Source organism: Phallusia mammillata, chromosome 3, assembly GCF_965637545.1.
Source record: "Phallusia mammillata chromosome 3, kaPhaMamm4.hap1.1, whole genome shotgun sequence".
NCBI lineage: Eukaryota > Metazoa > Chordata > Ascidiacea > Phlebobranchia > Ascidiidae > Phallusia > Phallusia mammillata.
Window position 1 is genome coordinate 4,881,950 of NC_137254.1, and position 72,089 is coordinate 4,954,038.

The 72,089-nt window shown below is 36.1% G+C and overlaps 3 protein-coding genes, 1 long non-coding RNA gene, 1 other non-coding gene and 1 pseudogene across 5 annotated transcripts; 3 read left to right on the plus strand and 3 right to left on the minus strand.

The window, feature by feature from the left end:
• Window positions 1-1,371: 1,371 nt before the first annotated feature.
• LOC145219298 (uncharacterized) lies at window positions 1,372-1,914 on the plus strand. Its single transcript, XM_080086679.1, has one exon. It carries the CDS (start codon window positions 1,372-1,374, stop codon window positions 1,912-1,914), a length of 543 nt encoding a protein of 180 aa, XP_079942805.1.
• A 15,013-nt stretch (window positions 1,915-16,927) lies between these two features.
• On the minus strand, window positions 16,928-19,568 carry LOC145219300 (zona pellucida sperm-binding protein 2-like). Its single transcript, XM_080086680.1, has 6 exons — window positions 19,462-19,568; window positions 19,167-19,338; window positions 18,969-19,039; window positions 18,524-18,713; window positions 17,719-17,821; window positions 16,928-17,073 (listed from the first exon to the last, which is right to left on the minus strand). The coding sequence occupies exons 1-6, from the start codon at window positions 19,566-19,568 to the stop codon at window positions 16,928-16,930; spliced, it is 789 nt and encodes a 262-aa protein (XP_079942806.1).
• Window positions 19,569-40,877: 21,309 nt separating this feature from the next.
• LOC145219301 (acetyl-CoA acetyltransferase A, mitochondrial pseudogene) lies at window positions 40,878-42,386 on the plus strand (annotated as a pseudogene).
• Window positions 42,387-57,157: 14,771 nt separating this feature from the next.
• On the minus strand, window positions 57,158-59,024 carry LOC145220175 (uncharacterized). The gene is made up of 5 exons (XR_013858018.1): window positions 58,976-59,024; window positions 58,810-58,919; window positions 57,602-57,637; window positions 57,286-57,358; window positions 57,158-57,209 (listed from the first exon to the last, which is right to left on the minus strand). It is a non-coding gene; the product is annotated as an uncharacterized LOC145220175 (long non-coding RNA).
• A 4,400-nt stretch (window positions 59,025-63,424) lies between these two features.
• Window positions 63,425-71,332, plus strand: LOC145220172 (scavenger receptor cysteine-rich domain-containing protein DMBT1-like). Its single transcript, XM_080087451.1, has 13 exons — window positions 63,425-63,558; window positions 63,714-63,880; window positions 64,432-64,582; window positions 64,996-65,171; window positions 67,089-67,242; window positions 67,702-67,750; window positions 68,033-68,198; window positions 68,406-68,563; window positions 68,768-68,939; window positions 69,451-69,521; window positions 69,732-69,921; window positions 70,164-70,272; window positions 70,930-71,332. The coding sequence occupies exons 1-13, from the start codon at window positions 63,429-63,431 to the stop codon at window positions 71,091-71,093; spliced, it is 1,857 nt and encodes a 618-aa protein (XP_079943577.1). The 5' UTR covers window positions 63,425-63,428; the 3' UTR covers window positions 71,094-71,332.
• Window positions 65,861-65,934, minus strand: Trnas-gga (transfer RNA serine (anticodon GGA)). The gene has a single exon. It is a non-coding gene; the product is annotated as a tRNA-Ser (tRNA).
• Window positions 71,333-72,089: the final 757 nt, after the last annotated feature.

Sequence of the window (72,089 nt, forward strand, 5' to 3'; positions counted from 1 at the left end):
TTGAATTTGTCCGAATGCCTTTTGGCCTTAAAAATGCGGCACTGGCATTTCAACGCCTTATGGACATGGTTTGTAAGGACCTGAACTTCGTTTTTGTCTACATTGACGACATTTTAATTGCTAGTAAATCAGATTCAGAACATGAGAAGCATTTACGTTTGTTATTTGAACGTTTAAAAGAGTACGGACTTGTAATTAACCGAAACAAATGTATGTTTGGGCTTTCAGAAATTGACTTCCTCGGGCATCACATTGACCGTGATGGAGCGACCCCTCTAACTCATAAAGTGGAAGTTATCCAAAAACTTCCGTACCCAAAGAACATTAAAGAACTACAAAAATTCGCAGGAATGATCAACTTCTATCATCGTTTTATACCTTCAGCTGCCAAGATAATGAAACCAATTTCTGAAGCACTTTCAGGCAAGCCAAAAATCTTTGTTAGAACAGATGCAGTTGAAGCAGCATTTTGTGCTGCAAAACAAGCGCTTGCAAGCGCCTCAATGCTTGTTCACCCCAGGGCAAACGCGCGCACAGCCCTTACAGTAGACGCCTCTGACACAGCCATTGGTGAAGTACTTGAACAATTTGTAAATGGAATTTGGCAACCGCTTGCATTTTTCAGTCGACATTTGCGCCCATCTGAAACCAAATACAGCACATTTGATAGGGAATTACTTGCATTACATTTATATGTTCGACATTTTCGGTATTTCCTGGAAGGACGCATATTTACAGCATACACAGACCACAAGCCTCTGACAAGTGCATTTGCAAAAGTTTCAGACCCATGGTCTGCAAGACAACAAAGACATCTCTCAGCAGTAGCAGAATTTACAACAAATGTCAGGCACATTAGCGGAAAAGCCAACTTTGTAGCCGATGCTCTTTCGCGCATTTCAGTATCGAGAACGGGAGAATTTTCTGGATTTTGATTATTCTTCGCCGGCCGCAGCGCAGCAATGTCCCGAGGTTCAGGCTTACAAAACTGCAGTTTCCGGTCTGCGATGTCAACACGTCCCACTTGGAAACACAGGAATATCTTTACTATGCGACATCTCTACTGGACATCCACGGCCAATTGTACCAAAACAATGGCAAAGAAAGGTTTTTGAGGTAGTACATGGATTATCTCACCCTTCAATCAGAACAACAAGAAAACTCAGCGCCTCAAGATTCATATGGCATGGGTTAAAAAAACAAGTTGGAATTTGGGCTAAGCAATGCATAGCTTGTCAAAAAGCAAAGATACAGACGCACATTCGCGCACCATTTGCAAGGTATGCTGAACCCAACAAGCGCTTTGACCATGTTAACATAGATATCGTTGGTCCACTGCCGTCTTGTCAAGGCAACAGGTACCTATTCACTATGGTAGATAGATTTACTAGATGGCCAGAAGCCATTCCAATGCCGGATGTAACGACCACGACCTGTGCTCGGGCATTTGTTGCCCATTGGATCTCTCGTTTTGGTGTACCTTCCGACATTTCCTCTGATCGTGGCCCACAGTTTACTTCCCAATTGTGGTCAGAAATGACAAATATGCTTGGAATTAAGCTTCATCGCACAACTAGCTACCACGCCCAAGCAAACGGTTTAGTGGAGCGCTTTCATCGTCACTTCAAGTCTGCTTTAATGGCTCGCATGAATGGGTTTAACTGGTTGGACGAACTTCCGTGGGTGTTACTTGGAATTCGATCGGCACCGAAAGAAGACCTGCAAACTTCTTCCGCGAAGCTGGTGTATGGGACCCAAATTTCAATTCCAGGAGACTTACTTGGTGCTGAAATGTCAACCAAGAATTCAGAATCCCATGCAGCTTTGCGTTCACTAAAGCCAATACCCATGTCGAGACATGCTACGCGAACCCGTCGCAATATATATCCGCCGGATCGTTATTCTAGTGTTTAACCCGCTTCTGGGGGGAGCTGTGTAGCGACTCTGCCGACCCGCATTTATCAAAGCGTGTTAAATGTGCCTTTTTCTCGAGTTCTCTTTCTTCGCTTGTATGACGCGTTGTATTGAGTCATTCTATTTTGGACGTCGCGAAATAAACATTGAACGCTCGCCTCATAGTAACTATATTGCCCAACCTTCGTACGATAAATGTTTGCTAATTTCTAACAGAGATTTGCAAGCGCAGTAAAAGCTTTTTGTTTGCACCCAAAGTCCGGAAACTGTATTTATGTCTGCAGATATGATCTATCCTGTGGGAACCTAGGCTGACCATCCGTGTTAGTAAAATAAGGTTGCGTCAAAGGGGAAATGAAACCCTGGCAGATATTATTAAGTGCCAAAAGAATGGAGGGAACCAAACATACTGGCAGTAAATAAACTTAGTTATGCTGTGAATAGGTTAAGTTTGAGAATAATTATAATACACATCGAAAAAAACGACAGATTACTACATCAGTATGCTGCATTCCATGCGAACATGTTGTTTCCAAACCCTGTTGAAATGTTAAAAGTCCCGATAAACAACACATGCCAAGCAACGCTTTGTTACACGAGCACCAACGCAGCCGAAAAAACAATCGCTTTCTTGTCACGAATGCGTTATGTCACGTTCTTGCAGGGATTATTTAGAGGTTTTGATGTGTGATGTGATGCAGCTAGTTTCGAAAGCGTTAGAACACTTCCCCCTTCAATGTATGTAGTTTTGTGTTTGATATAATTTTCAGTGTAGGTTTATCTGCAGCTATTTGAATTAAATTTTTAGATAAATACCCGTTTATTTTGCTGAAATCGTGCCAAAAAATTTCTTGATTGATTTTTTTCACTTAAACTTCCCAATATATACTAAAATAATGGGTGCATGTGCTTCAAAAATTTTTGTCAATGATAAAAGGAAAATCGCAACGGACAAAGGAGAGGCGTCCAAAACTGGTAAATTTCAAACCAACCATGGAGAGTATTTTTTCGCGTTCTTTGACTGCTTGCCTCGTGCATTGAGATAAGCTTTATTAATATCACCAGTTTAATGCAAAATTTACTCACCGACATACAGTGTAAAACACAATCTTACATATGTCTGAAAACTTCCAATAAGTAAAACTGTTCGTAAACGGGTAGGTTTTGCGAAATGAATTTCTCGTAATGTACTTGAGTATACGCTTCACGCTACAAAACTTCTAAATAATCCCTGCATGAATGTGACGTAACGCATTCGTGACATGGAAGAGATTCTGTGGAATTTATTTTAATTTAACCATGACAGTTTTTTTTGGCTGCGTTACTGCATTACTTGGCATATGTTGCTTATCGGGACTTTAAGACATTGATATTTCAAGTTTCTCTAGGGCAGGGGTGGGCAACGAAAGTACTGGCAAACGAGTCCAATTATTACATATTTTTGAGCTGATTAATGCGCCTGATGCTAGTTTCTGCGACCTGGCAAAATATGGCTAGAGTCAAATACGAATTATAATTGTAGTTAAGCATATTTGGTAAGAAATCAAGCAAAATCACTTTGTGTTGTACACATGTGCAGCCCGCGATCCAATTTTGACATTAATAATAGGCCCTACAGTAACAAAGGTTGCCCACCCCTGCTCTAGGGGTTAATTTACATTACAATTTTCAGTGGCATTTGGTATAAATTGTTTTTCAGACATTGCATTTCCAAGTTTCTTTGGCATTTTGTACCTTTTGTTTCACTGGTTTCACCAGACCTCTTTAGACTGGCACTTTTTACGATAAATGCTGCACAAGAATAGATTCCTCGTGATTGTAGAGTCGAAAGGTACATTCAGTTAAATACCTTGGTGTGATATTCGACAATAACCTAAATTTTAGGTTTGGATTCATTTTCTTCATAAAACATGCTGCATTGCCAGTATTCTTGCCAACTAAGACATTTCATGCAATTTTCCTGAAGCATACTAGTCGGTAGTACACCCATAACAATGTTTGCCATAGGTTTTGATAACTAAATCAATCTGAAGTCATTAACATTAGTTTACAACACGGTTTAAAATTTACTACTCACAGTCCGTAATTCAACAAAACCTCTACACACAAAAAAATCACAACATTAAAAACAAACAATAAGAGATAAAACAACATTTTTTGACAGAACTACTACATCTTGTGTTTCTCTTCAAAAAAGCATTAATTGGTAGGATTTCGTTCTGGTTGCAACTGGTTGTCTGTGTTTCGACCCTCATCGCCATCTATTTGTGCTGGTTCTTCTGGTGGAGGTGCAGCAGGGTTAAAAACTTCCAATGCAAATAGACCTACAGAATAATTGATTACTTAGTAACACAAAAACTAGATCCACAGTCACACACAATAATCAAATGCTTTTGCCTTGATTTTCAGGTGGTGGATTTAAGTCACGTTCTTCTTCTTCCTGGTTATACTTGCTGAAAATCTAAATTCCAATAATGCGCTTAAGCAACTAAATATTAGTTTTTGATTATATCACAATGATTTCAATGAGAATTGTTTAACATTTCTCACGACATATAAATTACATTTTGTGCTTCAGATGTTTAATGTCGAGTTAAATTATACCATCTGTTCGCCAGATGTTTTTTACCTGGAAAACCCATTTGAATGACAATCCAGAATTCGTAGGTACCTGAACAACAAAACATAACACGATATTATAAAGTTTCAGTGTGAGTCTATCCTGACATAGATTTGCCAATGAGAAAAAACTCAAATTATGGATTGACAACTTGCTGCCGTACACGGTGTAAAAATATTAATTGTACATCTGTCTGCTTGGCTAATGCTTGATCACAAGACACTAACGTTATTGTATTACAAAAATCGTTTTATAACAACTCAATACATAACAAATTGTATTTTTGTTTCTGTGGAACATTTTTTTTCAACAATTGGACAACTAAAATTGTCGTACTGGGTATATTGGCTCCAAACTCAACTCTTAACAGGTAAGTAACAGTTTTGTGATTTACCCAGGTTTTTGGTTAGTGAGATGACGCTACATCATGACAATCTAAACAGCAAACGCATGAGGCGTTTTTAAAAAAATTCCCCGTATCAAACATTGTCTAAACTACATACCTTAACTCCTGCTGGATCAAGGCACTTTTCATTAACGTCATCTCTTACACTCCAACTCGTTGCTTCATCTGGGTAATGTTCTAATGATTTTATTACAGTTTTCGGCTTCCCTAAATTGGTAAAAATTATAGCATTTTGAATGCTTTAAACTGTATATATTTCTTTTACGCAATACATTTTTACCAACAATAATTTCTTCAAATATGGTTTACATTTTTTGTCAAAACTAATAATGCCATTGGTTCAAGTAATGTTAGCATGCAAGCTAAAAAGAAAACTGTTTTAAGAAACATGTGCTGGTAAACGATTTCGATTCACAGTTATTTGAAGTGGCAAGCAGTCCAAGAACGTGAAAAAATACTCTCCATAGTTGGTTTAAAACTTACCAGTTTTGCATGCCTTTCCTTTGCCCGTTGCAATTTTCCGTTTTTTATTTAAATGAAAATTTGAAGCACATGCGCCCATTATTTTAGTCTATGTTGTGACGTTTAAGCGGAAAAAATCTATTTACAAAAACGTTTTTGCGCGTTTTCAGCAATATTCAACGACGAATATTGATCAACTTATCTAATAATTAAGTTCAAACAGCTGCAGATAAACCAGCACTGCAAAGTTATATCAAACACAAAATGCTTCATACTTTTTACAAGAGCAGGAAGTGTTCAAACGCTCAACGCTTTCGAAACTAGCTACATCACGTCACGTCACACTTCAAAACTTCTATATTTTCCCTGCAAGGACGTGACGTAAGACATTCGTGACAAGGAAGAGATTCTGTGGAATTATTTTTACTTTAACCAAGACACGTCTTTTGGCTGCTTTGGTGCTTGTACAGTGAGGCCCTGCTTGGTATATGATGCTCATTGGAACTTTTAACATTATAACAGTGTTTGGAAACAACATGTTCGCATGGAAAGCACCATACTGATGTAGTAATCTGCCAGATTTTTTTACGATGTGTACTATAATTATTCTCAAAGTTAACATATTCACAACATAACTATGTTTGTTTACCGCCAATATGTTTGGTTCCAAGCATTCTTTTTGGCACTTGATAATTTCTGACAGGTTTTTTTTTCCTGTTGACCCAACCTTATTTTACTAACACGAGTGGTCAGCCTAGTCCCATGGGACGGGTTATATCAGCAGACAAAAATATAGTACAAACAAAGAACTTTGGCTGCGCTTGCGTATCTCTGTTAGAGGTTAGTCAACCCATATCGTCCCGAGGTGGGGCAAATATAATTACTACATCATTTACATTAGGGGGGAATTTCTACAGCAGAAATACATCAGTGACATTTGGTGTCAATTGCTTTTTTGACATTGTATTTCAAATTTTCTTTATAATTTTGTACCATTTCCTTTACTGTTTTTACCAGACCAGGGGTGGGGAACCTTTTTGTTTGTAAAGGCCACCCAACGGTTTATCGACACTCGTTTGGGCCGCACAGACTATTTCCCAGGCCAAGGACAGTGGTATTCAAACATTTTTGACTCACAGAATGGCCATATTGATTTATTTAACCTAGAAATTCGCTCGTTTGCAAATGTTAATGATCAAAGAGCAGCTTGTGACATCACAGACGAGCTTAAGACATTTGAGTATGCAGAAACATTTGCATTTTATAACGGCCGAACCCCTAAGGTATTCTTCAGCCTTTGGTCGAACCCCAAAGTTACATCCTATAATTAGTTTTTGTTCGAACGTAGTGGCAAAGTTACTGTTTGTCATTTTGTTATATTCTGACATAATAATACAAGCAACTTGTTTCAGAATTGCTTCAATTCCGGCAATTTTTTAGTTTTTATGAAAATGAAGCATTGTATTTTTAGCATCTGTTCACAAACAAGAAAAAGATGAACAAGTTTTTGCTGCCAACAAAATTTCGTTGTTTTTGTTTCCTACGAACAACGCGCACAATGCTCTTTGTTGCGTCAAAAAAAGAAAATAAAACCTTAGTGCATGGGTTGTACAACCTTTTTGCTAGGACGGACGGACGCATCGCATATTCTTATTTGACCAACGGCCGCTATTTACCTATTTTTTTTAAATAATTGGTTTATATCATATATATATTTACCATCTAATAGCGCCCAAATAGCCCAGATTAATTTCTAGCTTGGTGCACAGATTGAGCTGCACAGTATGAAGATCAGTCTTAAGCGTTTATGATGTCATAATCTATTTGGTGACGCTTGTGGTACCTGTTTTATCGCATTGTTTGTACACAATGGACTGACAAAAAATTGTGATGCATATGACTATTAGGCTGGTAATACCCTTTTTAGTACCGCAAAAACTGTTCAGAGAAGTTTAAAAATGAATATATTTATGAACGAGTTTTATTTTCGTCACGGCCGCCAGTATATATATGTTTTACTAAACATGTTTACGGCCACACAGCGGCGTGGCCGTACGGCCGCAGGTTATGCACCCCTGCCTAAGGGTAACCCTTCAGCGTTTTGATATATTAGGCAAAAAGAAATGCCATTTTTAGCGACTATAGACCCTAGTTTGACGAAAACAAGCATTTGTATTGTACTTCAAAAAGACTTTCGTCGAACCCCTGATTCGGCGTTGCCGAACCCCTTGGGTTTGATCGAAAACCGGTTAAAAACCACTGCTCTAAACGAACCGACAGTATGGAAATGATACAAGCGTCATTTGAAGTGAAGCTGTCGGCATTAGTTTTGAAACAGAGCAATTGAAAACATCAGTTTGGTAAAGTAGACTATAACAGCTGTAAAGCAGTGGTTCTTAACCTTTTTATAACGGCCGAACCCCTACGATATTCTTCAGCCTTTGGTCGAACCCCAAAGTTACATCCTAGGTTTTTAACCCATTTTGTTTGGTGGGTCATAATTAGTTTTTGTTCAAACGTAGTGTCAACATTTACTGTTGGTCATTATCATTGAATAATACAAGCAACTTGTTTGTTTTAATTTCGGCAATGTTTGGTTTACCAAAATGAAGCATTGTTTTTTTAGCATCTGTACACAAACATGAAAAAGATAAAGTATTAAATTTTTGCTGCCAACAAAATTTTATCGTTTTTCTGCTTACGAACAACGCGCACAATGCTCTTTGTTACGTCAAAAAGAAAATAACACCTCAGTGCAACCTTTTGTTAGGACGGCCGCATCGCAGATACTTATTTCACCAACGGCCGACATTTACCTGCTTATTTTTGTTTTAAAATACTTGGTTTATATCATATATATACTATCTAACAGCGCCCAAAAAGCCCACCTTAATTTCCAGCTTGGTGCACAGATTGAGCTACACAGCGTGGAGATCAGTAAAGTGCTGATGATGTCATAATCTATATTGTGATGCATGCGGTACCTGTTTTGTTCGCATTGTTTGCACACAATAGGCGTACAAAAAGTCTGACGCATATCGTTATTAGGGTGGTACTCTTTTTAGTACCACAACTGTTTAGAGCAGTTTAAACATCAAAATATTTATCCAAAAAGTTTTATTTACGCCACGGCCGACACTACATATATAATAAACATGTTTTTAGGACCCTAAAGTTTGACAAAACGAGTATTTGTATTCCACTTCATAAATACCTTTGTCGAACCCCTGATCAGCGTTGCCGAACCCCTGGGGTTCGATCGAACCCCGGTTAAGAACTACTGCAGAGTATTTGAACTATGGTCAAGTTTACAAAAAATAACACAAACATTCGATAACTATTATTGTTAGAGACAAAAAGTAAATGCGAAGATTGCAAGCAAATGACGATGCAAAGTCAATTTGGTAGTAACTATTACGCACGCAAACGATCTAACGATAAGTCTTTTACCAGCATTGTCAAACACATTGCATAATAAACAAATAAGTCGCGCATTGATTTCCTTTGTATCTCAATCATAGTTTTTCAAGCACAATACGCATATAGATTCGAATTTTGCAAAATTTTATGGGTTCAGAATTCTTTTTTCTGTCTTTTGTATATTTTTCTAACCGTCTTGAAAGGTAACATTTAAGTGGATTTAGTGTCATATGTTGACGGTTTTATAAAGTCATTTAAAATTAAAATTTTTGATCACTGAAGTGAAGGTATATGAAGTGTCAAAAGTATGCGTGCATGTGCTTATAAGCGGTATAATGATAGGACCACTATTGTATCATAAATTAAGAGCATTAAAAATCTTTTGTATCACAAAATAATGGTTTTATGCCACGGAACATAAAGTTACAAACACAAATGATAGAATACATGGCACTAGTGATCCAGACAGACCAAAATAGTTTCTACAGACAGCGGGTACTATACGCTTATTGAACATGTTAACAAAACAGAAACGTACCGCTTACATGTTGCACAGCTGTAGATGCAAAAGGAAACACTGCAACACGTTATTGTGTGTGCGCTCACTTAAAAAGAGCAAAACAAAACAAACAATGTGTTTGATTCATTGCTGGTTCAAGTGCAACATAATGAAAGATGTTGCCACAAACTTTCGATACACTTTTGCCTCAAGCAGTTCAAAACAAGACTGGTGTGACCATAACAATTTGCTAAAGACTTTGCATATTTGCGTTCCTATTTGACTCAAAATTACAGTTGAAAACGATTGTACTTTACGAATATGATGCGTACAGATGACCAGACACACTTAAAAAGTACAGATGACCAGACACACTTAAAAATGTTCTACAGCAAATGAAAAACGTTTGATGACAAAATTGAAAACAAAAATAGCATTTATGTGTGTTAAAATAAATATTGTCTCTGGTTTTCGATAGCACATAACGCGATGCAGTACAAAATGCTGCATTTGTTTTTCAGACTGCATTAAAAGAAGAAATACTGGATATTATTTGAAAAAGTACAAAAAACACGAAAAAGAAATTTTGCAAAATTTTGCAAAAGATTTTAATTAGTATTCTGTGATAAAATTTAATTGTAGGATCAGGTCTGGCTAACACAACAACTTATAGTAGTATGGTTGATTGAAATGAACAAAACTTGAAAATGTTAGATTTTTTTTAATTATTAACCTATGTGTACGTTTGTTTAAACGCAATATAACAAGCATTAATTGTTTGAGTGTCTTTTGGTTGTGGTTGTAACTGGTTGAACTGGTTTCGACCTTCATCACCATCTATACGTATTGGTTGTTCTGCTCATATTATGGTCGAAATTGGAGAACGCATTTCCGGCTAAAAATAGTTTAACATAATAATGATGTTCACTCAAAGACACAGATAATATTTATTTCAACTCTTCTTACTATTGCTTTGAATGTCGAATTTATTATGATGTCCTTGATGTGTCATGTTGAGGAAATCCTAAAAATGACAACGCAAACTAAAAACGACAATATCAAAGCTATATGAGACAAACAATTACTCTCACAATCAATCAAAGTTTACCGTTTGTGACGAGCTGTTTCCTACATTCGCAGTATACTAAAGAACAAAAACAATTATGTGTTAAATGCTGCTAGGTTAAAGCGAGTTTTTTCCTAACTTGTATTTAGTTTGGTTAAGTAAAAACATAACTAGTGAGTTAATACTGAGAACACATTTATGTTTCTGCTAAACTATTGCTCGACTAGAGTGTTACTATTTTTCTTGTTGTCTTTTTTCGATTCCTATAGTATAGAGTTCTGTGTCGAGTGATGCAGAGATATACTTTCCACCACTGAATTAAATAGCTTTCAAAAACTTACGTATGATGGCGGTTTATTACTATCTTGATTTCTTGGCAAACATAATAAAGCACATGCACCCATATTGTTCTCTAATGTAAGGAAAGGAAACACAGCTGAAATGCAAAACACAAAACAAAACCTGTTAACTATATATCATATTAAGCGAAAAGACACAAGCAAACGCGGCACAGTCTCAGTTTACAGTATAAGTAACACTCAATAAGGCTATAAATCAAAACAACAATACCTGTACCATTGCGCAATGTTACGTCACAGAAAAGCGGAAACGCAATTGTGCGTCATATACTATGATTGTTTGTAATAAGCATACCGACACCTTTCAAGTCATCTGGATAGCAAAACATCAGTCTGCAAAATTTACATTTCAAAACAAAACGAATTGTAATAATGTTCTATATTCGTTTTAGTTTTTTTTTAAAAAAAAACGTTAAAATGTATGGTCATGTATAATGTTAAAAAATTTTTCTGGTGTCGTGAGGCTGTGTGAGATGACGGTGATCCGAGTAAGTAAAAGTAATAATACAATTTATGTCTCGTTAAAGGTGGTGGATATTTAAAATACGTTATACAACACCAACCCGGGTACTGAAAATCGTTTTTAGCAATGTGACATCAACTTAATTAACAGCAGAACCAAGCTTAAAAGTTTAATGGTTATTTGGTCTGTTAAGCAAAGCATTTACATAATCAAAATTTAAAGAAGATAAATATGATTATCTTCAGGTCCCGTGATATATTGTTTGTTTTTTATTTACCAAAAACATTCATTTCGAATAGAACTTTCGATCCCAATTTGTGGTGTCTGATATCATTTTTGAATAATGCTCATTATTTCCAAAATAACAAATAAAACTGGAATTAAATTCCCACAGCTAGTAGATCAAACCGTTTGCTTGACAATTTGTATTAAAACTCAGTGCTTATGATACAAATAATTCTGTTAGTCTCGCTAACCAATGTGAATATATGTCAAAATATGTGTGACGTACCTTTCTACGCGATGTATTGTTTTCGCAGAAATACGATCCCACCACTGAGTGAAGGCTTTTGTCCCTAGCATCGCGCTTCGAACAGCTGTTGTAGTGTGTATGAGTACAGTTGTAAGCCGGGGTACTGTTTAAAATCAGAATTAACAACAGCATCAAGGCTGTTTTCACATCACATGCGATCACTTATTCATCGGCTGGATTGAAACGATTGCCAGCAACAATAAAGTTGTCACCCAATATGCAGAATTACCCAAACTTTGTAAGTATTCTTTAAAATATGTCAGACAGTTTTTACAAAACATTAAATTGATTGTTTAATAGGCTCTGACTAGTCCGTATCGTCCTGCTTATAACTTCATGGTGGTAAGTACATTTTCAAATATTATGTTTGATTGTTATCAGTTTCTGAGCCTTAAATGCCAAAAAGTAAACGTACTTCTATTATTGACGTTCATGTAAAACAGCAAACGGTGCTCATAGTGCGATAGGCTTATAAAGGTTCGAAACAAAGCGGCCTCTGAAGCATGACATAGGCTGAAACAAGCGGTCTTGACGTGGGATTCAAACCAATTATACGAGCTATTGGGTCTCGCTATACAAGCCTAGTGGTGAGCCTGTCGAAAGTCGAAATGTAAGCACAGTTGCCTGCCTCCTATTGCTGCACATTTTAGCTTTGTAGTAGGGAAATTTTCGAAAAGTTCGTTCGAAAATTGGTTTTGCAGACATTTGACTGTTAGCTTTATTATTTACGCTCAAGGCCTAGTGGATTGCAAACAAGTTATTGACAGATATTGCACTAAATTATTCCTTTTCTTCACCAGATCCCGTCTACCCCACAACAAATGTTCCTGCCTCAGCCGGTAAGAACGTATACAAGTAATGGGGTATTTTTTGAAAAATGCGGGTATACAAGTAACTACACCGAAAGCACCTTACATTTCGTCTATGAACCTAACAATGACATCAAATCCAAATTGAATTGTAAAGCGTACATACTTAGAAAATACATTCTGGAAAATCAAGTCAATTGAGTCCAATGGATTGATACTTAAAATTTAAATTCGTTTAAACCTTGTAAACGAATTTAATTTCGTTTATAAAAACGAATTTAATTTTGTGTAAAATTTAAAAAAAATTATGTTAGTGGGCAAATAGCAGTCCAGAATTTAATAACAGAATCAAATTAAAATTTTTTAATGCGTTTCAGGTTCCGCTTACATCCCAACAATATCTTCTGCCTCAGCCGGTAAGAAGATGGAAACAGTTTATCCCAAAGTTAATGCAAAAACTGTTTACAAGTTTTTCTCTATTTTGATTTTTAGCCGCAGTACAATCCGTTCCTTCAAAGCGGTCAGATTATGATGGTAAGTACATTGTCAAGAAGAAAGTATGTTAAATCTAAATAACGATAAACGTATTACTCCAAAGAATGTGAAAAGCAAATGAGCAATTTAGTTTTGAAGTTTCTCAATCTTTATTTAAAGTTCGTCTTTGCCGCTTTTCTTTAGCAAATAAAAAACTATTTTAAATATTTTTCAATATGTAAAAAATTTTTGCTGCCTTGGTTCGTGAAGAAACGAGTAACATAAATTATTTCAGTTTAAATTTCTTTTCAACATTCAGCGGGTTGGCTCAATTCCTTAATTAAACGCTTTGCCTGTAAATAATTTGTAGGTCTCAAAATTATTCACACGTTAATTTTCAGGCACCGCCTGTTTCACCACAATATTTTCTGCCCAACACGGTAAGAGGGTTATTAAAAAAAAGTGTAATCATTTTCTTATGGAGCGTGGTGATTTATAGTAGGAGATAACTCGAATTCATCCATTTTTTTACAAACATTTTTAAACCGCTAAATCTTTTTGCCATTATATTTTGTTGCCTTAATGATATAAATTCGTTTTTGTTCAAGATTACTATCTAAAGTTTAGATTCTAAACAAACAAAGCTATATCTTAGTATTGAACTGTGCATAAACATTGGAAAATCGCGTGTGCTTCTAGTTTAATGTTTATGTTTTATTTTGTTTAGCAAAAAGGAACTAAAGTAAAAAAAAATGTAACAAAAAGTTTTGATATTTAGGTTTCAAGTAATGTCGAATACGAAAAAAATGAACCCAACATAAGTTCACCAGCTCAATACCAAGGTAGGAAAAACGTATGTTTAAAAAACTACGGAATTAGATTGATTTTAATGCAGGTTGCATAATGTTGAAACATATAATAATGGGAGTTACTTCGTCACATTGATTACTATACAATGTATTATAATGATTGACAGAAAAGTCTAAAGTATACATTCAATTTAAATTATATTCTTTACATGTTGTTTGAAATGATGTTATTTGTAAATAATCATTTAATTAAATTTGTTTATTACTGTAAAAGCATAAACAAATATATGATCAAAAGAGAATGTGTCCACTGACTGCAGCTTATTGTTTATTATTGTTTCTCTATTTTGAACTTCACACAACGGCTTTTTTGTTTTTTTGGGAAAGTGAAAACGGTTCCAAAATTACGTATGATAAAGATACTGGTGATGAATCTGATGACGAGAAGAAGGTGATCGAATATCATCGGTCGACGTGAGTGAATAGATAATATGCTTATGCATAGAGTAACATTTTTGGTGAATAATCGGACAACAAAATTGTTTGTTTGTTTAAATGTAAGTACAGGGTGACTCAAACACGAAAAGGTTGTATAATTGTGGTGGTTTTAAACCCAAATTGTTAATTGAATTTTTGAAACTGACATTTATTCTATGTTATTGAATTGTTTGTTTGTTTTACAACTGTTTAGCATTCGTTTCATTTGTGAAACAGTTTGTGGTTTGTATTATTGTCTACCATACTACGCTTTATATTTCAATGTAATGATTGACAAACCGGCGAAGTTTTAAATAGTGGTGCCAATGCTATGCTGCTTAATTAAAAATCAAGTTCATATAAAAATACGTAATTTACTTGATACAATTGATTATTAAACTATCAGTTCCGTCTTGCTTAACCTGCAACAAAAACAAACAAAGACGCAATTTAGTTTTTTTTAACAAAAATTTTGTTTTGATTGTTACAGAGTCAGAGTAATGTCCAAAACATTCCATCTGTGAAGGTAAAATGTTATAAAATTAATTTTATAGCGTAAACATGAAACATTTTGTGGGTAGTTTGTTTTAATTAATGGCTGTGTTTCGCAAACAACATACGTATTTAAAAAGAATATGATGGTTAATATAGTTTGAAAAACAAACAATAACATTTGTTATTTACATGACATATCATTTAGGTTTCAGAAAAAGTGAAAATTGATCGACATAATTTAAACCGACCACCTCAAAACCTGGGTAAGAAATTTCGAGTTTATATATTTAACAAAACTTTTAATGTTGCCAAACATTTGATCTTCTTTCAGCCAGAATTGCATTCGACAATTTTGACCCCAACGGACAACCAGCGGAAGAATCAACACAAACAAATTGGAACAGGGGTAGATTTCGTCACAACCTGTTGCAACATGGCAGAAATGGGCGTTCTGCAAACTATCGCTAATTTCATGGCATAGAATGTAAACCTAAATCAAACAGTTTTACGTATCATGGCCGTAGCTTTCAATTGCTAAAATTATTTTTTTTCATGTTTTGACATACGGTTTGTTGATGATGCAGGATAAAACTTATCAACTTTCCGATTATAGTCCAATCAGATTTTCTACCATAGTTGTAATAGTTTTGTTGTACAAAAGTTACTAGTGCAGCAAGGTTAAATCGATAAAGCGATAGTTAGTTTTTAAGATACTCATATTTACCATTTGAAAATATTACATGTTTTTGCTTGTTTTACGAAACCATTCAGAATTATTATTAGATGATGTTTAGATTATATCTCATTAAACAGGATTCGCATTTTTGTGACTCTTTAGCCGAACAAAATTGTTGCCTTTCTACTGATGTATAAACAGAAAGTATTTATTACGTTAAAATACATACGTTTATTGTCATCCACCAAATGCCAAAATATCGTTTGAGGTCGGCCAAATGGCAAATAGAAAACGTCTTTGTTACAGCCACGGATAAACTAATCTTTGCCAAATTAGAATGTGTTTGTTGGTCTATGCAAATCGTAGTGGATTGCAGTGTAATATACGAGTTAATTATTAATTTCGTTGCCTCAATGCAGGCCGTTTTTGTGTAATGCCATTTACATGGTACTTTCTTGTGACAAACCAACCAGACAATCTCACTTATCCTACTGTGATGCCGACAGCAAAGCACGCACGAAAGTTCAAAACACTTTGAAAAAGGCGAAATGTTGTAGGAAAAGTTATTACAAAGAAATATGCAACGATGTTTTTTCTGTCTACTTTCTGTCATTGTGATAATAATAATAATAATTCATGACTAAAATTTAAGTCGACCTAGAAAAATGTTATGTAAATACAAAAATTTCAGTAAAACAACAAGATTGCCTTTACAGTCACACGTAAATTCTGTCGTAGGCGTGGAAAAGGGAAACAGTAGTTTTCGCAATACCGTCATACAAATTTAATCAACAAATATTAAGTTTACCAAAGTCATCTGTTGTACAGCATAGCGCAGTGGTTCTCAAACTGTGCGTCGCTTTAATTTTCTGAGGGCGTCGCAGAAAAGTTTTGTTTCGTGGCTTTTTGTTGTTGTATCAATAAACCCAACTTTAATAATAAGTTTTCTCATTACCTTTTATTTGCTGGTGCGTCGCGAGTCCAGAAAAACTTGTCCAAGGGCGTCGCAACAAAAAAAGTTTGAGAACCACTGGCATAGCGTATCATATTCCGGTTTGTCACCTAATGCGTTGTATGATTTATAGAGGGATGTAATTATGTTTTGTAAGTATAAACTGAATTTGTTTCGAAAGCAAAAATATTTGAAAATGTTTTTGTCCTGATTCATGTTATAAACTAAATCAAAAAACACAAGTTTGACCCTATGTGATTATATTGTATATAACAGTTAAACAGAAACACAACAATACTTTGACAAAGTAATTTCATGTCAGCTATGAATGATGCATGTAATAAGTGAAATGATGCACAATATTTGTTTGATAACTAAATTAACAAAAAGCTTTATAAAAAACAGCTTTAATTTGTTATTTGTTTTTATCTTCAAAAGTCAATAGCTTTTAAATGCACATTAACAAGCCATGATGAGAATACTAAAACATTTATCTACAGTCGATTTTGTCTCGCATTGCGATCCCGGGTCACTTTGCCCCATACGATGTAACCAGCTCCGATAATAATCACAGCCAGAAGAACAAACATCACAAGTTGGTAGCTGTTGCTGGCCCCTTCTAAAGCTTCATTTCTTTCTCCTGTTGTATAAGCAATAAAAAGTCATGCTTAAAACATATACCAAAAAAATATGGAAAGAATTGTTTACTGATTGATGTCACGAAACGGATAGGGGTTGTCACGAAACGGACATGTGTTGGCTATACTCATAAAAATCACGGTGTACGTCAAGATTACAAGCGTTCATCCAATCAGTCTGGTTGTTAAAGCAACATATAACAGATACAAGATAAAGAAAATTAGTGATCGGATTCGAACCCATGAAATATATTTTGAGGTGATTGTCTTATTTTATATTTTCCTTTTATATGTGTGCTTTAATGCTAGGTAGGTAGTAGGTAGGTAGGTAGTTTGTATTTGCACTTAAACGAGGAACAATATACAACAAGACTGCTAGTTTACAGCTAGTCACAGTCTTATTTCTAAAACGACTTATGGAAATCGAATAAAAGGTGCGGTTGGTAATGTTACCAGTCAAGTTAATCACATATATATCCAAGTAATTAATCACCAATACACAGTATATTAAACCGAGAAAATATTTCAACAACTTTGGTTATTATGCCCCAAGAGGTTGCTTGCTAGAACTACAAATTTGCTTAGCAAAAGCACGTGTATCAGCACTATTATCTAGAATAGGAATTAAATTTTTCTTATTGTCTTACCAAGCAAGAAAGCGTTATCTTGAACGATGTGCACTGGCCCCGCAGAAAGCCGTTGATTGCGACCATTGTCTTCAACAGATCGTCGTTTCTTACCAGGACAAGACTGCAAAACAATTATACTAATATTGATATTTCATCCAACACCAGTCTTATTGAAGGCGTCATACTGAATTAAGCCGATCACGGTACACATATATATAATCCATAGTACGTCAGACCGATTAAAGTCCGGTCTCCCAAGCATTTCTAAACGGCACGACCCATTTTCCGTGCTATTACCCTATCAGCTGAACCAAACAAGAAAGTTTAAATACTTTTTAGTTTATATATAAGCTACGGACAGTAAACATCGTTATTTTTCATATGGTTCGGACCCAAAACAGGCGGATAGGGAACGAATCTTGATCAAATTATTTTATGTCTTTATATGGGTCAGGCGCGCAGGACCATTCGGCCTTTGCACTGGTTTGCCATATAAAATCTCATGAGTGCAGCTGTTGACAGAAAATATACCGTAATGACAAGCGGACCTAGGACACTCCAGTTAGTTGGATGCAACAGACTATAAAACCGCGCCTCACTAAATCTTTTTTATGTCACAACTGGCCATAAACGCCTATGAAATTCTTTAGTTTATCTATAAAGATATATCGTTATAAGTTCACTGTGTTTTAGCAATATACAGTGGTTTTGTTCAGATAAAACCGATATCACTTTTCCTAGACCTTTTTATATTTTTTGACTAACATTTCTTGGTAAACTGTAATCTCTATCACAAGTCCTAAATACGGTTAACTCAACTCACCTGTCCAGGGCATTGTCCAGTTGAATTATGACAGACAGTCACGTCGCAGTGGATGTAGATAAATTGTTCTGCGTCGGTGAAGTTTGACCACACAAAGCTCATCAGCTTGAACGTTGCAAAGTTGGATTCGTAATTTCGGATCAAAATCTTCGCCTCGGCGGACTCGATTCCACTGAGTGGCGCAACGCATCTAAAAGTTTCGATGCAAAGTTAAGCACAGTGAAATATGGGCAGGAACTTGGCCGAACGGTCTGGCGCGCCTGACCCACAAACAGACATAAAAAACCTTGATAGGGATTCGTCCCCGGGAGAGTCCTGGGTTCGAACCCCATGAAAAAAAAAATATAAGAGAAGCGTAGTGAAATACAGGTGGAAAATTAATCACTTCACAAATAAGCTCCCGACTGAGAAAAAAATGTGTTAAGGTAATGCAGGTATATCTTACCCGCTTTGTACAATTTGGTAACTCGGCACACTATCGGAGTTTTCATTGCGTGTCGCCCAACAGGCTTCCAGCTGTGCAAAAAGGTATTCCACTTTAATAGTATAAATTACAAATCAGACCAACGATGCCAAAATAATGAATATTTAATTAAAGAATACAATGTTTTCTTGAACTAAAAGCTGTTTGTTTTCAAGTCACCTGAACAATAAAGTCATCGTTGCTTACGGAAATCTCATTAAGTTTAAGTTTAGCAAAAATGTAGTTAGGTACAGTGACTTCGCTGGGCAAGCTTTCGGTAAAATATTCGTTGCTAAAGAGATTTAGAGCAACATCCAAAGTTCCTGCTTTCTTCGCCGAAATTTCTTCAGATCTACAATATTTAAAAATTTTCGGAAATAAAATTGGCAATCAATATGACAAATAGCTTACTATTTTTAACTCCCTGGTGTGGTCGCGAGATTATCAAATACAAATTAACGCATTACATTAAAACCGTGCATTTTGTTGAGCAGCATTGGTAAATACACTCTCCACAACAAATATGAGCTTGTCTAAATAGAATGCGTGTGCCGAATCAGCTGGTCTCTCAAGCATTTCCATCTGACATTCCCAATGCTCGGGGGACCAGCTCACTCGGTACACGCCTTTAATAAGCCTGGCGTTCTATGATTTATCGATATGTATGCCATGATCGCTGGTCTTCATCGACGCTTCAGGGCTGATCCTACTATAAATATGTTCATCTTAGCTGTTATATAAATGTTTGTTCTTCGTCTCTTTACCCGATTTTTGTACGAATTTTGGATGATGAGATGAGAAGGTCCGCGTCAAATAAACAAGTCACATTGAGCTTGTTTTGAATGTCGCGTTGGATCACAGCAGGGGATGGAGCTAGGAATCTCCAGATCAGGAAAGACACCGACACCGTACCGTTTTCATTCTGTATATTAGCAGGAAAATTACATTATATTTCAAAATTGACATTTTTTTATCATGCAGCAATAAAAAGATTATAACACTTATCATTATACCTAACTATGTATTGTTAATTGTTTCTAAGAGCTAATGTTTTCTAAAAATAATAAGGACAAACTTTCTATGTGTTTGGAATAAAATCCAACTTTACCTTAAAAGCACCTTTGCATTGGCCAATGTCAAAGGTAAACACTGGGTTTGACCCCGTGACTTTGCAGTTGTTTTTGAGTCGAGAAAGGGGGGTTTCCCTGTCCAATGCGATGTAAAGTGTGTCACCGAGTTCGTAATCTAATGTGTTCTGTTGATCAGCTGTTACTCTGCGAAGATTACACTGCTAAGTTTTTGTACACTATAAAAGTCTAGACAACCTGTTCTTTTTTGCTTACTTTTCAAACATTTATACTATATTGCTGTTTTTATCGCCGCATCCCATTAGAAGACCCATTGAAAACTGAGAAGTAAAAAATGTCTCAATCAATAAAGAATTTTTTTCAATAACTTTCTGATTATAAAAGACTTTCAAAAAGTATCAATAATTTTCACTAACGAATCAAAAAGAAAATATTAACCTACCTGATGATCAAATTTTCAGTTCTACATTCAACAGATGGTTGTATTTCTACGATATAAAAAAATTAAATAAAGTATAAATAAAGCATTTTTCAACCGACATAAAGCCTTTTGTGGATTAAAATTTACTTTTGCATATTAAACTTGTTATTTTAGACCTTTCATTGCCTTTATATTGTGATATTAATTTGATGGATTTTACCTACCCCCTATTTTATCATATAAAATGTTATAACTTGGCATCAAATTAAACGATGTAATTTGGTGAGACAGGACCAAAAATAAGAACTTGATGTCAAAATAGCTCGTTGGGAACTCTCTAGATTCTAGTTAGCTGATCTAAAAGGAATTTAAAGCACTTGTCGCAATGTAGTAAAAGGAGTCAAAAAAATTTCGGTGCTTTCTTATTAGTTAGATTTTAGTTTAAATCACAAAGAAGTTTTTTACAGAGCATCGTGAATCTTGAACTGATGCTGGCTGAGCTTAAGTGTATTTTTATCATTTGCATGTTGACATTTTGTGCCCGAGAGGAGATTTGCCTCACCTACTGTCGCATTAAATCCAGCTCTTGACACGCCACCGTCGCTAACAAACAAGACAGTGAGATTAGTTGCTGTCACCGTGTAATCAAATGATCCACGCGACCCAACAAATTTGTCCACAATACCTTCTTCGTTCTTGAACTGAAAACGATAGAAATACTCTATTTAGTTATTTTCGGCTTGTGAAGAAATGTTAATATTTAGTCGCAACGGGCTGCACTAGTTCTCCTGAAGGGTCGCATGTTGTTTATTATTAAATTGAGTGCTTCAAAAAACTGGTATATCTGCCACTTTAACCACATTGATAGCTTTTCTCAATATTAGAAGCAAACTTTTTGCCACTGGAAATGCAGTTTATAATAAATATGTTTCTATAAAATCCGTTTTTAAAAAAAAAAACTTAATCAAATAATAATTTCAGTGCGTATTGCGAAAAATCTCCTAAAAATAACAAACCGTTTCCACTTGATTATATGCGTCGACAATATTACCATTTTCAATAATGAGAAAAAATATTTTCATTACACTACCCTCATTTATCACGCAAAATCTTCTTATGTCTGGATTTCATTTCCTGCAAACCCTAAATTAGTTTATCATATGCTCTAAGACACTTACGTATAGAAAGTCGCCGTAGTTCTCAGTGTTAAATGTGGAGAATTGGAACACCAAGGTTCTGCTGCTATTCATTTGAAATCTCCAAACACAACCGGCATAGTTGGGGTAGTTACTAGGAAACATTGGGGAGAGTAAATTGTACGGTATATCAGCAACATCTTCCCCGCACGAAGTAACTAAAAAACACAAAAAGATTAGCTTGAGACAGTGCAACTAGTAAGAATAGTTCCAAGCTGTTGTTTTGAATATCATGTTGTCATTTTTCTGTGACTTGTATCTAGTTATCGATTAAAAGTGCTCATAAACTACGATTTAATTGTACATTAAAACTGTGTTTAAAAATTATCCTTTTGCCAATTAATTATTAATATACAAACATTTCCATCAGCAAAAGAATAGATTTGACGTCATTTTATTTGTTCTTGATACCGACCCGAAAACATGTTTTATCTGCATGCCTAAAGTTTCGGTTGTAAATTGAATCGTCAGTCTGACTTACATGGATGTAGATAAAACCCCACAGTTTCCGATGTGAGGTTTGTGACACAAGATATGTAGGCAGACGAGCTTTCAACGAAAACCGGAAAAGATAAGCCTCCACCTTCCAACGTTCCAACCAATTTACCTTGGTCGTCAGATCCCTCGTAAATCTAAATTTTTTTTGTTTACGATTCACGCGTAAGGTTAAAAACAGGTATATAAATCCTAATTGTAAGAAAAGAAATTCGAAATTATCGGGGAACTAACAGATGAATTTTGAACTGAGCTCATTGCAAGGACAAAGTTCGTAAAGTTTTACCTTGCAAAAGTTGTTTGCAGCAAGCTGTCCCGTATAAATATGGGCAATCAACCGAGCGGAAACTCCAGATGAAACAAATCGTCGGACCCAGGAGTTACAGATTGGGGAAATTATTGTAGCAAATGAGGCACCGTTGACATTTTGCACTGCACACTGTGTGTCGGAAACTAAAAAAAGTAAAACAGTATAACAAGCTTATGCTCAATTACATCCTGTACCACTTTTGGCATGACGGCGTCTTTCGCCCAATTTGGTTGGTTAAGCCAGCATATTCCAAAGCTTTGAATTTATGAAAATATGTATCCTTCAATGTCCGCAAAGATAACGCAAAATCTCTCATTGTGTCGTATGACAAGCTATTGTTTATATATATGTTATGCTACTTGGTTGGTGTACTGCGGCCTGGTTGTCGCAGTATACAACATTGCACACAAAAAAACAATAAAATGTTTATGTACCAATATTTTCGTTAAAAATTTGTGACGTAACAGTAACTCGTATGCTCTTCCTTGCAGTATCGAATCATTTGCCATGTGGTGTTAGTTTTAGATTCATTTTAGAGATATTAGCGTGGATCTTTATATTGTCATTGAAAATCTATATCAAGTTGAAAACGATCCTTTGCACGACTTCTCCTAACCACAACCAATATTTTCATGGATATGAACGTATTAACAAAGAAAGTACTTTTTTGCATTAATACCAATGTAGAAAATATTTAAACAAATACTAAACAAAATATCATAAATGTGGTGCCTGAATTTTTATGCCAGTGCTTTTTTCTAGACTGCTAGATGCAAAACAGTGATTTCCAACTTTTCATATCGCCCCCCTCATATTCCCCGTTTAGTCGCCCTCGGGACCCGTAGCTCCCTTTAAGTAACCATCAAAATCAGGAGTTCGATTTTTGTAACATTAGGATCTGCGTTATTTGCAAAATAATCTCAATGTCTTTTGGATGATGTTTCTAGTGAGCCTACACCCGTGGTCTTCCAGAAAACAGCACTATAAAGTTTAATCTTATCGTACTGCCATGATTTGATTTATTATGCATACCACTTAAGTTGAAATCACAACAAAAATCAAAAAAGTCACTAACCTCGGTGCAGCATACTCAGCGTGCTGACAAAAAGCCCCGCTTTTAATAGTCGACTTGACATTTTTACCTTGGAAAATGATAAACAGTAATGTCATTAACTACCTAAAATCTTCTCCCCCTACAACAAGCATATCATTTTGGGGTACAGCGGCACTCCGGTTGGAAACCTGAAACTTCTCAGTATTGCCTGACATTTATTTATCAAGCGCCGACTTGCGACGCGGCGCCAATGAGGAGACAGAGACAAGTCAACAACAAGAGGAAGCAATCAAACTGGTGAATTGACGTTCGGTCGAACATGTCAGAGACTCTTTCAGCACAAGCAGACATTTTAGTTATTCACGACGCCACCGAGATACCATTTGATTCAGGTGAAAATATTAAAAATTTGTATAATTGTGACCGAAATGAGTTGAATGATCCCGGATTTGGCTTAGGATTTTAGGAAAAGGCGAGGTGGTTAACTTTCACAGAACTAACTAAGCTTACTCAAACGTACCCACGATTATAGCGGGATCACGGTCCTTAACTTATTAGATTTCTCCTGCACTGACGGCTTACTGCTAAGGACAAAGGTGTAATGTTCACACCGAACAACTAAAACAAGTTTAATATGAATAACAAATATAAAATGGAAAGAAAATTGGCTATCTCCAAAGTTCAGTAAGTTACAACAAAACACGACACCACGTTTCACAACTACAATGCGAACGTTCCAATGACCATAAGGCCCAGGCAAGCACTGTCCTAAATATAGCACAAAATATGACAGCAAAAGTGACATAATCTTTCCGGTCAATCACAAATGTGCAGGCGCGACTCGTCGACGTCATAATCACTGGTGCGAGACAAGGGTTAATTAAGAGAACAAAACTATCGCTCCGTTTTGGTAGTGTTATTCTAACCAAAATTAACCGGGCAACTGTAGAGAACGCAATACCACTCTTTGTGTAGGATGGCGACAATTCAAGTTTCAATGTAAACCGTTTGCCTTTCCCATTAGAAGCACAGATCGCGACAATTGGGTGATGTGACCGATTGCAACAAAATTCAGCTAAAGGCGTTCTTTCAAACTAGATCCGAATTCTACCAAAATAATATCTTGAGCACCAATTTTGGTCAGCGCAGAGAGATAACAAAGCTGTTTGGTTTTGTCAACCCGTCGGCAACCGGATTTTTAAGTCACGCAGCCCTGCCAAACCTACCTGGGCAGGACAAAAAAGGACCGCTCAACCGTAACGAAAATCAACATTCCTTTAAACCAGCCATGAGAGGCCGGAATGCTTCACAAGGCGCGGGTATAACATATCGTTGTCCAGGTGTCATTCTGCGCTACAGTGCGAACATTTTATGTCTTTTTGTGCAGTGCGGCAATTCATTTCTTGTGCTTACAATGGACAAAGCGTTTTGTGTGAGAGCTTTATAGTTTAGGGTTTGTTTGCAGGCGTATTCGTTTGCTCAAGTAGATGTTAGTAACTTTGTCAAACAATTTTCTGAATGTTTTGGTCAGGAATTTTATTGCGTTGTTACATTTTCTACAACTTGAACTGTTAAAATCGACGACTACACAAGTGATTGTGACATTTGGCTACTTAAGGTGAGGCCTAGGCATGACATTGGCCACTTAAAGTAAGACAGTTTGCAGGGTCTTACAGTCTGCAGCTAACTTTGTTTGGTAGTAACGCATTGCTGTTAAGTTTAAGATCTAGTTAGCTAGTTTTTGCTCCGAAATACTATTAGGATAAGTGCCTGTTTTTACCGACGACTATATAACCGACAACTATATAAAGATGTTTGAAAAAACTATATAACATGCAGTGTTATAAGAAAAGTGTAAAACTGCAGTATTTTTCAGGTATCACAGCAACGATGCTACTAATATTTCTTATAATGCTGTCTGGTATAATCGGATGCTTGGAATGTAAATGTTCGGGAGAGGATTTTAGCATCGCTCCACGTCCCTATAAAAGTAAGATGACTTGATTGACTTGTGAGTACAAAATGATTTGTTTTAAATAGCCCAATCTCCAATCTCATAGCATCCACAAATGGTCACGGCCTGCAGTGACATTGGCGGCATTAAGTTACTGTCAAATAGCGAGATGATGTTACAATTGTAGATTTAGGTTCTGTGCGATGAAGGCGGAAGTTTCTGCTTTCTCATACATTGTCAAACAATCCAATCCTTTTGACCAGGGCTTCTCAAACTGTGGGTCGCGACCCAAATTGGGGTCGTGAAATATAATTTTGGGGTCGCGAAACATCGTGCGTTGTTATGACATTGCGACAATAAATGGTATACGTGCGAATAACATCATTCACGTGTATAGGCTATACCTATCAAGGGGTCGCGTGAAAATTTCTTTTCTAACATGGGGTCGAAGAGCAAGAAAGTTTCCCTGCTTTAGGCCAGTGATTCTTAACAGTTTTCGTGGTTTTACTTCACGAGGTTTCTTTGCATCTTTTAATGACTTACTTCCAGTGGTAGGATTCGGCCGGTTCGCACCGCTTCAATAGAACCGTCTCACGAAATTTTGTGAGATCAGTGAACCGGTTAGCATTACTGGTTACTGTCAATGGATTTTTTGAAACAGAACCGGCTGAAAATTAGACGTTTGTGATAGAACTGGCTGACAAAAATTTAAATTGCACCACTGCTTACTTCCTACATTTAATTGAAACCTTTTCTTTGCAGAACCTGAAAATCTTCCGGTGTGCGAGAAACCATACCGCGGTCCCAACTGCACCTGCCCTAACACCGTGTTTTGCTTTTTTCAGAGGATTGAGTTGGAACGTAAACGGGTGGTAAGTAAAACACTTACGTTATGTGGTAAAAATACCACTCTAAAAGATCAATTCACTTCGAAACAGAAGTTTGATTTCCACTAATACGCATGTCTTGCAGCACTCCCAACCATTAACCATGTTTAACATTTGTTGAGAGCCATAAGCTTGTCAATATAAAATTGCAACGTCCTATCCGCATTTTTCTTCACAGCATAGCGGGAATCGGTTATAAATGCATGAAAGGCAATGTGATTGTGATACTATTCGTTTTGACGCAACGCTTCCTTTCCAGAAATTTTTGAAAGGGCACTGAAAGTGAGAAAATTAGTAATCAAACATTTTAAGGCAAAAGAATCAAACAATTTGGGATTATAGAAATCATGCAACAAAAAACATGAATTTGATTTTAAACATTCACTTCATGTGAAAGAACATCTCACAGTTTGACATTCCATAACAAACACAAAAATAAAAAGACATAACGTGTAATAAACATTGTTTTCTTCCTTTCAGGCGGAGGAGTTCGAACGTGAAATGGAGGTAAGTAAAAATTTCACATTCTGCGGTAAAAAATGCAAAACAGTTGAGAAATAAATTTAAGTCCAAAGAAGATTGTGCTTCCGAGTAATCCGCATTTCATGCAGCATATGGAACTATTAACTGTGTTTAATAATTGTTGACAATCGTAAGTTTGTCAGTATGAATGTGTAACGCTTTATTAGCATTAACTGTCGTTAAAGCATTGTGGGAACATTTGTAATGTCGAAATGGTGATCGATTTTATGTCACAGTGTGACAACCCAACGTGGGGGATTTATATCCGTCATTTATATTCACATGCATTCGAATACGGGTTTTGCCCGCCGTTGGTTTAGAGTGATTTTTGCTTTTAATATAGTTGAAGCCAAAAAGCGTTGCGAGCTCTGAAGCAAAAAAACAAACAAACATGAACCAGTATGAATCATTTTTTTATTCGAACGCAAGTCATATATTGATAATACCTCTTTGTATCAAAAATCAAAATCCACATTTTATGCACAATAGCTCGTTTCAATTTGAAACAACTATAATCATAAATAACCAAACTATAACATTGGCAACAAATTATATATATTATAACACTTTTGTATAACATCAGGTTTCATAAAAATAAAAATTCTTTGTTAAAACAGTAAATCTATGCTGATCACTTCAATCATCGGTATTTCAATAGAAAAATCAAGTCAAAAAAACAAACATACGAAATAAGTTGGTTCTACTCTTATTAGGATTATCTCCTACAACACGATACGTACTATTTGATTTTCCAGCATTACGGGATTGTAGATCACACACCAATATCATTCTATAAGGTAACAACTTATATATGCATTTTTTGTGCTTAAATTTTTACTCTTATGTGAAGTGTTTAAATTTGTTGGAGATCTTTTTTGTTGGAGATCTCTAACCTTAATCTACTTATTATTTTAACTTTCTCCATTTAACTTGTTCGTTTAGATTTCAAGAAAGGTTGAATACGAAGAAGAAAATTTAAATCGAGCACCTCTCAACTTAGGCAAGAGTGTTTAAGATTTAATTTTCTGTAAATTGAAGCATGATACTGGTTTGCGATTTCAAGTATTTGTTTATGTGTTAGACCGAATTGCATTCGACCATTTCGACCCAGCAGAAGAACCAGCGCCAATGGATGGAGATGAGGTTGAAAACCCGGAAAACCAGTTGCAACCGGAACGAAACCAGCCTCATAACAACTAATGTTGCTGTAGATAACCTGCTACAGATGCTTATAATGTAAATATATTCGCTGAATTTTGTTGTATTGTCTAATGCACAGATTCTTATACTGGCATCTTCGATTCTTAAGCAGCCCGTAAAGCAATTCGCGAGAATTTCGCTGTTTTTATATCTTCTAGAACTGTTTATATGAAGATGTATGTATATCAAGGTACAATTTGAGGATCGTCTTCATTAGCAGAAAAATCAACCATTGCTGAAAATTTTAAAAATGCAATTGTTCGCGCACACTCTTGGTGGTATTTTTTGTAAACTTTAGCTGCCTTCGGATGAATAATATGCGTAATTTCTTGAATTTGTATGTTACTTAAATTCTGTATGTTACTTAAAAAATTATGGGCTATTGTTTATTAACTCAAGCTTTTCGATTATAATGATGTTGTAAGAATAGAATTTTAATGCAGCTTATAATCCAGAAGTTTTTGAACCACCGGTCGAAAGCAGTGGTTCTTAACCGGCGGAAAGTTATGTACTGACTGTACTGCTCAATGGTACCTAAACTGTTGTTTTAGGGTTTCCCTCGATAATTTAACGGTCACAAATCTGCTCATTAGTCATTAAAGTTAAGTATTTGTATTCAACTAAAGAACATTGTTGGTAATGTACGGCACAAAACATCATCATAAAACCTGCAGAGGGAAACAGCAAAATTGTTGATGGACTTGAGGGTGAAAACAGACACTAAAAATGTTAACCATAATGGTCTAACCTTTTTTAACTGATTATCTTAATTTTTGACGTTCTTGGTTAAAAAGGAAATAGAGGAATATAAGTAATGCTTGAAATGCTTTTTACATATTTAAACAGCATTGCCGTGGTTATTTTTTACCATTCCATAAACAGTTGTATGTAGTGTTATATGCTCACAGCATATACTTACACATTAAGACGTTCAAAACATTTTTTTCCGCAATAATAAATTTTATCATTAACCAGTCAGATTCTATGCCGTTTTTGTTTGGACCGCTATTGAATGTATATCGTCAAAAATAAAAATTAAAACAAGAATAAATCAAGAAACACTTAAGCCACAAGCATTTGTTGCAAGAAAATCTGTTAAAATACGTTATATTTGTGATTCAAAATATTTTTATCTATTATTTTCTCCTGAACAGAAATCCACAAAATTATTAACAGTATACGTACAATGACTAGGTTAACGATTTTCGGGTTCACTTGTACTTAAACTGACAACAAAAAAGCTATTTGGTTTTTTATAAGTTTTTTTTAATCATGGTACATATTACAGATTCAAATGCCTCAGAATTTATTTGCGATCGATGTAATGTATGCAAACTGCAAATTTTAACTTTCTATCTTTTGGAATTTGCGTTTTTGGTTTGTAACGTTTTTCAACGAAATTTAGATAATGATAAGCTTATTTTTCTTCGTTTAACTTTGTTTATGTCTATGCTTTAATTAACAGATTAAAGAACCATCAAAACTTCAATCTTGGTTTCGCAGTTAACTAAGTTTATGTGATATTGTTTAGAAAGGTCTTCAATGTCATAAAAAGAAGTAAATATCCATCACCTTTACCAAGTAAATAAATTATATTATTACTTTTTACTTACACAGAACACAATCATCTCACACAGCCATATGACACTAGAAAATCTAGCAAATGTTTGAAGCATTACATATACATGACCATAAGTTATTTGTTGATTGGATAACAGGTGAATTTGGTGCAACTAAAATTTGCTTCCGACACTTAGTTTCAAACTATCATTATGGAACTAGTTTCATAAAATGAAATTTATTTCTCTTCTTGATTAACATGAGTTACACATCAAATAATTTGTATGTTGCATTGTGTGCATTACGTGACTGCTTTAACTTTTTTACACATTTACTCTGTCGTCTGTAAATCTTTGTATTTACATAAATGCAGTTTTTATTGTGGATATTTAAACATAATAAATAACACGCCTTTGTCTCGGATTGAAGGGTCGTTGGTTTTACGCTTGTTAAAACCTAAACTGATTGGATAGAAAGGGTTCGGCGGCCTAAAATTTTCAAGGTATGTTTTTGGCAAGAAAACTTTTTTTATTAAACTTAAACGAAACGAGATCAATAATACAAAGTTTTAAGTTAGACAGATCTGCGTTTTGCTACCAAGACCCTTGGGAGGGGTCGGTATGCTTATGGTAAAACAATCATAGTGCATGACGCACAATTGCGTTTCCGTTGACCTGTGACGTAAAATTGCGCAATGGTACAGGTATTGTTGTTGTTTTGATTTGAATTCCTACCTAGCATTACTTGTAATGTAAACGGTAGATTGTGTTGCGTTTGTTTGTGTTGCTTCTCTTTATATCAGATATAGTTAACAGGTTCTGTCGTGTATTTTGCACTGTAGCTGTGCTTTTGTTGATTACTATAGAGATCAATATGGGTGCAATGTGCTTTGTTACGTTTGCCAAGAAATCAAAACTGTGATAAACCACCAACATATGAAAGTTTTGAAATTCGTTTAAATTTACTTAACTTTACATTTGTGAAAAATATATTAATCCATCACTCGACACCGAACGATCTTCTGTGACAATAAGAAAAATACTGACATCCTAGTCGAGCACTAGTTTAGCAGAAACATAAAAAGTGTGTGTTTTACTTTGTTCATGTGTGTTCAGTATTAAATCAAACTTGCGTTTAAACAAAACATATACATTGCTAAATAAAAAAAAATGTCAAACTTTTTCCAGTTTTGTGCATCTCATAAAACCATATATTACAAGTTGCTGTGTTAGCAATTAAAACCGGATCATACAACTCCATTTCATCAAAGAATAGTAATGAATTGGTTTGCAATATTTAACAATATCCAGCATTTATTCTTTTAATACAGTCTGAAATACAAATGCAACATTTTGTTCTGGATCACGAGACTCGTTATCGATAACCAGAGATAATATTTATTTGTACAAAAATATATGCAATTTTTGTTTTCAATTTTGTCATCGAACATTTTTTATTTGCTTTAGATCATTTTCATCTGTGTCTGGTCATCTGTACTTTCACGTGATGTTTAACCGCATAATATTCATCCCGTACATCTTTTTCAGGTGTCATTTTGGGTTAAATAGGAACGCAAATATACGAAGTCGTCTGTAAATTTGTACAGTCAGCCAGGCTTGTTTAAACTGCTTGAGGCAAAAGTGTAATCAAGAGTTTGTAGCAACCCTTTATTATGCTGCACTTCAACCCGCAAGCAATCGAATAAGTTGCCTTTTTGTTTTGCTCTTTTAAGGTGATCGCACTGCCATATAACGTATTGCAGTGTGTACTTCTGCATCTACAGCTGTGTAACATGACAGCGGTACGTTTCTGTTTTGTTAACATGTTCAATAAACGTACAGTACCCGTGGTTTGTAGTCACTATTCGTTAGATTCTAACGCAATTATTTTCAAAAATTGTTGGAATTGCTATAATCAGGAATTTGTAAAAACCTCTCTTACTGACACTACCTTGTATTATACATTATATCCCAGAGCAGGGATCTCCAGCTTTGTTAGCGAAATCGCCTCCTTTCTAGGACACTGACTCAAAATCCCCACCTCCCTCATGAGATAGTAAGCAGATGAGGGTAAAAAGACCTACCAAGCAACACGATACTTACGTAAAACCTAATTTAATGGCAACTGCAACATCCACGGTTCATTTCACGCAAGTCTAACGTCTGATACTTTGTTTTACTTTATTGACAAGTTAACATAACACGCAAACAATTGTCTACTTTTGTTAAAAGCAACCAGTTTAGGAGAATTCTATATATTCAACCTCAGAGTGCACAAGATTTATCAAATTGAATGATACCAATACTTCGCAGTTTGTAAAGCGCTTGTCGCCATAGGAGGCTTATAGGAAGTGTGAAAGTGAAACAAGTATGAGGGAAAGCCCCTTACCGTTATGTTTTAAAGGTATGGCCTGTTACCATACATAGCCATAAAAGTGTTCTCTGTGGCAATATAATGCCCAATCTTGCTCTCGAGATCACTAAATACAAACAATCGTCAGCAAACGCAAATGCATACAAATGGTAGCATGTAAACTGATGCACTTCTTGTCCCTGGAGTTTGTTTGCAAGACGAATAAAATATGTTGTAAATTAAAGTTAGCATCTAACACATTTGGTATATATTTATACAAGCAATGTTGAAATCTTGCCACTTTTGAAGTTAAATCACCCTCCACATCCAAAAATGGTTACCATCCGGGGATCAAAACGCCCCCTTGAAGTACCCTGTCCTACAGTGATCCGGAGAGATTGCCTTTTATATTTTGCTCTCTTCGATAATGGTGTAATCGTGTATCTGTCCATAGACGAAATATAAGGTGCTTCCGGTGTAGTTACTTATATACCCGCAATTTTCAATAAATACCCCATTACTTGCATACGTTCTTACCGGCTGAGGTAGGAACATTTGCTGTGGGGTAGACGGGATCTGGTGAAAAAAAGTAATAATTTAGTGCAATACCTGTCAAAGACTTGGCGTGTTTACAATCCACAAGGCCTTAAGCGTAAATGATAAAGCTAACAGTCAAATGTCTGCAAAACCAATTTTCGAACAAACTTTTCGAAAAATTCCCTACTACAAAGCTAAAATGTGCAGCATACGAGGCAGGCAACTGTGCTTACAATTCGACTTTCGACGGGCTCACCACCGGGCCTGTATAGCGAGACCCAATAGCTCGTATAGTTGGTTTAAATCCCACGTCAAGACAGCTTGTTTCAGCCTATGTCATGCTTCAGAGGCCGGTTTGTTTCGAACCTTTATAAGCCTATCGCACTATGAGCACCTTTTGCTGTTTTACATGAACGCCATTAATAGAAGTATGTGTATTTTTTACCTTTCTGGCATTTAAGGCTCAGAAACTGGTAACAATCAAACATAATACGGACTATTCAGAGCCTATAAAAACAATTAACTTAATGCTTTGAGAAAGGTGTCTGACATATTTTAAAGAATACTTACAAAGTTTGTGTAATTCTGCATAATTATTGATAACTTTATCGTTGCTTGCAATTGTTTCAATCCAGCCGATGAATAAGTGATCGCATGTGATGTGAAAACAGCCTTGATGCAGTTGTTAATTCTGATTTTAAACAGCACCCCGGCTTACAAATGTACTCATACACACTACAACAGCTGTTCGAAGCGCGATGCTAGGGACAAAAGCCTTCACTCAGTGGTGGGATCGTATTTCTGCGAAAACAATACATCGCGTAGAAAGGTACGTCACACTTATTTTGACATATATTCACATTGGTTAGCGAGACTAACGGAATTATTTGTATCATAAGCACTGAGTTTTAATTCAAATTGTCAAGTAAACGGTTTGATCTACTAGCTGTGGGAATTTAATTTCAGTTTTATTTGTTATTTTGGAAATAATGAGCATTATTCAAAAATGATATCAGACACCACAAATTGGGATCGAAAGTTCTATTCGAAATGAATGTTTTTGGTAAATAAAAAACAAACAATATATCACGGGACCTGAAGATAATCATATTTATCTTCTTTAAATTTTGTTTATGTAAATGCTTTGCTTAACATACCAAATAACCATTAAAACTTTTAAGCTTGGTTCCGCTGTTAATTAAGTTGATGTCACTTTGCTAAAAACAATTTTCAGTACCCGGGTTGGTGTCGTATAACGTATTTTAAATATCCACCACCTTTAACGAGACATAAATTGTATTATTACTTTTACTTACTCGGATCACCGTCATCTTACACAGCCTCACGACACCAGAAAAGTTTTTTAACATTATACATTTTGACGTACATTTTGACGTTTTTTTTTAATAAAACTAAAACGAATATAGAACATTATTACAATTCGTTTTGTTTTGAAAGGTAAATTTTGCAGACTGATGTTTTGCTATCCAGATGACTTGAAAGGTGTCGGTATGCTTATTACAAACAATCATAGTGTATGACGCACAATTGCGTTTCCGCTTTTCTGTGACGTAACATTGCGCAATGGTACAGGTATTGTTGTTTTGATTTATAGCCTTATTGAGTGTTACTTATACTGTAAACTGAGACTGTGCCGCGTTTGGATATAGTTAACAGGTTTTGTTTTGTGCTTTGCATTTCAGCTGTGTTTCCTTTCATTACATTAGAGAACAATATGGGTGCATGTGCTTTATTATGTTTGCCAAGAAATCAAGAGTGTAATAAACCGCCATCATACGTAAGTTTTTAAAACTATTTAATTTAGTGGTGGAAAATATATCTCTGCATCACTCGACACAGAACGCTATACTATAGGAAACGAAAAAGACAACAAGAAAAATAGTGACACTCTAGTCGAGCAATAGTTTAGCAGAAACGTAAATGTGTTTTCAGCATTAATTAAATCACTGGTTGTGTTTTTACTTAACCAAACTAAATACAAGTTAGGAAAAAAACTGGTTCCAACCTAGCAGCATTTAACACATATTTGTTTTTGTTTAGTATACTTCGAATATAGGAAACAGTTCGTCAAACACGGTAAACTTTGATTGATTGTGAGAGTAATTGTTTGCCTCATAGCTTTGATATTGTCGTTTTCAGTTTGCGTTACCTTTTATAGGGTTTCTTTGAGATGAGACATCAAGGATATCACAATAAATTCGACAGTCAAAACAATGGTAGGAAGAATTCACATGAATATTGTCTGTGTATTTGAGTGAACATCATTGTTATGTTAAACTATTTATAGCCCGAAATGCGTTCTCCAATTTCGACCATAATATGAGCAGAACAACCAACAGGTATAGATGGTGATGAGGGTCGAAACCAGTTCAACCAGTTACAACCACAACAAAAAGAAACTCAAACAACTAATGCTTGCTGTATTGCATTCAAACAAAACATAGCTTAATATTTAAAAAATCTAACTTTTTTAAGTTTTGTTCATTTCAAACAACCATATATACTAAGTTGTTATGTTAGCAAGACCGGATCCTACAATTAAATTTGATCAAAGAATACTAATGAAATGGTTTGCAATATTTCTTTTTTAACTTTTTTAAACAATAACCAGCATTTCTTCTTTTAATGCAATCTGAAGAACAAATGCATCATTGTGCACTGTATCGCGTGACTTGCTATCAAAAACCAGAGACAATATTTATTTTTACACAAATAAATGCTATTTTTGTTTTCAATTTTGTCATCGAACGTTTTTTATTTGCTGTAGATCATTTTCATGTGTGTCTGGTCATCTGTACTTTCGGGTGATGTTTAACCGCATAATATTCCTTCCGTACAACCTTTTTCATGTGTCATTTTGAGTCAAATAGACACGCAAATATACAAAGTCTTTTTGTAAATTTGTATAGTCATCCAGGCTTGTTTAAACTGCTTGAGGCAAAAGTGTAATCAAGAGTTCGTAGCAACATCTTTTATTATGTTGCACTTGAACCCGCAAAGAATCGAATAAATTGCCCTTTTTGTTTTGCTCTTTTGAGGTGAGCGCACTGCCATATAACGTATTGAAATGTTTCCTTCTGCATCTACAGCTGTGCCACATGTCAGCGGTTATTTTTAAATCTGCATTTGCTGTATATTTTGGTAAAAAAAAACAGAAGAAAATGTTTTAGCCCAGACGAATCTGAATTAAATAAATTTCTAGTATTTTAAATATTATTGCACTAAAAAGATTAATTTGCAAGCCCACTTGGATGATCAAAACATGTTAAAGCAATATTCTACCTGATTAGGATAATATTGTATTATCCAGCAGTAATATTTTATACAGCCATTGCAAAGTATTTTGCAGACATAAGGGTGGGATATACAAATTAAAAATTGCCATGTTCAAAATGGCATTGCTTTCAGGTTGTAAATATTTTCTACATTTACTTTTCATTTGTACTTATTATGCAATGAATCTTGGCTGAGCAAAAACAAGAATGGTTGAGCTTTAAGTTTTTATGTTTGGTAATTTATCAACCTTTGTTTCTACGGAATTTTTTATCCATGTTCATTCATATTTGTCTTTAGGTGCAGGATTAAAAACAAGCACTCCGTGTTCAACAATCAACAAAGTCTGTGCATCTGGAATGAAATTAATTAGCGTCGCAATCAATCAAGTGTGGACACCAAGACGTCATGGTAGCGGGTGGCATGGAAAGCATGTCAAATGCTCCATTTGTGATGCCACGACTGCCACCAGCGTATGGCGGCGTAAAAATGATCGACCTTATTGTTCATGATGGCTTGACTGATGCTTACGGGAAATTTCACATGGGTATATGTGGATAGAATACTGCAAAAAACATTCAATATCTCGTCAAGAGCAAATGCATATGCCATTGAGTCATATACAAGAAGTGCAAAGGCTACTGAAGATGGGCAGTTTAAAGATGAAATTGTTGATGTTGTTATTTGTAGCGTCTCACTCACGCTTTGCGGGATTATACCAGATTTATTATGTTGCTGTCCAATACGCAGCACACCATCAGCACACGCTGGGTAGAATAACAATGCACACAACGGTTCAATCAACAGTCGACACACGATGGTAACCGGCACATTATAAAACACTACATTCCTCCCTTTTTACTTTAAACATCACAACAACGAAATTAAAACACATGTGCATAACAATGCTACACAAAATCACGAAACCACATTGGCGTTATAATTTGTCGTCCAGAGCGACTTCGCGTTCCATTTGTCACATCAGAATTTGGGGATGAGGCTTCCACATCGACCAATGGTGGTACATGGGGAACATCCTCTGATATACTTTCGTCATTGACATACTTTCGCAGAAATGATGAATTTCTTTTCATTTCCACCCCCTCCTTGTTTAATTTCTTTTCATTTCCACCCCCTCCACTTTCTTCACCGACAACTTTTTTAGGTTCCGGATCAAAATTTGTAGAAAGCTTGTTGGTTTTGGGCTGCTTCATCAAAACTTGATCACCAACTTTTATTCCGGAGGAAATTGCTCTTCTTTTCTCATCAGTGTATAGTTTTCCTTTCAACTTGTTGCTCCAGTCTCTGTCATGAAACTCTTCTTCAGTCACATTTGGTTCTTGACAAAGCTCCGGAAGCTTTGTTCGCATTTCACGACCAAACATTAAATAATATGGAGAAGCTCCAGTTGTTGACTGTGGTGTTGATCTGTACGCCATTAAAAATTTGTTAATCTCAGCCTTCCAATCTTTGTGTTCTAAATGAGCCACACGGATTGCCTCATTAGAGTTCTGTTCTGTCTCTCCACTTCCCCATTAGCTTGAGGCCAAAGTGGAGTTGTATGAACATGTTCAACACCATTTTCATTCAAAAAATCTTCAAATTCTTTAGAAATGAACTGTGGACCATTATCAGTCCGAAGTGAGTAAGGCATACCAAATCGTGCAAATATTTTGCTTATCGTTTGTATTACACAGGAACTTGTAATTGACCTCATAATTACTACTTCATAGAACCTGCTATAGTAATCCACCAACACCAATATGTTGTCTCCACTTGGTAAAGGTCCCAGTATATCAGCTGCACAATCCTGCCATGGTTGACTTGGAGGTAGAACTCTTGCAATTGGTTCTGGCCTGCTGTACTCACTGGTTACTTGGCATCCATGACACCTCTTACACAGGGTTTCTGCATCTCTATCCATCTTTGGCCACCAAACTTTACAACGAAGCCTGTTCTTTGTTTTCACAATACCCTGGTGTCCCTCATGAGCAAGTTTCAACACAGCTTGGCGCAAACTACCCGGAATTACAAGTCGAGTGCCTCTAAGTATCAGGTTTCCATATATACTGAGTTCATTTTTCACATGTAGGTAGCTTGGATTCACACATTTTGACCAATTACCTGTTTTCAAACAATGTCTGACCATTCTTAGTTCTTCATCATTTTCAGATTCTCTTTCCACTTCTTTTGATGACATAGCAACTGGTGTACTGTATTCCACAACTTGACCAATGAAGTCCTCAGAAACACTGTTGTCAATACAGCATGCTAAATTAAGTCTTGACAATGCATCGGCAATATTAGTTTTGCCTGGTCTGTAAACAACTTTAAAATCTTACCCTTGCAGTCTCAGCACCCAACGTTCAATACGTGCTGGAGGTTTAGATGACTTTGAGTAAATAAACTGAAGTGGTTTATGGTCAGTCTCTAATTCAAACTTCTTTCCAAACAGGTACAAATTAAACCTCTCACAAGCCCAAACTAGAGCCAATGCCTCTCGTTCCGTTTGGCTGTATCTTCTTTCAACATCAGTAAGACGCCTTGATGCATAAGATATAACTCTCCATTGACCACATTGCCACTGAGTCAGAACTGCACCCAATCCGTATGGAGAAGCATCTGCAATTACTCTTGTTGTGCAGTCATTACGAAAATAGGCAAGTGTATCTGCTTTCACAATTAAATCCTTCAGTCTTACAAATGCAATGTCCTGGGCCTTGCCCCATGTAAACTTGACAGTTTTCTTTGTTAAATCCAAAATGGGTCTTGCAATTGAAGACAAATTGGGAATAAACCTTGCAGAATACTGCACCAATCCCATAAAAGATCTTGCTTCACTGGATTGCTGCTATTTTCTCTTCACTTGGATTAATCCCTTGCTTGCTCAAATCATGTCAAAAAAAGGTAAGTTTAGCCATACGAAATTTGCACTTTTTAGCATTCAGTGTCAGACCACACTGAGACATTTTATCCAACACAGCAAACAACCTCTGATCATGCTCTTTCCTTGTACGCCCATGTACAATCACATCATCTGCAATGTTTGCAGTTCCTTGACATCCTTTCAAAACATCCCATATAATCTTCTGGTATTTCTCTGGGGCAGAGTTTAGACCAAACATTAGTCTAGTATACCTGTACAATCCCTTGTGTGTGTTAAATGTAGTGATATGCCTGCTGTGTTTATCAAGTAAAATTTGATGAAATCCCCACTTTAAGTCCAATTTACTGAAAACAGTACTTCCGTTAAGCTCATAAAGCAACTCTTCCACTGTGGGTATTGGATGTCTTTCCCTCACGATAGCTGTATTAGCCTGTCGCATATCCACACACACTCTAATGTCACCATCAGGTTTAGGAATAACCACCAATGGAGAAATCCAACGAGTAGGCCTTTCAGGTGCTTCTTCGATTATCCCCTCCTTCAACAGCTCTTCAAGTTTTAATTCCACTTTTTCTCTCAGCTGAAATGGAATTCTTCTCACAGGCTGTGCCACAGGTTGAACTTTATCATTGATGTGCTTCAACTTGTAGTCTTTCAACAGACCAATTCCAGAAAACAATTTTGGATATCTGGACAAAACATCATCATACACAGAGTTCACACAACTTGGCCCCAAGTGTAGTAATCCTAACACTTCTGCAGTACGCTTTCCCAACAAGGTGTGACCTTTTCTTTCTGTAACATTGAAATCTGCCGTGCACTCATGAAGACTGTCTTTAGACTTCACCTGAGCTGTAAAAGTACCCAATGTAGCAAGAGGCCCTTTACTTCCATATGCATACAGGGTCTTTGCAGACTTTCTGGTTTCTGCTTTAATTTTCTGCTTCTTCAGCCATTCCCATGTATCCTTATCAACAATATTTGCTGATGCCCCTGAATCAACCAAAAATATTTGGCAATGTAACACCACCAATTACCAGTGTCACTGCATAAAACTCTGATAAAGGTTTCAGACCGAAAACAAATCCATCACCATCTTCCTTCTCTATTCCATTTTGAACAGTGTTATTATTCGACCGCCTTCCCAATGGACGATGCCCCTCTTCACCATTATATTGTGATGGATTGAAACCACTGGACCAACACTTTGATTTGAAGTGTCCAACTCTACCACATTTAGCACAAGCTTTTCTTCTAGCTGGACATATCATATCTTTCTTAAAATGTCCCTTTTGGCCACAAGCAAAACAGGTTTTTCCCTCTTTTCTTGATGTCGAAGCAACCTGACGTTTTTTAGGCTTTTCAATGTAGTTGACTTACTGGCTTTCCTCCATCACTTTTGCTTGGGAATTCACAGCTTCAAATGCTTTGGACATTGACAAGACATCTTTAAGGGTAAGTGTATCCTTTTCCAGAAACTTTCTTCGTAGTGCATTTGAGTGACATTTATCAATTACTTGATCACGAATTTGGTCATCTGCTTCATTTCCGAAATTGCAAGTAGCTGCACTTTGTCTTAATCGACATACAAACTGATCAACTGATTCGTCATTTGTTTGATGCAATTGACGAAACAAATGTCTTTCAAAAGGTATGTTGCACTTTGGTATAAAATACTCATTGAAAAGTTTCATCATAGGTCTTGTTGTCATCTTCCTCGTTTACTAGTGTATAGTAAATTTCCTGCACATTCATACCTGCAGTATGTAGCAACAGTGCCATTTTCTGAACGCTACTCGTGATTCCCTTTCCCACCAAGAATAGATTGAAAGCTCGTTTCCAACGTTTCCAGCGTTGAGATAAACCATGTGCACCGTCTTGAACATCAAATGGTTTCGGTGCACCGACATCACTGTTTGACATTCCCACGAGGTCAGGATTTCCTTCCATTACCTTCAGGAAGATCCACAATCAACCCAAATGTTGATAAAACAAATGTAAAACAGATCCTCGTCGCCAAATATAGCGTCTCACTCACGCTTTGCGGGATTATACCAGATTTATTATGTTGCTGTCCAATACGCAGCACACCATCAGCTCACGCTAGGTAGAATAACAATGCACACAACGGTTCATGCAACAGACGACACACGATGGTAACCGGCACATTATAAAACACTACATTATTGAAGGTAAATTGTAAAGTATATTTTACAAATATTGGATAAAACTTCCTGTACAATTTGATTGCATATGAAACATGTTTGATAAATCAAGTTTATAGAGCTCTTCTTGCAAATGTATTTTTATTCCGACATTTGATTTTCGAATTCATGAATTTTCCTTTGTTATTGTGCTCTGTACTAGTCGCATTCAGTGTTATTTACCCTGATGAAGACGACCTGCATAGGACATTGAAATGTCAGAATAAAAATACATTTGCCAGAAGAGCTCTATAAACTTGCTATATGCCTGGCAGCAATAGCTTATATATGCATATGAAACATGATTGATATATATGCTCTATTAAACACTTTGGTGACAAGACATTGCTTGTACAAGCTAGCATAGCCATATACACCATGCCAGATTGTTACAGAAGTAAAAGGCTTTAAACCCATACCCTACCAAAATCTGCTGTATTGATAAGACATTTTGTGTTAAAACAGCATGTACTGTCTGCAGCTTACTTAAATGTCAATTAATGGCTTTTATTTCTGTTGTGTACTGTTTCATGTTTAAACTGATAACTAGTAAGGTCACATTTCCAGTCGTTACTTAATGGTAAAAAATAATGGCCCAAATAGACAAAAAAAGCAACATGCTTTATTTTTTCAAATGTTTCAGCAAATGCTCATGCCATCATTTGTGATATAAAGTGTATATAAACGGGTGTAACTGATGTGACCTTCATATTACTGATGATTGCATGAGCATTTGCCGAAACATTTCAAAAATAAAGCATGTGGCTTTTCTATTCGGGCCATTATTTTTACCATTAAATTATGAACAGATCCGTATATAGTGTTCAAAATTTATTATTTGATCATGATTAATTAATGTGAATTTATCTTTTTTAGGAAAGCGTGGGAAACCCGACATCACAGTGTCAGAAGACCAGGATTTCAAAACAGTGAATTTCGACAAAATTCCAAAACTCAACGCAGTTTTTCAAGCTGAGAATGGAACTGTTACTGCTGGCAACGCAAGCACATTAAACGATGGGGCAGCTGCATTATGCCTCATGTCAGCGCAAGCAGCTAATAATTTTGGTCTGAAACCATTGGCTCCAATCGTTGGCTTTGCAGATGCCGCTGTAGAACCAAAACACTTTTCAGTGGCCCCTGCATTCGCTATACCGAAGGCGCTTAAGATGGCTGGGGTCCGACAAGACCAAATTGCATTATGGGGAATAAATGAGGCATTTAGTGTTGTGGCATTGGCGAATATTAAACTTTTTGGCATCGACCCAGCAAAGATTAATGCCGACGGCGGTGCTGTGTCACTCGGGCACCCCATTGGCATGTCGGGTGCCAGAATTGTGGCCCATTTGGCACATAGATTAAAAGCAGGTGAATTTGGTTGTGCTGGTATTTGTAATGGTGGTGGTGGTGCTAGTGTTTTGGTGGTTGAAAAACTTTAATGTGTTTGACCTATTTAAAGATGTTATCTTTCTATCATGTACAGTAATGTTTTGAAATAGTTCCTTTATGTGATTTTTACATAACCTCTTAACTTTATGGTTTTTAGGCTTCGTATATTTAAAATTTAAATTTTGGTATGCCTTGTATGTTCAAAAGCCAGTCACAATCAACCATAGCATTTGTTACATATATTTTTCACTAAAATGGTTAATTAGGTACTTTAATGAGCTTATAAATGCATTGTTTTAGCAAGCTTTTGCAAAATCTTTGCCAAACAAATAGCTTAACCAATTTTTTGCCCACCTATATAAACCAATCTTCATTAAATAATGTTATTCATGTTACCACGCAAACTATTTTAAAGTGGTACATACTTTGATATTATTTTTTGCCTTACCTAAAGTGTGTCTGTTCTGTTTAAAAGATGTGTGGAACAAAATTATATAAAAGTTTTTCGATTATTTTGTGCTGTCTAACAATTACACAGAAATGCTATTCAGTTTGAATGCAGATATTCGAAGTTGAAACATCAATCTTGGATTGTATGAGTTTAGAACAGGATTTTTACATGAGAGGCCCAGCAGACATACGCGTTTAAGTGCTGTTTTTTATTTACTCTTATTGTACACATAATCATTTTTTCGGCCAAGACCTCTGGAATAAGACCAAAAAGGTCGATTCTGGCCGGAAACGGGCCAACCTGGCAACCCTGAACACATTGTCGGCCGTTATTGAAACATAGACCTGTGATGCGGCCGTCAATAGCGAAAGCCAAAAAACGTCCCTATTTATCTACGGCAAAGAATGTACTTTGGATGGCACCGTAATAGTTAGTTAGCATGTGGACTTTTTCTTTTGAAAAAGACAATCTAAATCTACTACGTCTAATCTACTGCATGTAACATTTGTTTTGAAACATGAACGACTTTGCACGCTTTAAGCGGGTTTCCTAACGAGCTTCGTGCAGTCAACCGCAGCGCTAGTTACATACATGGCCTTGCAAGCCTAAACGCGGGTTTCCTAACGAGCTTTGTGCATTTAAACATAGCGCTTGTTACATGCATAATTTGGCCCACTTGAATCCGGTTTCCTAACGTGCTTCGTGCAATCAACCATGGCGCTTGTTACACCTATGACTTTGCAAGCTTGAACAAGTTTCGTAACGAGCTTCGTTCAGTCAATCATAGCGCTTGTTACATCTATGACTTTGCGAACTTAAACGAGTTTTCTTTCGAGCTTCGTGCAGTCAAACACAACGTTTGTTACATGCGTGACTTTGTACGGTTAAAGTGGGTTTCTTAACGAGTTTCGTGCATTCAACCATGGCGCTTGTTACATGCCCGATTTTGCAGGCTTAAATCGGATTTCCTAACGAGCTTCGTGCAGTCAACCACAGTGCTTGTTACAAGAACGACTTTGCACGCCTAAAGCGGGTTTCCAAACGGGCTTCGTGCAGTCAACCATGGCGCTTGTTACATCTATGACTTTACAAGCTTAAAGTGGGTTTTCTATCAAGCTTCGTGCAGTCACCCATTGCGCTTGTTGCATGCACGACTTTGGAAGCTTAATAGTTTGCTAACGAGCTTCCGGTTTCCTGGCGAGCTTCGTGCAGTGAAACATGACGCTTGTTTTAAGTATGACTTTGTACGCTTAAAGCGGGTTCCTAACTGGCTTCGAGCAGTCAACCATAGCGCTTGTTACATGCACGACTTTGCAAGCTAAAAGCGGGTTTCTTAACGAGCTTCGTTTAGTCAACCATGACGCTTGTTATATACACGACTTTGTAAACCAAAACTGGGTTTCTTAACGAGCTTCGTTTATAGTCAACCATGGCGCTTGTTACATGCACGACATTGCAAGCTAAAACGGGGTTTCCTAACGAGCATCGTGCAGTCAACCACAGCGCTTGTTGTATGCATGACTTTTTACGCTTAAATGGTTTGCTAACGAGCTTTATACAATCTATGGCCTTTGCAGTATGCACGAATTTGCAAACTTAATGCGGGTTTCCTAACGAGCTTTGTTTAGTCAACCACAGCGCTTGTTATATGCATGACTTTGATCGCTTAAATCCGGTTTCCTGGCGAGCTTCGTGCAGTCAAACATGACGCTTGTTTTAAGTATGACTTTGTACGCTTAAAGCGGGTTCCTGACTGGTTTCGTGCAGTCAACCATTGCGCTTGTTACATACACGACTTTACAAGCTTAAACGGGTTTCCTAACGAGCTTGGTGCAGTCAACCGTAGCGCTTGTTGCATGCACGGCTTTGCAAGCTTACGAATTCCCCTCGAGCTTAATGCAGTATTCTTTTCAATTATTCAAAGTTCCCCTTGTGCAACTTTCAATTGTGTCTTATCGCTCATGCCATGAATATCCTGTTTGTAAGTTTTCATGTGAGGGGTTGATTGTATCAAGCAACCTACAATATAGATGAAGTAATAGATTGTGCTTTAGTTATTGTCTGCAAAGTCCATTGTAAGTTTAAACTTCCTTATTTAAGTCAATAGACTTCATCATCTGTCTATTGTCTGTTGCGCACGCTTAGGGGAATCTTATATATCCGTCTTTATAACTTACTGGTTTCGATAGGAATTTCCCTTCTTGGTACTTCCGTGCTATACAAATCATAGAGCTATAAATATAACGTAAGAACCCTGAGCTTTCTGATATGCTGGCTAGAGTAGGAAGATGCAAGGTAAGGTTTAGATATTGAGTTTCAAACTTTTTATACTGCAGCGGTTCTCAAACTAGGGTCCGCGGTCCTTTAGGGGGCCACTACATGAATTCAGAAGGATCGCGAAACTGAACTAAATTCAACCATCATATTGTTATTGGAATAATTTTGCAAGGAATAAATTAACGCCTATAGTTGTTATAACTGTGGTTTTGTTTCGCTTAGGTATGTTTAGTTTCATAAATACATTTATCCTGGACCGCGAGTGCTCGAGAAAATTGCGAAGGGACCAGTAAGGCACAAAATGAGTAGCACAGTGCTAGAAAAAGAGATTGCTGGTTTGTAGCATATTCGCACAAAAAACCCGGGTTATTCCGGACTCGTTTACATAAAACATTGTCAGGATAGGCGAACTATCGAATTTACATTAAAAATCATTTGTACCTCAAGTTTTGTACGAATTAAGCGAAAATTCGGATTAATCGAATTCGGTTTGACCAAATAGTACTGTATAAGTTATCTGTTATTTGTATGGCATGCGTAAAGACGGTACCTAAACCTGGAAGTAAGGACCACCTCTTTTTTAAAGATACAAGAAAGTGCTCATCAAATTAAAATGCATAAGAACACACTGCATGAATTACAAAGTTTTAGCCGTGCTTGTTGTTTTATAGTTGCTACGGCCGATCAAACTTAAAACAGCTCGTTTTTTACTAGCCTAGCCTATTTATAGTTTCTAAAACGTAAATAGAAAGGTTTGTTGTTAAAATTAAAACATGTCGAGACATATCAGTAAATGGGCCATTACAGTTTATTTAGAGCAGTGGTTCTCAAAATGTAGTTCACGTATCACTAGTGGTACGTCAATGCTTTTCAGGTGGTACGCGAGTAGCTTTCTTCTAAACTTACTTCAAGCCACATCATGAATTGTTGCTCAACTGACCCAAGTGATCAGCCATGATTTGGCACAACCACTGTCTTGGACGTTTGTTAGGCACTGCTAACATGTTAGTTTTATAAATTAGCTAGTGTAGTCAAGAAAAACTGTTGGTCTACCCATTTAAACAAGATTTAGGTGGCACACAGCATTAGAAATATCCGATCAGTACAAGTTTGAGAACCACTGATGTAAAGAATTATTCATTTGAAAAAAATTGCTCCTAGCAGAATTTATTGCGATTTTGTATATCAGTAAAAGGTTGCATTTAGGTCCAAGCAATTGTTGTCATTTTCTCCATGAATTAAATTGTGAGATTTCAGTTAGCTTTTCGTTAATGATGCACTGTGAAGCGGTTGTTAATTCGTTGTTCTTAGTGCTTTCACTAACAAATACTAACTCAGTCAAACAAAATACATTTAGTAATACTAATTCAGTCAACTAAAATACAGTAACTAACAATAATTCAGTGAAACGAAATACATAAAATAATGCTAATATCAATTAACTATCTAGTAAAAAAAAACGATTATCAACTCAGTTAACCAAACTACAGCAACCAATACTAATTCAATCAAACAGAATACAGTAATTAATAGTTATTCAGTCACACAAAATACCTCAAATAATACTAATTCAGTCAAACAAAATACAGTAACTAATACTTATTTTAGTCACAGAAAAAACACAAAATAATATTAATTTAGTCAAACAGAATACATTTAATCAAACTAATTCATTAAATCAAAATACAGTAACTAACACTAATTTAGTCACACAAAAACACTAAATAATACTAATTTAGTCAAACAGAACACATTAACTAAATCTAATTCAGTCAAAAAAGGACATTTAATGATACTAATTCAGTCAACCAAATACAGTAAATAACACCAATGCAGCCACACAAAAAACACTAAAGATTGTTAATTCAGTCAATTAAAATAAAGTAACTAATATTAATTCAGTTATTCAAAATATAATAACTAATACTAATTTAGTCAAACAAAAACACTAACCAATATGAATTTACCCATACAAAATACACTAACTATAACACTAATTTAGTCAATCCAAATACATTAACTAATACTAATTCAAGTAATTGCAGCAAGTAATAGAAAACTAATCAAACAACATACACTAACTAATACCAATTTAGTCAAACAAAAAACGAACTAATATTAATTCAGTTAACCAAAATACAGTAACTAACACTGATTCAACCAAACATAATACATTTACAAATACTAGCTCAGTGAAAACACATCTTACATTAATTTAGTCACCCAAAATAATATAAATAATACTAATTCAGTCAATTAAAATACGCCAAGTAATACTTAATTTAGTCAAACAAATGACAGTAACTGTACCACTAATTCAGTTAATCAAAATACACTAACTAAGACTAATTCAGTCAAACAAAGTGCACTAACTAATACTAATTCAGTGATACAAAATACAGTAACCAATATTGATTCAGTCAAACACAATATACAAAATAATACTAATCCAGTTAAACAAAATATGCCAAGTAATACTTCATTCAGTCAAAGAAAATACACTAGCTATAACACTAATTCAGTCAAACAAAAGACAGTAACTGTAACACTAATTCAGTTAATCCAAATACACCAAATAATACCAATTTTATCAAACGGAATACACTAACTAATAGCAATTTAGTCAAACAGAATACACGAACTAATACTAATTCAGTCAGTCAATCAAAATACACCAAATAATGTCAATTTAGTCAAACGGAATACAGTAACTAATACCAATCTTGTCAAACATAATATACCAACTAATAATAATTCAGTCAAACAAAATATGCCAAGTAATACTTAATTCAGTCAAAGAAAAGACAGGAACAATTACACTAATTCAGCGTAGCTCCTTTTTCTGAACCGGGAGTTGTTCTTGGACGTGGTGCAATGAACGTCCAAATCTATGACGGTTGGTTGCTCTCCTTGTTGCGAGGACCAAAAGCCAACGGAGGGCGGAGCTCGACGTAATGCGATCCAACACCGATAGCGACGATAAACTCTCTGATGGAAACTTGGAGCTTCTCTCACAATTGAAACGCCTTCCCTGGCTTGCAGGTTTTCCAAAGTGTTGCTCAAGATTGTGTTCTTGCAGACTAGTTCTCTGGTTTGCTTCAGTTGTTCGTACCCTACTCGAATTAGGTCGTGCGAATCTGGTTTAAGAATCCCGTCTTAAGCAATCAAGTTTTAACTGATGCTAATTTAGTCAACTAAAACACAGTAATTAACACTAATTCAGTCACACGAAATACCTAAAGTAATACTAATTCAGTCAACCAAAATGCAGTAAGTTATGCTAATTTAGTCAAACAAAATATAGTTGCTAATACTAATTCAGTCAACCAAAATACTGCAACTAATACTAATTCAGTTGCACAACAACACTAAATATTATTAATTAGGCGATCAGAGTACACCTACTATTACTAATTCACTAACACAACATACATTTAATTATATTAATTTAGTCATACAAAAAAACGCTATTCAATGCAATTTATTCATACAAATTAACTATAATACTAATTGAGTTAATCTAAATACAACTGGAAAGGTGGCTTTCTGATGTACTTCCATTTTATATATTCTATGCGAATTTTACCAATTTACTATACACATCATTTCATCTACACTTATGATTGTTTTTGCCAGCAAAAACAAATGGGTCCCCACATGCGCGTTTGTGCGGATTTACGGTTAACAAACGTCCTGGTTATTTCTACATTCTTAGGGAAAAACCTAACCAACTTTAGCATTCACCCCACTTTAAAAGTTTTGTCCGTATTCTTTTTGCATCATTATTGTCATATAATTACAAAAAAAACAGTAAATAAAAACAGGAAAAATACTTTCAATTTAATCTCATGCTTTGACCTTGATATTGTCGTTCAAGGTCAGTTTTTAAACACAATTTTCCAAACATGATAACTTAATAAAACGACATAGCATAGCTGTGCCAAAACAGCTGATTTCTAATCACCGACACGACCGTCTCGTAAAACGTCCGTCTGGACGTCAAGCTGAGCACTCCCGCTGCATTCACCCGCCTTAATCGTAAACAAGTGAATTACTCCCTTGAGAGTTGAGACTTCTATCTGACTGACAGTGTACACATATTATGGGCTGTACAAGTAACTATTTGGCCGATTAAGGCAATTTTTTGAATACTAAACGAATAGCCTACTGCAACCAATTGTTTAACATTTCAGCATATTAGGGCTTGTATTTCTGGCCTTAAACTTATTATTTTTCGGTTTAGGGGGTAAAATGAGTGAATTTGGGGGCCTGTGGGTAAACCGCTGGGTCATTCGGGGTCAAACTTTAGGAGGATCAAATTTGGATTAATAACTATCATGTGTCTAAATTTGAAAAAAATTGAAGAACTCTTTCTTGACCAAACGCGTATCACAAACCAGCGTTAGACAGAAAAAAAGAATAAAAGAAATAAATGCGGACAAAAACAATATGTGTCCCCTTCATAGAAGGGGACCCATAATAACTAATAATAATTCAATCAAAAAGAAGATTGCAGCAACTAGTATTAATCTAACAAAATACACTATTAGTTTAGTTGAATCTATTAGCCAGTGGTTATTAAACTATAGGCCACAGACCTTTTGGGCAGGGATCAGCAACCTTTTTTGCAACGCTGAGTCTTACTTTATGTCAGATTCATGGTCATTTTTACCACCAGAGGTCTCCCTAGCATTCCCAACTGAGCTACACAGGCCCGGTGAAAAAAAGCCGAAAAAGTCCCGTACCTGTTTCGTTTTGCCTAAATTTTTTATGTGCTTTCAACATTGTAATAAGTTTTGACCTGGAATTGGACAAATTTTGTTTTGTGGTTTATCGCGACCAATGAGCTTGAATTTCTACTATTTTGGTTGTATTTTTGTCTGCATTATTCGTTGCGACCCATAGGTTGGAAAATACTGTCCTATATGACATGCAAAAGTTGTATGTTTTTATAGATCAATCAAGGATACGTCTTTTTGATAGCTGTTGCATAGAAATCTTATACATGATGTGGTTATTGTTTCTATTGTTTTTCGTCGGATGCGTGGACGGTGAATGTCCGGGTGAGGATCTCAGTCTCGCTCCACGACCTTATACAAGTAAGAAATCATTTTATTTGATAAACCTTCAATGTTAGGCTTTAGTCTTTAATATCACTATTTGAACAAAAACTGAAATCTATTACACGAAAAAAAAACGATATTATTTATACAATGAAAACAAATGCACGTGTTTTTCATCATTTGGCAAAGCATAAATGTGTATGATTATGTTCATTACCGACTGAGAACTTATTAATCGGGCCAAAACACATTTCCATTTCTGCTTTACTTCTTATTGACTTAGACATCCTTTGATTATTATTATTACTATTTATTCAAAGCTTATTTGATTCACAGAACCAAAAAATCTCTCGGTGTGCGAGGAACCGTATCGTGGTCCCAACTGCACCTGCCCTTCTTCAATGTTCGAATGCGCTTGTCACAAGTTTGGTCGGTGTAAAAATCCAGGATGCATTGAGATGTGGTGGGTAAACAACTGGAATAACCAGTGTGATGATGGGAGTGATGAGTTTGGTGATTATTGTCCCGAAGGCAGGTTTCAGTGTGACTGCTTCAATACAACTTGTAAAGGTGTAATTGGGTGTGGGCCATCTTGGGCAGTGCAATGTAATGGAAACACAGAATGTATAGATGGCAGTGATGAAGTTAATTGCTCTTGTCCAGCTCATAAGTTTGAATGTGATTGTTTCAAAACAAACAATTGCACTGAAGGTCATGGTTGCATCGAAATTGATTATGTTTGCGATGGAAGAAATGACTGTGGAGATTGGGGTGATGAAGTTAATTGCACTTGCCCAGCTGATACGTTTGAATGCCCCTGTTACAAAACAAAGAACTGCACAACTGTAAACGGTGGTTGCATAAAAAACAAATGGCATTGTAATGGAATTAATGGCTGTGGAGATTGGGGTGATGAAGTTAATTGCACTTGCCCAGCTGATACGTTTGAATGCCCCTGTTACAAAACAAGGAACTGCACAACTTTAAATGGTGGTTGCATAAAAAACAAATGGCAATGCAATGGGCGGAATGATTGTGGAGATTGGAGTGATGAAGTTAATTGCACTTGCCCAGCTGATACGTTTGAATGTGATTGTTACAAAACAAAGAACTGCACAACTAATAATGGTTGCATCTACAAAAAATATCAATGTGATGGAGATAAAGACTGTGGAGATTGGAGTGATGAAGTTAATTGCACTTGTCCAGCTGATAGTTTTGAATGTGATTGTTACAAAACAAAGAACTGCACAACTAATCATGGTTGCATCGACAAAAAATATCAATGTGATGGAGGTAATGACTGTGGAGATCGGAGTGATGAAGTTAATTGCACCTGCCCCGCCGAAAAGTTTCAATGTGCATGTGTTGCCACGAAGCAATGCATCGGAACAAAGGGTAGTTGTATTGACCGATCTTTGTTATGTGATGGAAATGGTGACTGTTTTGATGGTAGTGATGAGACACATTACACATGCAACTGCTCTGGAGTTCACGCAAGATGTCCGCGCGATCCTGGTAACCAACTTCGCACATCTACTGGCAGATGTTTACCTGTAAACTGGATTGGTGATGGATTTAAGGATTGCTTTGATGGAAGTGACGAACTGTGTTCAATCACAAACTTTACATGTCAATCTTGCACAATGTTTGCCACTACTTGTAAGAGTGAGCAGCTTGTCAGGTATCTTGTACATTCTCCAGTCCCACAAGAGTGCAACACGGTAATCCAACCGTCGTGTGTTGATGACATCGACCGTTGTGAAAACAAGAATGTGATTTGTGTCTCATCAAACTGCAACGAAAGGAAAAATAAATATTGTCAGAAGGTTTTTCTTTGTGAAAATGAAGAAATGATAGCTGGTAACAACTTCTGTGACTTAGAAATTAGCTGCAGTGACAAAAGCGACGAAATCAAGTCAGGATTTGGATTTAAATGCTCTGGATCATCGAGACTAGGTGATTGCGTTTTGCCCCAAGTTAACGTTTACGATTCAGTGGCTCAATGTTCTGATAGGTATGATCTTTGTTTCGTCAACGGACAGTTTAAATGTTTTCAGTGCCTGGATAAAAAGTTAATCATATCCCCAAAGCAAGTTTGTGACGGTATTGTGGATTGTTTTGATATGTCTGATGAGTGTTTATGTTTGAATCAAAGTTTGTGTAAAGATATAAGGGGTTCTTGTCCGTCAAATCAGATGCATTGTCAAAATAAATCTGTTTGTATGGATCAAAGTGGAAAGTTGTGCAATTCAAGTGTGCAATGTGTTAACCAAATTAACACGAAATACTGCTCGGTTACTAATAACTTGAAACAAACTCAGTGTTTGCCAGAAGACACCAAACACCTTAGACTTGACGAAGTATTTAGGTGTGCAAAAACTGACAACCCACCATTAAGGTATTGGTTTCAGTATTGGTTCAAAAATGGCGATGAATTTGACCTTTTGTTTAACTCAATATGTGATGGAATGGATGATCGTCTTGGGATGTTTGGGGAAGTGAATTGCCCAAACAGATTTTATTGTTTATCTAAAGAAAAAATCAGCATAGACAACTCGCAGGCTTGCGACGGAAAAATTGATTGCAACGATGGTTCAGATGAATTCTCAGGACTTTGTCCCAATATTCGCTTTTATTGCAAAAGCAAAAACAAGGTTTCTATTGACAGAAAAACTGTTTGTGATGGAATTATCGACTGTGACAATGAATCTGACGAAAGCAAATGCCGTTGCGAAAAAGTAAGGTTTTATTGCACAAATAAACAACCTGTTTCGATTGAAATAAAACTGGTGCAGAATGGAATTCGCGATTGTTCGGACGGAAGTGACGAATGTGTAAACTTGGTTGGAGACGCATTTGCAGATGTCAACGAAATGATCGCCAATCCAATATACCGGGTAATTTTTTGGATAACAGCTGTGTTAGCCTTGGGAGGAAATTTGTTTGTGTTTATTGCAACTGCTCATAGCTTGTGGAATGCAGACAGAAACAAACATGTTTTTATTAACACCAGTATTTTTATTCTTAACCTTTGTTGCTCAGATTTCCTCATGGGAATTTATCTGCTTGCAGTTATAGTTCAAGCCACACAATTTTCTGGCTCGTATTGTCTATTTGACAAGGAATGGCGATCAAGTAGATTGTGTTCAGGACTTGGAGCACTTGCAATTATTTCTTCAGAGGCATCAGCGTTTACAATGACAACCATGACAACGTTTCGCCTTGCATCAGCTTTCAAACCATTTACAATCCGAAATATGGGTGTTCTTAGAGTTTTATTTGGTGAATTGATTTGCTGGATTTTGGCTGCGGTTTTGGCAATTATCCCCTTACTTCAAGTCAATTCAGAATATTTTACAACTGATGTCTGGTTTCCAAACAACATTTTTGGAAATGATTTTGTTTCCAGAAAAAACATATCACTTCTTGCTGAAAGAATTACTGGTGTAGAACCGGTGGGTTGGAACGATGTGAAACAAACTATAACAATGGCATTTCCTCGCAACCCAATCAAAGGAGAGTTTGGATATTATGGGGAAACAAGCGTTTGTATGCCACGTTTATTTGCCACAACCAATGAGTTTGCTTGGGAATATTCAACTTTCCTCATCACCATCAACTTCCTTATGTTCATCTACATGGTGATTGCATACGTTCTTTTCTACAAACAAAGCAACCGCATGAAAGAAGCCAGAAGCAATGATGTCAGTTCCAAGATGCAGAAAAGAATCTCGAGGTTGATTTTGACCGACTTTTGTTGCTGGATTCCAATTTGTGTTATGGGATATTTGAGTGTTGGAGGAATCAGGATGCCACCAGATGCTTATGTGTTGAGTGCTTGTATGTTGCTTCCAATCAACAGCGCTCTCAATCCATTGCTTTACTCAAAAGCAATTGAAGATCAACTTACTAGGGCCAAAAAATATGTGAGACAAAATGTATCTTCTATCGGGGCAATTACAAGTTGCCCAACGGAATTGACTGTGACCTACAATGCTGGTGCAGTAGAAGAAGGCGACAGAGTGATTGAAGTTGTTGGATAAAGTTTCATCCTCGAACACAAAAATTTTCCCCGAAAAAGGAGTAAATCGTGTAATTTTCTTATGTTTTACAAATGTTTGCATTAATGCGATAACTATTTAAGCATTCTAAATTTGACAAAAAGTTAATCATGAAAACTTTTTTTAAAAATTAAAAACAATTAAAATCATAAAAAATTAAATACACAATACTTAAATTTGTAGTTTACACCTTGTCATGTAGGAATGCGCTTTCTAGTAAGAATGGTGTTTGACTAATTCGATATAAAGCCTTCAATGTGCTGGCATACTTTAATTTATGTATATATTTGCCTTGATCGTTGGTTTGCATGGACGCTTCAGCGCTCATCCCGTTTATGAATTGATTTTTATCTCAACTTCTTACATTTGAGGAAATAATTGTCTTCGCTTACTGTGAACAAAATGGTTGTCATTGCAACATGTCGAATTGTCTGGTGGATTAGCATAGCTTATCACATAAATTCGTTTGTAATAATGCCTTAAAAGAACTGCCAATTTCTTTGAAAAAGAATGTCAACTGTTTGTTATTCATCCACAATAATTTAAAATACATTCATTTGTTTGTAAATTAGCTTTTTGTGTGTTTAATTTCCCATGATTATTTTCTTTGTTGTGTAAAGTGTGTGCTGTGAGAACGGTATTGGACGCTGCGTAATCAAGATTAAAATGCAAAACGCTGATCAGCATGTGAAAAATGTAGTTTTTGCAAAACAAGTTTAAGCATTATATTTAAATATGACTACAAGTCCAAATGCCAGGAGCATAAACCGTTTTTAAGTAAATACGTTTGGGGAGTTATTTATAAAAAAATTGGAATGCACGGAAACTCACATATGTTGCCTATACGTTCAGGACTGTTGTAGTTACGTTTCGTTTTGAATTGTTATTAAATCTTAACCAAGACCTGATATTTCTAAGAATTGTGGAAAATATATTTTACGCTTTCCAGAAGACTTCTTTTTGACATTGGTTTTATGATAAGAAAAGCGGGACTCCCTGTCCATTGTGGGGCAGAGACAAAACAGAAATTCAAGTAGCGGTCACACAGCTCCTTGTTCACTATAAAAGCAAACCGCCTCAGTAAGAAGTCAACCACAATTATTGGGCTTTAACACGATTAAACCTAAACGGCTATAGGGGCATCCTTAAAGTCACTAAAAATGTTAATAATTTTGCGCAACTTGTGACCATGGAACCGCAGTGTGTTAATGCAACTAATATATAATCGGGGAAATTAAACTAAGAGCAGTGTACCCCGGGAGTACTTGCATTGATTTATAATATCGAATAAAACACTATTTGTCTTATTTATTTATGTAGAGTTGTAAAAGTATAAAATGTTGATGGACAAGCCTATACATTGAAGCCTCAGGAAAGACCAAGGCAAGAAACTCAATAGATAATTGGTCTTAAGCAAGGCGTTTTTGGGCTGTTTGACATTAGGCCAGTTTCAGCAACTGGCTAGTTTAATTAATTTAACTTAGCTAGTTAAATTAGCTCAATAAATACTAACATAGAGTGTAAAGTGAAGCCCGAAAAAAGCCTTTTTTTAATGAACCCTAAGCCCAAACCGGAACTCGACTTACAACTCCACCTCCTCCTCCGTAGTGAATGCTCCATTTCTTCTGGTGACATTGTTGTATTCAACAACTTTTTTTTCAATGAATCAAATCAGACAAAAATGTTTAGATTTTAAACAATTTGCTAGAAACTCATGTAAACTATAAAAAAAATAATTGTTTTTTTAAATAACTTTTTTGGCTTAGAAAACGTTTAAGTTTTGATTTACAACAATTCAAGCAAACCGGTAGGGAAATTTCTGATCTTTGTCAAACAAACTCCGCCAAAAACGATCGATAATATATTTACGCAGAATTGTATTGTTTCCCTAATACTTACATTTACACAAAGTGACTTGTCAAGTGTAATGGGAAATAACCCGATGCAAATGAAACAAAGTGTTCAATTCTTAGGTAACATCTAAAAACAATTGGAAAATGAAACGTTTTTTATCTTTGGCAAAAAAGTCACATGTTTTAGATGATTTCTCCATAACGTTCGATTATGTATATCGTCCCCGTTTATACAATTTTGTTAAATACATTCACCCACTTTTTACAAAGGGTGTAATATTGTACTTTTATACCTTTGATAATGTTGTTTGTTTTACACTTGCAAATGGTTTGAATGCTTCCTTCTAAACCTTGTTAAATGTCTAAATCACCATGTCTTAGCAGTTAGCACATTTGTCTCTTAGTTCATCCTGAACTTTTAAAATGCACATTTATTTTCTAACTGGTCTCTCTAGAACTGATAATTTGCACATATAAAAGTGTAGACAAAGATTTAACCACGAGAAACATACAGACGCACAAGAAACAAAATCAAAACATTGGCCACGTCATGTCACACTTTGACGCGCAATTTCCAGGATATGACGAAAAAACCTTCTCAAAATGAAGTGTATATATGGTATCGTACTTCCAACAGGCGCTCTTGTCAGATAAGCTGTACATTTTGCATGGTTTTTAGCTTGATTACTTAAATTTTGCGATTTTTAATTCAGACAATTAGTTCAAAAGCCACGCATCAATATATTAATAGCTACTAGAAACATATATTGATTGAATATTTTATAGATACATGCATGATATCTAAAAAACATACAGTTCTTCGTCCAATGAGAGTTTAATCTTTACATCCCTTAGCCACATTTATGACAGAAGCTTTTCCAAATAGTGAGAGAAGCTTTTTTAAATAGTAATAAGGTTAATACAATAAGGTGTATTACAAGTTCATCCATCTGCATTGGAAAGGGCCAACAATATTCTAAACCTATGGCAAATAAACGCAAAAGCATAGTTTTTAAAGTACATTTGGGCAAGCATTAGTTGCTACGAGGCTGGTTTCGTTCTGGTTGCAGCTGATTATCCGGGTTTCGACCCTCATCCCCATCTATTTGTGATGGTTCTTCTGCTGGGGTTCCATTAGGGTCGAAGTTGTCAAATGCAATTCGGGCTGAAATGATTGTTTGGTAACATCAAAAATAGTGTCCAACGACGACAGCAATAGTTTTTTAACATAATCTACTTACATTGGTTTACAGGAAGCGGTGGTGGAGATGGAATGTTTGAATTAAATTCTCTCATCTTAATCTTGTTGAAAATCTGTACAGAATAATTTGAGCTTGACTTCGTGTCATAGATTTGTGACAGTTTTTAGTCAGTTTGTTTGCTCCTGCTAAATGTTAAAATTATTAACTGAGATTCAAAAACACCGTTCAAACAAAGTTAATAGAATAGAGAATATTGAAGTTATGCGGTCTTCATCTATGATTAAAAATTGCTTTAAATTTTTTTTGTATATTTTTATATTTTTACTAAATACTGTTTTTTAATTATTATTCCTACTTGGTTTGCTGGCTGAAATGGTGGACAAGGCAGAACCTATAAAACAAAAAAGCAACAAAATTTCAAAAGAGTAGGTATATTACAATGACGTCCATCAGCCATAGTTTACAGCTTTCTGAAAGCCCCTAAAATGTATACAGGGCACCTATAATCCTGTTCAACATAGGTGCATACATTGTAGGTATTTGCTGATTTGTTCAACAATCGAGCACCAATTTTAGACCCACATCAAATCTTTTTCTATAATCCAAACTAAAACCCGAAAAAAATAAAGGTATACAACGATTAAATTAAAGTGCCGTTGTTGGAATTACATAAATGATTTTGGAAGTCGAGATGGCAAAAAGATAATAGAGTTAATACAATTATAGCAAACAAATCAATACATGAAAAGTAACTCTCCTAGAACTAATAATATAGAAACTTTTAATATACAGGTTTGCTAAGTTCCGGTATGTGGCACACTCAAACATGTTAAAAGCAGTTTGTGTAAAAAGTGCTGAGAGTTAAGATCACTCGGTTTAGTCTATGCTTCCATAATAATAATAACAATAAAGTCAAGTCAAAAACTCAGTTTTTTGTTAAATTTAGTCCCCAAATCTATTCTATTCTTACTGTAAATTTAAATAACCGCGCTCTTTACGTCATTTATCGGTATTTGTTAGTAGCTTTGAAATGAGCTTTTGGACTTTCTACTTATTTTTCTGTAATGATTAAACAATCATCAGTTTTGAAATCCAATTTTAAACTTTATTGATTTTTCTAACTGTGCTGAATACCACTGTCTTTGAAATGCCACATTTGCACTTTTACAAATAAGACATATTGTACAATACCCTGCATTACTACGATACTTTTTGTATCATATTGGTCATTAGGACAATTTTATTTATTTATTTTTAATTATCTAGTTTTTTTTGCACTTTTGAATATGAATGGTGACATATTACAACAGTATGATTTGTTACTTAATGTGTTACTTTAGTTCGCTCGTTGCTATATATCACGTCGAAACGAGGTGTTATATCTTAAAAAGGATAAGCATATTTTTGAACAAAATTTTGTAATAAATGTTTTGATGTTAACCTGCGACGACTTTTGCAATCCAATTCGCGACTACTTTTCCAAATCCAAGTATTTCATAGTAGTGTAAAAGACTATTCCCCTGGGGGTTTGAAAAGACAACGAAATAAAAATAACTATCTAACCTGCATGGGTGTATGTTGTGTATCCTTTGGGATTTGATCCTCATTGCCATTCGATTGCTCCGGTGGGTCTGGGATTCCGTTTGGGTCAAATTTGTCAAATGCTATTCGATCTGATAAAAGTGACCCATTACATACACAAATTTTTGCAATGTTTATCGTTTTTAACCTTGGTTTGGTGGTGGTCGGTGAAAGGTAATGTCACATTCTTCGCATGTTATCTTGTCAGAAACCTGAAAAATAAAAAGTTAAGTTGTTTTTTCAATGACAACAGTGTGTTGTGTGTTTAGCGAAAAATAAAAACAAAAATACGTCACCTAATACATACCCCTCATCTTCAGTGGTTGGAACAATATTTTGGAAGCATTTTTAATGCAAACTATAAAACTATTCATTTACACATATAACTTTCGACAATATTTCTTTAGAAATCAAGTTATTACTGTCGGTACCTCTTTGCAACTGCAGAATGTACGGCCGATATCTCCAAAATGTTGTTAATTATAACCTAAGTCAGTTAAATGGGAATTAAATTTTGCAAAACATTTGCACTTACCGGTAGTTTGGTATTTCGCTGTTCATCCCACACCGAACTTTGTGGTTCTTTTTTCGACGTGTTGAATGACATTTGTTTATTTGCTAAAGTAATTAATTGTACTTTATTTTAGTGTATCAATTAGCTGCAGACATACAGGAGGGCATAGCTAGCATTAAAGTAATGATAAAGCGAGGGGACACATTAACAGGACTGTAATCAAATTCTATTTATGCTGCAGCTATTGGTTTAATTACAGATTCATAATTTTTGTAAAATCAACACGGCCTTTGTAATCAGAGTATGACATAAAAAGAACTTTATTATTAAAAACGACTCAAGCTATGGGGTGACAACTTATTCAAATCATTGCTCAGCAAATTCTAAAACTGCTTTTAATAAGTTTGAAGCGTGCTTTTTGTTATATCCTAAATAATTTTTTGACATTATTATAAAACTATGCAATTTTACTTTGCTGAACAAATCATCGATTAAATAGTTTATTGACTTACAATTTTGAATGATTCAGCCACACGCTTTAACGATTTATTTTACAAAGTTTGAGCAACAGATGCATTCATTTTGACCACTCAACAGCAAAATTATTGTACAGCCATCACACACAACACAACTGTTTAATACACCACCTACAAAAAGCGATGGTACACACGAACATTACTGAATTGACACTGCTTACTAGAAGCCATAATAAATGACCTCAACAAAATAAATGAATATATCTAAACAAAATGGTTTAAATTACATCATTGCCATTCGAACCAACCTTCACAACTTAATTAATGTGCAAATTTACACGATTTAATAAAAACCTTTTTTAAAAGTTTACCGTACATAGATCCTTAGAATTCGTATAAACTTGCACTGTAAAGTTTTTCACAAATTATGTCAAAGAAACAATAACTGTACAGACTAACATTAACAGAAACGTCAAAGCATTGGATGCGTTATATCACACTTTTGTAAATAATTGGAAGTGACGTGGCAGAATCGTGAAAAGGAATACAGTGAGTGCAAGACGTTTTATCCAATCTTCGAGAAATGACACAAATACACATAAATTTTCACTTATAAAGCAAAAAGTTAGTTGTTTGTCTAAGTTGAAACCTACATATTTTTTCTAATATCTTAAAAGTCAAATATTAATGGTTTATTAAAAGCTGGTGATGCCACTTGTATACCTTTTGGTACTGGTACACCCCATGCATATGTTGGTGCACCTTAGGGTGCACCGTACACACCGGTTGAAGAGCACTGCTCTATAGCATGCGGTAAAAATAGGAATTGTGAGTTCTCAAAAACTTCAAGTTCTTGTGCACGTTTTAATTAGTGTCAATTAAGGTGTTTCATTAAAGATGACGCTACTCAAAGACAGGGACGCAGTTTGTGGGTAATGTCTGCAGTAATGAAGTACTGTTTGATTTATGGTAACAAAGTCGCGATGAACCAATACAAAAAACCTCAACTTTTAAAAACTTGCTTCATATTTCTAATAAGCTATCTCTTTGTATTGTTTAGCACCGTACATTGCTCCTTTTGCTGATCACCAAACGGTATAGCAGGGAGAAACAGAACCAATCCAATAACTGTACATCCATTTAAATAACAAGTAAAAAGTTTTCACAAATGTGTCTCAAAAGGTTTCACATACAATAAACAGTTGAGGGAATGAGTTCTGGGTAAACCACTTAACCCAGTTACAAGCACTCAGCATTGTAATAATAAAAAGATTCTGCCCAACCTTTAACTTTAATAAAAAGATCCCACCCTAACTATTAATGTATGCAGGCTGAACTCAGGTTAAAAGGTGGGCCGGGCTTTTCGCGAATTTTTGTTTTGGGTAGTCATAGGCGCCGAGTTTTACAAAAATGCAAAGTGGCGGACGTAATATATGACGTCACTAAATGTGACGTCACTAATGCGTGCAACAACAAGAGCTCAAAGCCTAACAAAGTTCCAATAAAATGCAACGTTCGTCAAAATCATTTATGAGAGAATGTTTAAAATAATATAAATTTGAAACACGTTGCTGAAGAGTTACCGTTGGTTTGGCAACGTTTAAAAGAAATGTTTGGTCACGATCTTTTTGCTTTGTACCAACTGATATAATTATTAATTACAACACATTCGCATTGTACACAATAATGATCATCCATTCACTGCCAAACAACTGTGTGTTTGATGTCATAAACAAGGCATTATCCCAAACGGGTTGCAGTTTGGAGGCACGTTTTGTTGTTTTTTCGCCAGCACCCTTGTTTAAATGCAAAATCGTTCTTGATTTTCTTCACATTTTACGATTTTTCGTACGATACTGCTATCAAACTAACCAAAATATTCACGATGGCCGTCACCGTGCTTTAAAAACGCAAGGTTACGGCGCCACCCCGCCACTGCCTACTCGGCGCCTATGTGGGTAGTAACTATCAAATTGATATATACTAAGTTTTGAATGTGATAAGGCATTAAATGGGAGGTGGTTTATGTAAAGAATAACAGCAAATTTTAAAAAATTATGCTTTATTACCCAATGTATTTGAAGGATTAAAGGTTCATGTTTCAATTTCAGTAATAAAACCAAAACGGTTAGAAGGTGAACGAAATAATTAAACACAGGTTCCATAATACAGTCGAACCACATGAGTTATGTATTACGCATTAAATCCAGTTGTTTTAAGCGGCATCGTTACCGCATAGGCGCCGAAACTGTATTGTTCCGGTTTGAGTCACCTGCATTGTGTTACGGGGCTGCGATAGTTTGCGCCGGCAATGTCTTAGTAGGCCACAGTGCATTATAGTGTGGATGAGGAAACCTGAAGCATAAAAAGCATTTTAGCTAAAATGTAGCATTATGATACTGGTATAGCTGAAACGATTTAAACAAAGCTTTTGCAACACTTGACTCGCAATTCAGTCACTGACCGATTGATTCAACTGTAAGAACTGGTATTGGACAAAGTTTGCTAAATACCGATAGATGGCACAAAGAGCATTTGTAAATTGTCAAGGAAGATTGTATGAAAACGCTGACGGTTTATGCGATTACAGTTGAGGTGAGGTTTTACAATGAAAATAATTTTAACCTGCAAACTTAGTTCTCGTGTTAAATTTAGCCCCTAACTCTATCCCAGACGATCTGTAGTTAAATAATTGTGCTCTTTACGCCATCTATCGGAACTTAAGAAACTTTATCTGTCGCAAGTTTATTAGTAGCTCTACCCACGTATACACCCTTGTATAGCAAACGATTTAAAGGTGTAAGTAAAAGAGGGGGTGGCCAGTCGTGGGGAGCCCTGCAAGCTAACCAACCGTGTTAGGTAAGGGGTGGGGCTTTGATCTTGCTCATTTCAATTTTAAACTTGGGCGCCAAAGGACTTGTGAGTTTTTTTGTATAATGACCAGGGAAAAAATGCTGTCTTGCCAAATAAAATTAAAAATCGTGCAAACTGCTGTAAACACTAAAACGTGTTCTGTAAAGCTTACTATTAAACTTTTACTATGAGTTTCAGTACATATAGATGGTTAAAATCTTAAATGGTACACTTTATATCAGACTGTTACTCCCAACAAACTCGAGTGGCGTTACAAAAAAACAGCAGCTGCAATGACGGGACTTGTGGATTAAAACAATGGGCACTGTGTGCAGCTTGCTTCCGCGGAGTTTGAAAAAAGAACGACGACTCACGTGAACAACGTAATACGCGTTTTAACCCAGTTAGATGTAGCGGCATCGGCACAGGATAAGCGTCGCAACTGTATTGATCCGGTTTGAATCACCTGCGTTGTGTTGCGGGGCTTGCGGTGTGTACGACTGTTTATTAGACCACAGTGTGTTATAATGTCGAAAAGGAAATTGGCGCATACGAAGAGTTGCAGCTGAGAGGTAGCATTATAAGACTTGTATTGCTAAAATGATTTAGGCAAAGTTGTTGCCACACTTGACTAAACAAGTTCAAATAAAACATGTTTAAATATAGAAAAGCAAAAATATGCGTACGTAGTATATGTGCAAATATATATAGTTGTAGGTTATATTGGCAGTAGTAACTTAGTATGTTTAATGATTTATATGTATTGTATATTAGCAGGTATAGTTGATGTATCAAACAGTTGTGTTTTGTCAAACAAAACGTCGAAAATGTCAATTTTGCTGGTAAAGTTTGCTCTTTTCGTGGGCCTAATGAGTTTATTGCATCGAGGTAAGTAAGTTTTGGCAACTATAGCAATAAAGCATAGCCATTCAAACAAATTTGTACTCGCGGCATATAAATTTACAAACTAAATATTGCAATTTATCAAATAAAACCATTGAACAATGTGTAAGTTTATTTCTAATGGTAAATCTCATGTTCAGTGTCGGACGGTCAGTGTCACGAAGCGGAAATAACTACAAGTTCGCTAGGAGTGAACATTTTACCTCAATGTACCACATATACTCGACGTGTCATCCACTCAGTGGGGGCCACAAGAATGATTACTTATTTTGGAAGTGGAGAGCTAGCTGCAGACAACTTTTGTAAGGTAAAGTCTTATGAGTATAACCTTTAACTTCGGTACACAAAATGCTGTTGGTGCATTTCTTTTTAAACTGTATGGCGGACAGTTTGCACACTTTCGATCTTTCTACATCTTATTGCAAGCCGTTGATTATTATTTTTTCGATGTTTTAACCAGAAAAAAAAAACAGTTTGTATGACACACGTGCGCATATAACACATTTATCTCGACTAGACGATTAAAGTAACGAACCAAAATCACTTCTTTTTAAATACTTTAACTCGATTTCTGGCTTGTTTCATATTGCCTGCTTGAAAAAAAAATTGTCGTAGACTTGATTTGGAGTTTTAATTGAAACAAAGTGGTTTTCGGAAAACGTTCGAAATTTGGTTTTGAACAAAACAGGCTGAAATTAGCCTTGACTTTTTACTCGGCCACATTTCTGTCGTATTTGTTTGACTTGGTTTAAACTGACGTGTTTTACACAATAGTTCGTTCAAGCTAAGAAGACTTAACGAAACAAATTGTCATGAATGTGTAAATTTTAACCTTTAGCCTCATTGTGTTTAACCTAGATTTACGAGGGACCCAACGAGGAAGGTACATTGGCTGGAACGTTGGAAGGTGGAGGTTTATCTTTTCCGGTTTTTATTGAAAGCTCTACTGTTTATATAGCTTGTGTCACAAACCTCACAACGGGAACAGTAAAAATCGTATTGCACGCTGGTAAGTCAAATTTAACACGTTTTCCAAAAAGGTTTCATTTTGTGCAATTCTGAAAAGTCACTTCGTGAACTTGGCCATCCTCTTAAGTTTATCAATTCGGAGTCAAGAGAATATGTTTATTGTGTGTTATTTTAAGGTTAATACAGGCAAAGACTTTCATTCTGTTAAGTCTCATCAGTGAAACGGGTGAACATTAAGGGTAGAGGTTTGCGCAGCCAGGCCAAACAAGTCTCATGTTTTTTGAGTAACAGTTTAAATACATGTGGTTAAGTAACTAAGTAACTGTTCAGGATTCACAGTTGTTTTTATCGGCTGTAATGTGTGCAGTTGAACTATCAAACAACTTACGCTTATTGTGCATCAGCACGAAAGCTCCTATGGAGTTTTACATTACTGTTTTCTATGTGTTTTAGCTACTTTGTGCGGAGAAGATGCTACCGGCCCGGTTTATAACTTACAGTCTCCAAACTTTCCGAGTAACTACCCAGCTACGTCTGGTTGTGTTTGGAGATTTCGCATGGAAAGCAGCACGTCCTTGGTGTTTCAATTCTCCACTTTTACCATCGAAAATAACTTTGACCTTTTATACGTAAGTGAGTGGTTATTTCTTTTTAAATTACATTGCAGAACCAAAACGGACCGAACCAGGTTTTAATCAAGCCTCAGTTTGTTCCGAGTTTGGATTTTTTTTCAAACATGTTTTATTGACACAAAAGCCGAACCTATTTTGAAATGCCTGGCTCCAAACAAAACTTTTATTTAAATCACAACTAAGATGAACATAAATTTGTAACTGGGATCAGCCCTGAAGCGTCTATGCAGACCAGCCATCACGGCACACTCATATGTAAATCACAATACGCCAGGCCCACCGGTCACCAAGCATTCACCACCATATGGCAAGGCGTAGGCTAGAAAAATCTAGCCTGCGGTGGGATTCGAACCCACGACAGGAGTCTTTCCGGGACTCGCGCTCTACCAACTGAGCTAAACAGGCCCAGTGGAGAATCCGCCGAAAGTCGAATCACAAGCACCGTTGTCTGCCTCGTATGCTGCACATGTCAGCTTCGTAGTAGGGGATCGCCAGATTGACCAGTATCAGTTAAGATGAACATAAATTCATAACTGGGATCAGCCCTGAAGCGTCTATGCAGACCAGCGATCGCGGCACACTCATATATAAATCACAGTACGCCAGGCCCATTGAAGGCGCTATACCGAATCAGCCGGTCACCAAGCATTCACCACCATATGGCAAGGCGTAGGCTAGAAAAATCTAGCCTGCGGTGGGATTCGAACCCACGACAGGAGTCTTTCCGGGACTCGCGCTCTACCAACTGAGCTACACAGGCCCAGTGGAGAATCCGCCGAAAGTCGAATCACAAGCACCGTTGCCTGCCTCGTATGCTGCACATGCCAGCTTCGTAGTAGGGGATCGCCAGATTGACCAGTATCAGTTAAGATGAACATAAATTCATAACTGGGATCAGCCCTGAAGCGTATATAGAATACATCGTTCAGACGTTTTAACAATCTCTGTTGTCATCATCAGTGGAGGTTGTCAATCAAGCTGTAGAACGCGGTATATAAAGCACTAAGAAAAAAAGGTAAATGCCAGGTGTGTGAAGTGACGTCACAGGCGATAACAGGGAACTGGCGTTTAGAACGGTGACGTAGAAAAAAGATAAGAACCGAAGAAATAGGTCAGGTGTTGAACAGACGCAAGGGCGTGGAAACTGTGTCGATGTTGAGCTCGGAGTCATGCTTTTTGAATAGAAAGCGATTCGAGAAACAACAGTTTTACGCGGTCTTGGCTCGTCAAAATTAACTTTATGTGTGGGATTCAAAAAAATGTGCCGACACACTTCTGATTTTTGGTCCATGCGATGTTCTTAGAGTCCTACAGCCAGATTTTGTCGCGTTTCCCCAATATATGAAGCGCCGCAGTTGCAAACCAACCGGCAAACAACGTTAGTTCTCTCGATATGTTCCTGGTGCTTTTTTATAGGAAAATACTGTGAAAGTTTGTTCGTTTCATGGATAAGACGCAAGCGGATGTTGGCCCTGGTTCGACAAATATAACGCTCCAATTTCCTATTGACTCTCACATCACAGATCGCCATTTTACCAACAGCATTTTTGCTTTGATTTTCTAACTAAACCACTCAAAGAAATCCATTTTACCGTTGCCTAAAAATCTAGAAAAAAATTGTTATTCTTTCACTCGTAGATAGAGATTATTTTGAGTGCAATCAAGTCCTGACTGTTGTTTATTTAGTATTTTTTCCCAATGGTTACTAAGCCGCTAACAAACTCTCCAGGCACTCGAAACCCAGTCAGAGCGGTTATTACACCCAAATTTCTGTGAAAAACAGTTTTATTCCATTGACCAACCCCAGACATGTTTTTGCGGCGTCATAACTTCCCTTTTTTCTCCCGCGCCTTATGCACCCCCGATTTAAACCAGGGTTTTTCCACTAGATCAATGGAGCGAAATTTTTTTCAGTTTAAAGACGACCAAGGAAATGTAGAAAGATTGACTGGACATTATGGTGGAGGATTGAATCACACAGTTACTGCGACAAATCTTACTCTTATCTTTATCAGCGACGTTTCTGGTACTCAGCAGGGATTTAATGCGACGGTCAACCTTCCCTCAGGTTAGTGCTATTTGGTTTTAGAAAGCAAAAGACAAAAAACAAATCGGACAATGAATGTTTTAGGTACATTTTCAAAGGTTGATACTGATGGAAAAAAATTAAACTTTCCGAATTACCCGTAAAGTAAATGAGATTATATTAAATTGATTTGCACCATATCATGTTCATTATTTGTCATTTTGTCAATTCAGTGGCATCGAGCTGTAATTTTTTAGGTTGTGAAAAAGGGAAAACAAAACCCATTAGGTTCTTCTTGTAGAAAACTACAAAAATAGTTTTGAAACGCAAGTTTAGTGAAATGGGCTGAAGCAAAATTTTATCTATGCAATGCGGAAATGCAGATAATTTAATCAATCTTGTTATTTGGTTCAAAAACTTTATCTATCCAATGCAGCAAGGTGCCTGTTATTTAGTTCAAAAGGGGTAACCTAACTAAAAGTAATGTAATGTTTTTTGCAGGAACGGAACAATCAATGAGCGTGTGCCAGACTGAAAGTTTGACCATCCCGTAAGTTCTTCTTTTTTTACTTTTTGATTGATGTAACATTAATAAACCTTAAGAGATTAGTAATGATTGGGTTACTTTAGATATTTGATTTTTGGCATAGTGTTTTTAGACATCGCACAAAAACTTCGATTGTACAAATAAAATATAAGCTGTAAAGGTATAAAGAAGGAAGAATTGGATTCAAAGTTTCCAACCAAATAGTTCAAAAACCAGTTACGTTACGCATTGAGCAAAACGCAAACGTATCAAGTATACTGTCACCGCTATAGTTGCTATTCGCAGGGTAACAGCTGATGAACAGACCACATTAGACTATGAACTCGGTGACACACTCTACATCGCATTGGACAGGGAAACTCCCCTTTCTCTACTTAACGACAACTGCAAGGTCACGGGGGCAGACCCGGTGTTTGTGTTTGACATTGGTCAGTGTGAAGGTGCCTACAAGGTAACATACGATTATTTTATATATTGACGCTGCATAAACTGATTAACAACGCTCAGGCAAATCATCGGTTACTTATTTAAACAATGAAAAAACATAGTTAGCAAAGATGAATGGTATTTGAATTTAACGCGCCATAACATTGTTTGGTTTTGTAAATTTTTTTGCGTTTTTACTGTGAATGATTACGTACATTTTTTGTATTAACAGAATGAGAACGATATGGTGTCAGTGTCGTTCCTGATCTGGAGATTCCTAGCTCCGTCTACTGCCGTGATCCAACGCGACGTGCAAAACAAGCTCAATGTGACTTGTCTATTTGAAGCCGATCAACTTCTCACGTCATCCAACGTCCAACCTCAAGCTGGGTAAGGCGACAACAAAGGCACATGCCAGATGTTACTTGGCACACGACATCAGTTGGTAATTATTTCATTGTGCAATGTTAGTTTTATCATCACTAGTACTGGCCAAACATTATGAAAAGTAACCAATAAAAACAAGAAAATGAAACTATAGTTCTAAATCCCTATAGAAATATGTTTAATTATCTTCGAAATAACAATGTACAGATCCGTTGAAATTTCGGTCGAGAATACAGGAAACTTTGACGTCGCTCTAAATCTTTTTACAAACGAACATTTCAACGAAAGCTTGCCTGGGGAAGTCACTGTGCCCAACTACATTTTTGCTGAAGTTACACTTGAAGAAATTTCTCCAAGCAACGATGACTTCATTGTCCAGGTAAAAAGTAAAACAAACTTATTGGAGCAAAATGGATAACAAACTCACATGATACACTTGTGTTTTTAGTTAAACAGAATTGTGTTACCTGTAGTCATTGTTTTGCTTTGTATGCAACATAGTTGAGATCTGACCCGAAATTCAAGCCTGAACCCGAATCGTTTTGAATAAGCCGGTTAAGGCCCAAAAGTTTGTTTGACAGACATATCCATCAAAGCCTGCAAAAGTACAGAATATGTAATTACAATGGTTACGGTCATACAATGTGAAGTCAGGTCCGAATTAACCCAGTTGGTAAAAAATAACATCCGAATCGACCCAAAATGTCCGGTCCGTACTCTGGTGTGTAACTTGGTTTTGTATTTTAAACATAACTCCATCTTTAAGCCTTCCTTTAAATAAAAATTTTGAAACCTATCTAAAACAAACCTTATTCCGTGATTTAATATTGAACATCCAAACAATTTTTAATGTACTGTTCATATGAATTTGGTACACTGTTTGTGCACAGCTTGAAGAATGTTGGGCGACACGAGTTGAAAACGCCAGTGGTTTGCCGAACTACCCTGTTGTAGCAAGCGGGTAAGCAGTAGTTGTGTTTGACATGCTCTTGCTTTTCGAACGGTGCATTCTATTTCAACTTTTTTTTTTCACGGGGTTCGAACCCAGGACTCTCCCGGGGACGAATCCCGATCAGGTTTTTTATGTCTGTATATGGGTCAGGCGCGCCAGACCGTTCGGCCAAGTTCCTGCCCTATTTCAACTTGCTTACATTGATGTGAATATTATTAGATGCATTGCGCCACCCAGTGGAGGCGAGGCAGCCGATGCAAAGATGTTAATGCGGAATTACAAATCCAACTTTGCGACGTTCAAGCTGATGAGCTTTGTGTGGACAAACTTTACCGACGCAGAACAATTTATCTACATCCACTGCGACGTGACCATCTGTCAAAACTCAACTGGACAATGTCCTGGACAGGTGAGTTGAGTTTGTTTGTTGTGTTATGCTCATAATAAGTACTTCGTCCAGCTGCTTACATCATTGCAAGTAAAGTGGATTATATTTGATTTACTTATTTGTCAATAAGTTTGCTTTAATTGAAATTAACATAGAAAAAACAAGATGTTTGAGTTTTTTCAGATTACATTTAGCTGCTTTATTTATCCTTAATAATACTTATAAACATCAAAAAAAATTATAAATATTATACTGATTTGCAGATGTGTGGTGGGAAAAAAAGACGATCTGTTGACAACAATGGACGCAGCCATCGAGTTTCTGCAGGGCCAGTGCACATCTTACAAACTACCAAGTATTTGCTTATGCAAGGTACCAACACAATAATTAAACTCTTCTACATATTAACTTAGTTCAGGACAAATTACTGCAGTTGCCTATGTTTCAAGTTATCAAATTGTTGTATTTATCAAGTAAAACCATTGGGGACATATTTACTTAAGCTATATTAGGCCTCAATTATGAAATATTTCTCCTGTTTCTATGACAGTGAATTTGTTTGTTTGTTTTAATTTCATCCTCGATGGGCCGGCAACGCCTAAATGCGTTAACTAACAGTCATTAGAACTCACAAACTATTGAACACAAGTCGGTTGTACTAAACCACTCGGCCAACTTGGCTAACTTATGCATCGCTTTTTTGAAGTTTTATATAGGAAACATTCTCGGCCTTGAGTTGACCAGAAAACAAAAAAGTTACTTTAAAAACGAAATACTTAGTACTGAATAATGGTATGCGATGGCTTCGAATCCCACCATCAACTGAATGTTTAATCTACGACTTCTGGTCGCACTGAAATGCATTGATAATTAATCAGCTTGATTCGGCATTAAGTTTCTTGGTCTCGTTCGATGTATACATAAGAATAGTATTATTTTTAGTCTGCATGAAGTGTTAAGCTCTAGTTCCCGTAACAAATGCTTTCCATGCACATATGTTTAGCTAAGTTAAACCTTCTTTTTCTGCAGACACTCTAGGAGACAGAAATGAAGCTAATGAAGCTAATGAAGCAGCTTATAACATCTTCCAACTTGGGATGTTTGTTCTTCTGACTGCTGTAATTTTTGCGGCCGGTTACCTCGTATGGGGCATAATTGCCCAAAATCCAAAATCTAAACAAACTGGTCTATAGATAACATTTCGCAATAACTTTTCACAGATAACATTGTACTGTTTCTGACCACATAAAAACTCTTAAAATTTTCCCCCAAACAACAACTAAACTTAGATTTCAAACTAGAGGGTTCAAAGCTAGTCATTACAGTACATGGAATATTTACTGCTTATATTTACTATTGTTGTCTGAAAAAATACCTTGTCGAAGTGTTTATGTTTCTATGACTGAAAAACAATATAATCGGATGCAATTGATACTGTGTGCGTATTGGTTATATGGCCACCAAAGTCACATTTTTGCTTTTAACGTTTCAATTAGCCATTTTAGAGTAGCATGTATCTCTTAATTAAATTGTGAGAGGAACTACTACGAAGTTTGTAAGATTATGAGCAAATTGCTGTTTTTTTAATAGTTGCTACATTTGCATGATTCATAGGAACCACTAAGTAAAACTAGAATGGAAGTTTAGAAATGGCAGTCACAGCCAGAATAAAGTTTTATGGTCAAAACATTTACTGGTTAAGTATTAAACAAGTTTTTGGATGTCGAGAGGAAATAATCTTAACAAGCTTATTTGTGGTGGATTTGGTTTGCAAGTTGGGATTGTTTCTTATGGTGACTGAATACGATTTTATTTTTAACTTAATGCCTCCACCTAGTGTATTGATTGTTTCCAACGTTACATTTAGTTTCGGATACAAACCAACCTACGACAAACATGTATAATCTGTTGAATCAAATCTTCACAAACAAATACACATTTTACATATTTATGTTTTAAAGAAAATCCATGAGTTTCGTTGCTCTATTAGTCTGGTATTTTAACGGTTTAGATTTCGTTGGTCTTATCTATTTTAACATTTTTATTCATTAAATGTTTTGACCAGTGGAAACACATATGTTTATATTTAACTGTAATTGTTTAATAATTTGGATTTCACCTTATTTTTTATTATGGCACCTTTAAAACGTACCGCTAGTTTGCCATATTTATTAACTACTGTCACGCAC

Coding starts and splice junctions, on each gene's coding strand:
- LOC145219298 (XM_080086679.1), top strand. CDS start 1,372: ATGGTAGATAGATTTACTAGATGGCCAGAAGCCATTCCAATGCCGGAT.
- LOC145219300 (XM_080086680.1), bottom strand. CDS start 19,568: ATGGAAATGCTTGAGAGACCAGCTGATTCGGCACACGCATTCTATTTA. Junction 18,714..18,968: donor TACCAAATTGTACAAAGCGG/GTAAGATATACC, acceptor CGAAACTTTTAG/ATGCGTTGCGCCACTCAGTG. Junction 17,074..17,718: donor AGATAACGCTTTCTTGCTTG/GTAAGACAATAA, acceptor CTTATACAACAG/GAGAAAGAAATGAAGCTTTA.
- LOC145220172 (XM_080087451.1), top strand. CDS start 63,429: ATGTATTGTATATTAGCAGGTATAGTTGATGTATCAAACAGTTGTGTT. Junction 65,172..67,088: donor ATAACTTTGACCTTTTATAC/GTAAGTGAGTGG, acceptor AATTTTTTTCAG/TTTAAAGACGACCAAGGAAA. Junction 69,522..69,731: donor TACCCTGTTGTAGCAAGCGG/GTAAGCAGTAGT, acceptor GAATATTATTAG/ATGCATTGCGCCACCCAGTG.